The 63,462-nt window shown below is 45.3% G+C and overlaps 6 protein-coding genes across 8 annotated transcripts; 2 read left to right on the forward strand and 4 right to left on the reverse strand.

Annotated features, from left to right (window-relative positions):
• Positions 1-616: 616 nt before the first annotated feature.
• Positions 617-10,859, reverse strand: arhgap31 (Rho GTPase activating protein 31). Of its 2 annotated transcripts, none has more exons than XM_052046693.1 (12): positions 10,380-10,859; positions 7,359-7,461; positions 7,010-7,154; positions 6,140-6,222; positions 5,941-6,048; positions 5,723-5,865; positions 5,448-5,652; positions 5,178-5,296; positions 4,326-4,382; positions 3,610-4,248; positions 3,095-3,231; positions 617-2,971 (listed from the first exon to the last, which is right to left on the reverse strand). In XM_052046693.1, exons 1-12 carry the CDS (start codon positions 10,477-10,479, stop codon positions 1,004-1,006), a joined length of 3,807 nt encoding a protein of 1,268 aa, XP_051902653.1. In that variant the 5' UTR covers positions 10,480-10,859; the 3' UTR covers positions 617-1,003. The 2 variants fall into 2 exon arrangements, with proteins under 2 accessions (XP_051902653.1, XP_051902652.1); XM_052046692.1 differs by having other exon boundaries at positions 5,178-5,299.
• On the forward strand, positions 9,999-33,088 carry zgc:175280 (cationic amino acid transporter 2 family protein). Its single transcript, XM_052046710.1, has 14 exons — positions 9,999-10,037; positions 13,125-13,148; positions 27,861-27,998; positions 29,109-29,479; positions 30,122-30,277; positions 30,362-30,518; positions 30,677-30,810; positions 31,060-31,282; positions 31,546-31,682; positions 31,777-31,879; positions 32,049-32,170; positions 32,301-32,467; positions 32,579-32,687; positions 32,764-33,088. The coding sequence occupies exons 4-14, from the start codon at positions 29,110-29,112 to the stop codon at positions 32,901-32,903; spliced, it is 1,818 nt and encodes a 605-aa protein (XP_051902670.1). The 5' UTR covers positions 9,999-10,037; positions 13,125-13,148; positions 27,861-27,998; position 29,109; the 3' UTR covers positions 32,904-33,088.
• Positions 13,709-20,094, reverse strand: b4galt4 (UDP-Gal:betaGlcNAc beta 1,4- galactosyltransferase, polypeptide 4). 2 transcript variants are annotated; one of them, XM_052046731.1, is made up of 7 exons: positions 19,589-20,094; positions 18,280-18,719; positions 17,019-17,251; positions 16,736-16,923; positions 16,492-16,614; positions 15,401-15,505; positions 13,709-15,320 (listed from the first exon to the last, which is right to left on the reverse strand). In XM_052046731.1, exons 2-7 carry the CDS (start codon positions 18,539-18,541, stop codon positions 15,191-15,193), a joined length of 1,041 nt encoding a protein of 346 aa, XP_051902691.1. In that variant the 5' UTR covers positions 18,542-18,719; positions 19,589-20,094; the 3' UTR covers positions 13,709-15,190. The 2 variants fall into 2 exon arrangements, with proteins under 2 accessions (XP_051902691.1, XP_051902690.1); XM_052046730.1 differs by having other exon boundaries at positions 19,579-20,094.
• casr (calcium-sensing receptor) lies at positions 22,178-26,499 on the reverse strand. The gene is made up of 5 exons (XM_052046737.1): positions 25,718-26,499; positions 25,025-25,331; positions 24,079-24,918; positions 23,771-24,001; positions 22,178-23,582 (listed from the first exon to the last, which is right to left on the reverse strand). Exons 1-5 carry the CDS (start codon positions 25,900-25,902, stop codon positions 22,191-22,193), a joined length of 2,955 nt encoding a protein of 984 aa, XP_051902697.1. The 5' UTR covers positions 25,903-26,499; the 3' UTR covers positions 22,178-22,190.
• A 524-nt stretch (positions 33,089-33,612) lies between the features above and the next one.
• On the forward strand, positions 33,613-39,983 carry kif20a (kinesin family member 20A). Its single transcript, XM_052046695.1, has 19 exons — positions 33,613-33,773; positions 34,309-34,480; positions 34,682-34,807; positions 34,878-34,997; positions 35,281-35,419; positions 35,574-35,749; positions 35,845-35,944; positions 36,088-36,294; positions 36,501-36,612; positions 36,722-36,796; positions 36,889-37,032; positions 37,224-37,392; positions 37,478-37,627; positions 37,837-37,976; positions 38,060-38,162; positions 38,247-38,436; positions 38,526-38,611; positions 38,693-38,830; positions 39,203-39,983. Exons 2-19 carry the CDS (start codon positions 34,313-34,315, stop codon positions 39,572-39,574), a joined length of 2,715 nt encoding a protein of 904 aa, XP_051902655.1. The 5' UTR covers positions 33,613-33,773; positions 34,309-34,312; the 3' UTR covers positions 39,575-39,983.
• Positions 39,984-40,010: 27 nt separating this feature from the next.
• cdc23 (CDC23 (cell division cycle 23, yeast, homolog)) lies at positions 40,011-43,884 on the reverse strand. The gene is made up of 16 exons (XM_052046720.1): positions 43,733-43,884; positions 43,269-43,341; positions 42,950-43,087; positions 42,823-42,865; positions 42,643-42,748; positions 42,323-42,455; positions 42,053-42,230; positions 41,838-41,935; positions 41,683-41,764; positions 41,434-41,587; positions 41,245-41,364; positions 41,097-41,172; positions 40,952-41,013; positions 40,709-40,787; positions 40,371-40,490; positions 40,011-40,285 (listed from the first exon to the last, which is right to left on the reverse strand). Exons 1-16 carry the CDS (start codon positions 43,843-43,845, stop codon positions 40,121-40,123), a joined length of 1,740 nt encoding a protein of 579 aa, XP_051902680.1. The 5' UTR covers positions 43,846-43,884; the 3' UTR covers positions 40,011-40,120.
• Positions 43,885-63,462: the final 19,578 nt, after the last annotated feature.

The raw sequence follows: 63,462 nt of genomic DNA on the forward strand, positions 1-63,462 counted from the left end.
ACCCAACACGTTGTCATTTGGGAAAACAATATCAAACATATAAAATTGTTTCTAGATGCTTTCGGTGGACATTGATACAGCAGCATGCACAAGGGGAACAACTCCCGGATTTTACATGTCGGCTGTATCAATCGCCTTTGCTCCTCCTCTAAAAAGCATCTTTGTCAGATAAAAAATAAAATGTAAACATATAAAGAAAATAAAGTTACACCCCCCCAAAAAAAAGGTTCTTCCGCAGGTTAAGATAATGGTCGTATTTACTGTCTGTATACCAGAAAGTGTTTTTCCTTTTAAATATCATGATCACAGTCAAAATCTTGGTACTGTTTCCTTTATTTCCTTCTGTTTAAAGTTGACTTCATCTCACCGATAGACGCATCTTCACAGGATAGTTCCTGCAAGGGATATGATCAGAGCCGTTATAGCTAGCGCAGGTAATCGTTATCAGTTTTGCTTGGTGGAAACTGGATCCATGACCTACAGAGAATGTTAGCTAGTCTTTGGAATTGTTGCGTTTATGCTGATCATGCAAAAAAAAACAAACAAAAACTTTTTTTTTTCCCAGTAAGTAACAGACACTCAACAGGTAAGAGCCTGAGCCAAAAAGAAAACTATCTCCAGTCAAACTAACCTTCATTGGTTTTCAAGTATCATATAACAGAGTCAATACTGCGGGTAATTGATCGCTCATCCAAAGCTGATTGGCAGTCTCAAAAAACATTGGTTTGTACTAAAGTGACTCAAGCACCACACATGGGGTCAAAAGCACTTTTGCGTGTCTGAATCGCGGATGTTGTCGCCGCTAAAACGCCTCAGTGACTAAAAGATCTCCGAAATGTACACTCTCTTAAATACTCCGTGAATGTAGTGAGAAATCTTAATTTAATAAAACATTCAAACCCCCCTCACCCCAGAACAGCTTTCTATAAAATACTATCACTGTGATTTACAACATTCTCAAATTCGTCTCAGTAAGTTATTTACATTCAGCCAGTCTTCCCGATTACTCGATCTGTCTGTGGTTCCTGTTATCGAATATCATCGATCTCCTCTGTGGCTGGTAGAAGCAGCTGGTTGACGTTTCGAGTCTCTGACCACTTTTGGGAATGGTCATTTTACTTTGAAGAGCAATCCCCTCTCCCGACGTCTCTTTCGCTGCTGACTCCTCATCCAGGCTCTTGATGGAGGACAGAAGTTTGCCGTCGTCACCCGATGGAGGGTAATCCATTATGGGAAAAGGGGGACTGAACAGGATCAGACTCTGGGGTCTCTGCCGGTTCCTAAAAGAGGGCCTTTGCAAAAGGTTTGCTCTGTTGGGTCTGGGACAGTCAACAAATACTTCAAGACTCGGGGCGTGTCGCCTGGTGATGGCCGGTAGCTCGGTTGTGCTCGTTCTGGCGTTCTCCGCTTGTTTCTCAACCTTTGGGTGCGACTGGTGTTCGGGCACAGGCTCTTTATTCTCGAGTTCCTCCTTCAGATAGGACATAACCGGCAGAGGTGCAGCGTGGCTTTTCTCGGTACTCGTTTGAGGATATTCCTTGTCCTGTTCCGTCCCTGTCTCAATGTCATCGTCTCTCCTCGAGTGAGGTATCTGACTGTACTGCACCTTTGGTGGTACAACAGGCACGGCTTTGGCCTGGCATGTCTTTATCATGAAGGCAGTCCGCACTGATGACACGCTGACGGGGGCGGAGTTTCGCCGCAATGGTGCCTGTCGATCATTCAGGAATAAGTCCAACTCAGATAGGAGCCCATTGTTCACAGTCCCAGACGAACACCTCGTACAGGAGGAGAACTCGTATGAAGGTCGGCTTTGCTGATTAGAAATGTCCCGAATGTATCGAGGCCCCAAGTCCAGATTCAGGGAGTATGGTCTGTGTTTAGCAAGGTTGTGTTCTTCTCTTTTCTCCGGCCCTGCTGAATCATAAGACATCTGTCTGTAAAAGTGCTGCGATGATTTCAGTTTTTTCGGTCCGCATTTCCCAGTTGGAGCGTGCAACCCGTTGCTGGTGCTGATGCTAGCCTGCATCGAAGGCAAACTGTTCAATTTAGTCGGACATTTGCCGCTGGATGTTGGCGGAATGTTTCCTGACGAGGTCTTAGCCACGGATGTTCTTTTTGATTGTTTGCCACCGGATGAAGGAAACGGTGTCCGGTCATCGCCCGAGGTCAAAGTTACCTCTTGGGAGCTGACGTAGGGTTGCTGTTGAAACAATTCCTCCACATCAGGTGAGTGCAGTGGACTGGTGACCCACTGCTTGTTGGAGCTGAGGTCCTCCCATGATTCCACCAGGTCCAGCTCCTCAGAATTTCCTGCGCATCCTTCATCATCGTCTTGGATTGGCAGCTCCAGAGATTTAGGTCTCTCCTCCAAACATGCGGAAAACCTTGAAATAACTTCAGGAATTTTCTCTCTGTCACACGAGGCGTTTTGGTCTTCTTTGGGACTTTCGTGTTCCCCAAATCGCCTTTGGTCATCGTCCGCTGCTGAGGAGCCGCCGACTATTGGAGAGTCACCGGGAACTTCATTTACGCATGTTTCTTTCAAAGTGAGTCGGCACTGTTCTGCACTGGTTGCGTCTTTGTTCAAAGGCAGAATTTTTGGAGACATCTGCTGACTTTTGTCGTTTGTTTCTTCAGGAGCATGGCTGCCCTGTTTTTGACTTTGGTTCACCCAAGCATCATATTTATAGAGAGAAAATAAGATGTCAGACTCTGAAGGCTGCTTCTTTGTCGACTGAGCCCCGCAGGGGTTATGATGATGGTTGAGAGAGGTCTTTGAAGTCTGGTCTTTACAGAACATGGACAGCGATGGAGAGCTGCGACTTCTGTTTGATTTAACATCCATAGTTAGCCTCTTGTTCTCGCTAGGTAAAATGGAATCGCAGCTGAGGTCACTTTCAGCTTCCGTTATCTTCAGCTCTTGGCGGACATCATACCACAGCTCCTCTGCGTTTCGTAAGCCCTCGTCCTAGATTAAAAAGAAACCAAACATTTTGTATAACAAATACTGTCGGCACATTTGTCACATAATAAAGTTTCGAGATACTTGTTCATAAGACTCTTGTAGCAATACTAAGAACCGATTATTTACCCGTTGAGCCGTGTTTTGGTTGTCCAGTTGTTCCTCAGCCAAGTGTACTGGAGCCGTGCCCTCATTCAGAACTGAAACATCTTCCACTGCAGCATTCGCCTCTTCCCCAGCTCCCTGTCGTACTCCTTTGCTTGAATCTGAGAGCAAAGCACATTATTAATTGCCGGATGGGTAGCCTGCGATTCCTGACCTATGCTACCAAAGGTGACAGTAGCATTCAAACTGTTCCAGAATGGTTCTAGGACTGGTGTCACAAAATAAATGTTTTTTGACATCATGATTCCCTTGAGCTTGGGTTGATCGTCCGGCCCGCATTGAAGAGCAAAACTCGCATTTTGTCATTTGGATTTGAAAGACATACAGTATTTGCCACACCCGTCTGACACATCTGGTAAAGAGTCGTGATGAAGGGAGGAAGAAAAGGAATGCCTTTGGATACGGTTGGATTTGTAACAGACTGTCGTTGTTAAGCAACCTGCATTCTAAAAGGGGTTGAAAGACGCAGCAGCTCTTACCCTCCGGCGGTCCGTTCGAGGTCGGCTCCGATGATTTTTTCTTCTCTGTTCCATCTCTCTTGTCGGGCTCCGCTTCGGGACCCATGCCGCCTTTTCCACCATTGCTCTGCTCTGAAGTCTCTCGACAGGCTTTCAGGGTTGCTGCAGCCATTCGGTCTTTGGCAAGGCCTCTGCATGGCGTGCTGTTGGAGCTGATCACGGCCGACACGCGCAGGGGCACCGAGACAGCGAAAGGCTCCGAGATGTTGACGGCTCTACGCTGGTGTCTCGGCGATGACTCCAGTGGAAAAAAGCTTCCCGGAAAGGAAGGTCGAGAGGTGCTGTTATAGGAGGAACCCGAGTAGAGCATTCTCCTGCTTTTAGGCGATGTGGGTTTGTAGCCACTCAGCTCATCTCCTTTGAACACCTTGAGCTGCTCTGGCAGTGTTCTTTGAGAAGTTGCCGAAGCACCCGATGAGCCGCTCAAGCCGGCGTTCCATCCACCTGTTGCGCCGGCAGATTTTTTCCCTTTCAACTCCCAGTTGTGCTCGTGTTCGCTCAAGTCATAAAGTGAATCCGATCCCAGTGTTCTTGATTTGACATCTGGTACAAAAATGCCGCCTTGTCCATCGGATTGACTGTTTCCAGTTCTGTCATCATCTGGAAACAAGAGAAGTTGGATCAATGAAAGGATTGCCATATTTCAGTTTCATTTTCTTTGGCATAGACCCTCTTACCTGTTGGCAAGGAACACAGCGACTCCATGCTTCTGGATGGTCGAAGAGATGCCTTTTCTGAGGAAAAAAAATGCACAGGATTATCACACAGTTCCTGAGCATTATATGAATCTGTAAAGACGTTTCGACCACAAATTTACTGAGCTCTTGAGAAACCAGGAATGAGCTCGGTCGGGATGGATACCGTGATGAATTGGATGACCACTTATGACCGTTCAGAAATGGGTCTGTCATGTGGAATTTGATCAAATTCATGTTTGTGTCAACGGGATAATGCTGTGTTGATGTCTCCAAAAAATGGAGGTACAGTGGATGACACCAGTTGGAAGGATCCACCAGATGGCGCAATACATTCAGGCCCCCTCAAGTGTGCTGCTGTAAAACCAACTGTAGCTGTGGAACTATTGTGTCATAAAATCTTCTGTAATTTCATCAGGGTGAGGGGTTGTCATAAGACTGCTTTCGCAGAGTAACACGCTCATTTCTCAACAAGAATTCATTCATTTGTCTTAAGCATTTGAGTTTAACTGTTGACCTGAAGTTTCTGTGACCCTTCTGACATTCATCAAGGCATTTTTGATTTATTTTGAAGATAATTTATGCCAACGGGAACAAAGATTTCATTTTTGTGCCATCTAAAAATTATTTTCCTGATTGTTGGTTAGGAAGATTTCTTGGAATGCCATTCACAGTATGTGCATTGTTTTGGACTAAGCCGCTGGCTCGTAAAGCGTAGCTTTGAATGACAGGCTTGGGTGATGATATTGTACTTTGCGCCGTACCCTGCGGCACTGGACACTTTTGTCACTGGCGAGCTGTCCGCGTTACTGTTACAGTCACAAGATAACTCGCCTGTTAAGCCTGGAGCTCGAATGAACACGCTTCCATTTCGGCTCAGTTTTCCCTTGGAGTCCACGGAGCGTCCCAAGTTGAAGATGGATTTCCATTTCTTGGATTTCCCAGAAAGCTTTCTCCTGAAAGATAAATAGTTGTTTTCCTTGCTGGTAATTTCTTTGAGTATGGCACACATGCTGACATTTCTTGTTGGTTTTTTTCCCCCCTAAGTTGCAAGCTTTGGCCACAATTGATTGTACGCTGTACGCTCAGTGAAGTGTGACTTACTTGCTGTCCAAATCTATGACGGTGTGGTAGAGCGTGGCCGTGCTGGTGTTGGGCAGACTGTTCTCTCGTTGGCGTTCTTTATGCACGGGATGGTTTGGACCTAAGGAACGAGCTTGGGCTTCTTCCAGACTCATCAGTTTCATCGGCCCGCACTGCCCGCTAATCGGGAGCGTGGCGTATTTCTCCCCGCACATCAAACTCGGCCCTGTTGAAGTATTCCAAGTCATGTTTCACAAATCTTTTCCGGGTCGGTTTGCCTGAGGTGAATTTCATACCGTCTTTTGCTTTGATTTGCGCCGAGTCACTGTTGAAGATCTGCTCCGTGTGGTTTAGGATGAACTCCACCACCGACTGTTGTATTTGCACCTCCTGGAAAGCCATGTCTCCATTACCAGATGTGGCCTCTATTGTTTTAGATCTGTGAAAACAAATAATACATTCGGACGTGTAAAGGGGAAAAAGTTCAGAATCTGATTGTTCTTTATAAACCCACCTCAGTAGATTAGGAGCCCAAACCAAGGCCAGATTGCGTGTGTGCATGTTTGTCTGGGCACTCAAAGTGGCGAGGCGGGCCAAATGCTTGGTGAGGTACTCCAGAGTCCTGAAAGCAGTTGAGAAACACTCCGTCTCTCATTTATCACAATACTAAGGCTTAAATGAAGTATGAGATGGCATTCCGTGCCGCAGTTCACCTGAAGTGAGGGGTCGGCAGTTGCTGTACAATCTTTTGGATGTGTAGAAGTCTTTCCTGATCACCGCACACTGAAGCCACTTCCTAGCATGCCAAATAAACATCATGTTTTTAATTCCACTCGCTGCTTTATTTGGAATATGAACCGAATTCCAAAGTCAACTCCCTCCGAGCGGGACCCGGACACTTGCGTGAATGTCAACAAGCCTTTTGCCGGAGTGTGTGGCGCCTCAAAATGATGCGCCCTAGGCCTCAACACATTTTCTGGATTTGTCGGGCATTTGTGGCCAACGTAAATTGTTTTTATGCGATCTCCTATGTGTCTGGCGGCAAGTCTGGTGGCACGGTTCCAAGGGGAGTGGGGGGGAGGTAATACTAAAGCACAGGATGACAGATATATACTCGAAAAAGCTTCCAGGAAGGTTATTGGGAATGGAAGGGATGTTGAAAATCACCTTCAGATGACGAGTCGCACTCATGGTGCCAAATCAAACACAAGACACAGCTCTGGAAACCTGAGATAGGCTCAAAAGTATTGGCGCACTTGAAAATTTGGAGTTGGGGGGGGTGGGGCCCCATTTTGGGAAGACTTTCTTCAGAGGCCACAATACATGGACATGAAGAACACGTGGCCCACAGGCGCGCTTGCTGTTTATCCCGGGTTCGATGGGGTTCAGGTCAGGGCTCGGAAGTTCAAATTTATGTCTACAAACCTTACTTTGTGGACAGAAGCTGAAACAGAAAAGGGCCTTTCCCAGTCGTTGCCACAAAGATTTCAGGTTTTACAAGAACTAAACATCGATTTATCAGTCATAGATAGCGAAGCAGAAAAGAAAAGAGGCAAAATTCCCGTCACGGCACTGTAACTTACGGTGAACTTGCTATATAGCTCATATGTGAGGAGAGGATTTGGTAGCTCCCTGAAGTACAGCTTGCATAAGGAACCCACACAGTGGATGTCCTGGAGGTACACTTCCTTTGTAAGGTCAGGGCACGCCTCGGCGCTGAATTCCTGTCTGCGCACACACACGCACACACACACACACACACAGCAGATAATTGCCGGTGAACGCTTGACATGATCCAGTCAACTATATTTTTGTTGCAGTGATGTGAGGAAAGTAAGCAAAGCCCCGCCCCTCCCCGCACTAGTCGTATGACTTTTGACCTGTCGTGTGACCCAATCTAAAAGTGGGGGGGCTGCGCAAGAAGCAACATACCTGAGTCGCTGGATGTTTGAGGTGACCCCTGACAACCTGTAGATCCCATGCACAATCCCGTGCTTCTCGATGAACTCTGCGCATTTCCGTAGCACCTGAGGGACTGAAGCGTAAGAAAGTGTTTGTCTTATTTGACGGGACACCTTTTCAAAATGTGCTCGGTGAATACCAGTGGCATTTTCGGTCATGAAATGTATCGGCAAAGTCATGCCTTGAACGTTACGGGCTTGTTTTTTCTCTCTCTCCCTTTGGGCTACTGATTGTAGGTGGCCTTTGACAGGAAGTTAAAAATGGTTTGTTTGTTTCAGAGGAAGGTTGACACACCCAGGCCTTGTAGCGGGTATTACTTACGACATTTCCTCTAATAGAAAACGGCTACCCAGTGGCCGACGCGACTTTCCTCACTTACAGCGCGCGCACTTTCAGCTCGAGCCATTTGAGTTGGGACTTTTAAGTCAAACCCCCGAAAACGGTGATCCCTCGCTTTTCTGAATAGAAACGTCGTTGGAGTCCACATCCATGTAATTTGTGTTCTGTCTGACCGGCAGACTGTTCCAACTCTGAACTACGCCCTCACTTGCATGCATCTCACCGTGAAGATAGTCTACGAGCTATTTTGGGATGCGCTTTGTCTTCCCTCATCTCCGTCTCAAAGAGTCTTCCAGCATGTGTTTGACGTGATTCTAGGTTGCATGCCTGCGGCGAAAAGCTGGACAATGACCAGTGTCGCGGCCTTGATTTATGTTCTCTGTCTCTATACTCGGACGGCAACACAGGGGACACTCTTGACTTCTGCTTTGGCGTCCATCTATATTTGCTTTAAATATGCACATTTAGTTGTCTTTACTCCATAGGCCCAAACAGACTCGTGCAACTTTTTTTGTCTTTAACATCTTAAAAATAAGTCACTGTTTGTGCCTGCAACAGGTGTTAGCTTGACGCCCGAACGCCGGCACACTTGGATTCATGAAATTTTACATTCAGGATATTGTTGGCCATACAGTGCATTCTTGGGGCTTTTATTATTATTTTTTGCACCACTGCATAATTTGGGGGGGATGATTATATTAGGGGGGCGGCCCGGTAGTCCAGTGGTTAGCACGTCGGCTTCACAGTGCAGAGGTACCGGGTTCGATTCCAGCTCCGGCCTCCCTGTGTGGAGTTTGCATGTTCTCCCCGGGCCTGCGTGGGTTTTCTCCGGGTGCTCCGGTTTCCTCCCACATTCCAAAAACATGCAAGGCAGGCTAATGGAACACTCGAAATTTGAGCACTAATTGTTGTTCGTCTCTGTGTGCCCTGTGATTGGCTGGCAACCGATTCAGGGTGTCCCCCGCCTACTGCCCGGAGACGGTTGGGATAGGCTCCAGCACCCCCGCGACCCTAGTGAGGATCAAGCGGTTAGGAAGATGAATGAATGAATGATGAACTTCCTAGTTCATGGAGGATGATGTGCGGTGCAGTTGTAATCCTGGTTCCTGTACAATTTCATTGATGTCAATGACTTCATGTTTTGAAGGATATTTTTTTTTTTCATTAAATCTTGCACCACGTCTCAAGAAGGTTTTCGGCATGGACTTGCTCATTATGCGTTTGTTGACTATTTTAATATCAAAATGACTGTTGGAGACCAAAGGTCATTGAAACGGCAAATCTAGTGGTGACGATTTTGCACAGTATTGTATGTGATGCAGCCGGTCGCTTTTATATACTCCAGATCACTGGTTCGATCAAACCCCGGGGGTTTGGTTAATCGGCCTCAGGCTAAGATTCTCTTCAGAGAAGATAATAAAGCTGAAGATGCACTCAAAAGAGCCCATTTTGAGCTTGGTTGTGGGTGCACACTACCGGTATATTGTCTGCAGAATGACGTGGTCTCATCATTTCGTCATGTATCTAGAGCGGGATTACGCAACAACGAAATAGCTGCTTCTCATGAAACCCCGAAGAAAAGTGCAATGAGGAAATACAGATAAAAACGATGATCAAGCAATTTAGGACTTTTTTCCCTTGTCCCTTATTCATCTACATTATTGCGAATATGACTCCCGTTTTTCTCCATCAATGAGATACGGGCTTAGAGGCACTTCACAATCTTTTGATTTGGATAGAACAAATCAGCCCCCCTAGACCAGCAAGCAGCCTACTAACATTTCAGCTGTCAGACACCATGCGGTGATCTACAACTACAGTATTTGTTTAGATTTTTTTTCCAAGAGGACTCATCCTTGAAGGTCTGCCGTTCTACTTATTAGATGGATTCTTTAAGATCTAAATCAACGATTAAACCCCCCCCCAAAAAAAGTATCAATGACAGAGGTGGACGGTGGTGTCACCGTACCTCTCACCCAAAAACCGCCCCCCCCCCCCGCCTCCACTTCCTGGACTGAATGCTCCGCCTCTCACACGCACCCCCCCTCAAGTCCTGCTCATTAAAGTTACATTCAAAGTTTGCTTTGGTGCTCGTTTCCTTTCCCTCTCTTTGTACATAACTTGTTAATCCCCAAACGTTCATTAAAAAAAAAAAAAGAAAAACAACACAAATTTTCATGGAAATATTGCATCAACAACAAAGGTGTCCCATCTATGAATAGTTGACCATCCTGTTCTTTGTGCCTCTCTCCGTTTCCTGTAGGCAAGCAGCGAGGCCCCGTCACAGGGACTCTCCGTCACTGGAAGCAAGTGAGTCCACCAAAAAAAAAAAAAAAAAAACGAGACACAGCCACACCCAAACTTCACCAATGACCCAGCGGCTCCAGGCCAAATAGTCGGATGTATGGCAAGTCCGTTTTTAAACGCTTGAATATACACGCGTCTCCACACGTATGGAGCCGTTGAACAAAGCCCATTTTGTCACTTGTAAGTTCTTTACTTCTTGTCTTTCGTGTCATTTGGTTTACGTGCCCATAGAGTCTTACACGTGTTGTCCAATAGCATCCTGAATCTTCTTGTTCCGACGCAATTTAAAAACAAAACAAAAAAACAAAGTTCTCGTGGTTGAATGAGAAGAAAAGAGAATCTTACCATCCTGTCCTGAGTTCTGGAGATGTTCGCTCAGGTCACAGCCGAACGCATTTTCACTTCCTTTCGTCTTGGACTTCTGCTTGGTCCCTTTTTTCTTCATGTGGTTCCAGTTAACGCTCCAGATGATTAGCAGCTCCTTGTAATGGTCGCGATGAATCCATATGACCCCCCCCACCCCCGAGCAAGGGCGAGCTTGCGGATCAAAAAGCAACCGCGTAGAAGTCCCCGGCACTCTTCTGCCAAATGCGCTGCATCCGCTCACATTTTGACCGAGCGCACGACTGGAGGCTGAGGGCTGAAGTGACGTGACGTCACTCGTTTAAATGCTCAAACGTTAAGGGTGGCATATCGCCTCGCAGGAATGACACAGTTGACACTTTTGCTTTGCTGAGACGTGGCAAGCGGCCGCTTTATCTGTGAAGGACTTGCAGAAAACAGCATTAGAATCGCTCCGTTTCCTGTTGTTGGGATTCCCCCCACCCCTCCGCCCCCTCCCACTGGCCAGTCCTCTCTACTCCTTTCTATCTCCTCCTCTTTTCCTTCATTCCACAGCCTCCTCGTTCACTGGCTCCTCTGTAGCAAGCAGCGACCAATACAAGGGAGGCCAATCATCTCCAGAACGTTCTATTTATAATCCGATTTCCCCTTCGACGTGTTGGGAGTCGTGCGCGTGAACTCGTGGCCCGAGGTGCGGCACGGTTTGGAAGAACTGTTGAGGTTGACCGAAGGGAGACGGATGTCAAAAGCACAAGTACATTTTCTTCACGTTGGCCAAAGTTATACGGGGGGGGGGGCTGCCCTGCGCCTTCCTGAATGCCCTCAGTGTATACAATTTCCTGTGCAAAGCGCCCAGGCTGGAAAACAAAAACAGAGGGGTTCTGAAGGAAGGAGGGAAGTGTGGGAGGTGACTGAAGTGAGGGCTTGAAGGGCACAGATGGGAAATGGGTGGTGGGCCGCGAGGGGTGTTAGGGTTAGGAGATGGACACATGGTTCTTGTTACATGCATTTTTATTTATTTTTTTAAAAAGTCTTGGACCAAGGTGGACTCCAACAAAATGCAGACCACTTTCTTCCAGGCATCCCAAGGTTTGAAATCTCTCAACCGTATGGCAAAAAGTCACATCTTAAGACCCGCCTTGAAATTGCAGTGCGTCGGGGCAGACAGGACCCACCTACTTTAATGGTTTACTCAATTGGATTACAAAGTGCAGTATGACGAGATGTGAAGCAGAAAATCTATGTTAGTATCGTCGGACCGTTATGGATCCTTTGCTCATCTACTGCTTTGTGTGGCCACTTGAGCCTGGCAAACAGTATTTCAGTTTGTCTCGATCAATCAGAGCTCTACATGGACAGGCTATTATCAGTCAGTTAATCAATCAATCAGGGTTGGAGCCGTATGCTCTTTTTTGGTCGTACTTGAGACGCTTTGCATAATTCTGTGTTTCCAGACAGTTTGGGGAGATTAAATGCGATGCTCTTCACACGTTTATTTATCAGGAGAAGCATAAACATTCCATCAACCAATTATGTTAAACATCACAAGTAAACAAACCGGATGCCAGCTATCGCCAGTCGGCTAACTTGCAACTAGCATGACAAGCTAACCACGTCAGTTGAATTTTCACTCAGTGCGCCTTCTCGTCAGACACCGAGAACAAAATCAACAGCAGTCAGAATCAAAGTCCCTTTTTCACAAAAAGATGCTCCCGCGAATCAAGTGAAGGACAATGGCACAAACACAAAAAGTAGAAATCTGGTAGCAGCGCTAAACATGAGTTAACAAAAGCAAAATTTCCGCCATGGCTATGTTGTCGACTGACACAACCGAATGATTGCCGATAATAATTGTGAAAAATCATGAAAATATATTCGAAAAATATCCGAGGATGAATAACTGCGGTTCCACACCATTCCGAACACATGCAACCGTTGTTGAGTTTACTCAACAACGATTTTTAAGCTTTCTACGCTTAGCACACATTGGGCGACATGGAGTCAACACTGCCCATTTTATAAAATGCGCTCTCGTGTGTGTCACATGTGAGCTTGATAACGAGGCCGGGCCTCTGCGAGACAAAGCTTCTTTCTGCACCATAGGAAGAGGACATGACATCATTCTGTCCATACAAAGCCTCAGACATCCTCGTTCGCTCTCTGCCCCGTTAAAAAAAAAAATAGCAGAGAGGTCAATGGAAGCAAATAACAAGCAGCCTTCATTATAGAGGTCACTTCACATTTTATTTCTGTAATATTTAGCATATGAGACATATGAGGGAGTGGAAACTATGTGTAAGTATTCTTGTGTTGATGTGAGGAGAAAGACATCTACACACGGGTAACGTCACAGCAGCAGGATTGTGAAAGCGCAAGGAGCATTTCACGCGCATTCTAAATCCAGTCGGGATAGGAATGCATGCAGTTGTCTGTCTCTGTGTGTCAGCGATTGCTTGCTTATCTCCACTAAACTGCTTTGAGGGGCTCCAAGTGCCAATCATTATACTCTGGATAAGACAGAAAGATGATCCTCCAGGAAAGAGTTGATGAACTTCTCGGTTTCTCTTACTCTGCAACATGTCTCATTTGCAAACACAAGAAATTCTACCGTGGACACTCATTAGGCACATTATTATTCTTTCTTATTCTTTTGTAATAGATTAAAAACTTAAATCTGCCTTTGCAATGACGTTTGTTTCTGTCAGAGTGCCCATTTCTAATATTTGTTTCCCTCTCGCTCTGCTACAGAAAAGAAATTCACCAGCACATTCGGTAAGTGAACCTAATGTCGTGTCTGGCGGTGTGTACTAACTTTAGTGGTGGATATCTGCAAATTTGCAATCGTTTTTTTTTTTTAACCTTCACTTCCTGTATCGTAGACAAAATGCAACGCAGTTTTGTGATCATGTCGGGAAAGTTTTACATTTAGAGGGATGGATGTGTTTGAAAAAAAAAAAAACAAACAAAAAAACTTTTGTGTATCATAAATAGATAACGTGATTTATTTATTTTTTTGAACAAGCACAATTTGAGCCTCGAGCGGCCCTCCTCAACAACCACGTGTGACTGTACTCATTCATATGAACTTATTGTTTGTAAAACTCTGAATCGAGTATATCACGAAGGATTTGGGCCAAGTTTGTGACTTTAGTACGCTAAATGCTGCCGAAATGTACAGGACAGGCATCCGAGTTACTTCTGCCACCCAGTGGCACGATCCATACACTGCACCCAACCGAACCATTTCAAGCTAAAAAAAATCATTTTTTTTATGATTTCAAGATGTTACTTGTGGCTGACTTCACCCCCAGAAAATAAGACCAGAGATCATCTGACAATATGAAAATATCAGTTTATTCGACATTTTCTTCACCACGAAATGTGTCAGGATGAATCTTTTATCAAACTCTGCGCCACTTGAAAAAAAAAATCGACCAATGACACTCTCAAATTATGAATTGTTTCGTTATGACTCTAGAAAGCGTAATTTCAGGAGAAAACATTTGTAGCAAGATTGTTCTTTCACGGTTGGCAATGTGTCTGAAATCGTCAGAAGGTGCCATTCAAGTACTTTGCAACCAACCTATGAATGGAAGAAAGTTTTGATGGTCACAAAATATGCATGTTGTAAACACACAAGTAGCCGCGCATCCCTTCGAAGATGTGATATAATATCATGCGAGTCCCATGACTAACCATCATGCAGTTAGTTATAACGAGAAGCTATTTTCATTGGTCACATTGATCCACCACCATTCATTCCATTTTCTTGCAAAGCAAGAACAAGAAGGCCCTTTTTTAAAAAAAATAAAATGTAATACTCACACACAAAATTCCATCTTTTCTGTCCGTTGAACATGGCAGGACAAAATTAACTTTGAAGAAAAGGCAGTCGAGGAATAATAATTGACTATTTTAACAATAAAACAGAAATTACTATCTCTATCTGAGGACAGCCAAAGATTCGCAGCGTCACACAAACCCTACAGAGACACGTCACACGTTTTTTTTTTAATGACCGCATTTTGGAAATTGTTGCGCATAACTAGTGTTCAACATGATCAGTCGTGTGTGTAAATAAATACATTCAAATATTTCAGCTGAACGGCCCCTTTTATTGCTTACCTCGAGGGCATTTTTGTACTGCAAAACAAACGCTCCTTGAATATCAACAAGTCAAGAATAATGTTGTATTTAGTCGTGCAATAATATCGAGATGTCTTTTGAATTCAAAATATGGCTCGGCCCCAGTGTTCACTGAACCTTTTGAGTCCGAACAATTTACATTTGGCCAAAGATATGTTGAGCAATGTGGACTTTGAAAGAATATGCCAATGAAATGTCAAAAAGTGCAATCTAGCCCCCCCCCCCCCCCCCAAAAAAAAAGGAACTGACTCGAATCACATTCAGTACATTCAACCTCACGCAGTCCCGAGTCCTGCATGGACACACCGTGAAAGAAACGTCAAAAGATAAAGGGAACGCATCAATGTTTGGACACTCCTCAGCGGCACACGGAAGGGCCCTTTCGCAATATGTTGTTTGACAAATGCGGAGCCCAACAATAAAGCTCAAGTGTCGCATTCGATTCGAGAAGATTTGCTGAACTGTTTCGTTGCCGCAGAGAGGTCAGCTTGAAATCCCAAAGTGGGATATTGCAGTGGCGATCACTTTTGCTCTTTCACTTCCGCTTCTTTAAACGCACTTGCCTGCTTGATATATCATGTGCAAGTCACAATGGCACATGGTCGTCTTTTCACTCCACACTTTCAAACGGCATCGCGATGAGCTGAGCTCGTTTGAAACAGTCGGTCCTACGGCTTCCCGATGTCCACGGTCACGTTGATATAGAGCGGCAGCCTCTCCACTGATAAGGTCCGATATTTGCAGCTATTCAGTCCGTCTCTTTTCCAAACCCGTGACGTTTGTCTCAACAGCTTTTTCCTGAATCAGGGGAAGGAGACGAGTCAATTAGGTGAAAAAAAGAAATTGTTGTCCAAAGATAATAATGACAAACGGCCGACCTGTCCTTGTTGATTTCGTTCCCGCTGTCCCGTTTGTGAAACACCATTGTGTAGCGTGCAATGTCAGCAGGTGGCCGCACAATCTGCATTTTCTGCAGCTCCACCCTATGAGTACACATGCAAGGCATTAAGACCCTTTTCTATTGAGCAGTGTAATATTACACTCCATCCATCCAACCATTTTCCGAACAGCTTAAATCAGGCATGCCCAAAGTCCGGCCCGCGGGCCAAATCCGGCCCGCGGTCGAATTTCATCCGGCCCTCGGCCCCCGTCATAAAATCAGTGCCGTCTGGCCCGCAGGTTGGGCGCAATGGAACACGTGTTGCATTGACTGAGGTCTCGTAGACTGGTGAGTGATGTTTCATAGAGTACTGCTTCCCCCTTGTGGCTAAATGAGTAATAGCATTCACTAAATGAGTAATAGCATTTAGACACTAGAGGGCATCACTCACGAGTTAACAAGACATCACTCCGTGTTTATATTGACTGATATGTCATATTTCAAATGATCCTTGCAGTTGTGGATATGTGTATTGCTTGTTCATTTCCCTGTTGTTCGAGTCAAAGGTTTTGTGACTATTGAAAAGTCACGGTGATACATTTTACGTTTCAAATCAATCAATTTGCACTCAGGAGACTTCTGTTTAAGAAAAAGTCAAGTGAATAAGCAGTTGCATGTGATATACCTGTTTGAAATGAACCAAAAAAAATTCTTAAGATTGTTGAAATTAAAATAAAAATGGAAATGTGAAACAGACTGGCTTACTAAAATTTGTTGAACAATATTGTTGTTCAATGTAAAGAATGTCAGCCAAGGTCGGCCCCCCGACATTTTACCACATAAAATCTGGCCCCCTTGGCAAAAAGTTTGGACACCCCTGGCTTAAATATTACACTTTTTTTTTTTTTTTTTTGGTGGGTGATGACACGACTAAAAAAAAATCATCATCGCTGGTATCAAATCAATCTGTACTACACGTCCAAATGAAATTTGCCAGACCACACTGAACAGTACTGCTTGAGGGAAACAAAAATCCAAATGCGAACCGGTTGATATCTTCAAAATTGATTTTTTTTTTTTCCGCCTCACCTGCTTCGTAGGTCGTCATCTTCTCCGCCCCAACCCCAGTAGGTGTTTGCAAATCCATTCACTTTACCAAACTGCTCCCTGCTCATGGCCGTGACTCCTCCAAAGTAGCCTTTGTAATGCAACCTGTTGGGAGGGAACACATTCATCTTCATACGAATCGGGTGATGTCAGAACAGTTCCAATAATTTACTAATACCAAACCAGAGTGAGTATATAGGAAATGAGTCTTTTTCCAGGAACTCACTTGTATCCGGTGGAATTGCGGCCAACTACCAGATGTTTGGGTTGCGAGTCACAGACGTAGAGATTGTGATCATTTTCGGGAACCAGGTCCACATCGTGGAAAATGAAACACTCCCAACTGTAGTCTTTCAGCGCCTCCAAGTAGCCCACGTTCAGTAATTTGGCACGGTTAAAAGTGCCATCGCCGGCCTTTTGAAAAACACGCGCGAGACGGCGAAATCAGGATAGGCACGAGCTACACACAAATGAAAGATGTTTAATTTCAAAAAAACGTCAGCGTCGACCTGCTGGATGACGTAAACAGCATAGTGGAGTTGCTGCCTCTGCAGGAAGGGGTGCAGGTGGTGGAGCAGATAGAGGAGGTGCCGCTCTCGGTTGCGATGGGGAATGAGGATGGCCACGCTCTGTCTGGCAGCGCAGTCCCAAGGTCGGTAGCGGCCTTCGGCGACTCGCTTGTTCTCGCCCTCCACCTCCTCCAATCGCAGAGAGGGCTCAAAGTTCAGCTTCACCGCTCCTTCTGCGGAATCGCAATTTGCATCTTCGTTGCTAAATCATTCAGCATTTTGGCGTAGAGCCTCACGATACCTTCACGGGTTATAAATATTACTGTAAGTATAATGACGAATTTGTGATTGATGGTGTTGGGGGGTGGGGCTGAATCGATGAATATTATTACAGATGGGAAAATGTTTTCCCAGAGAGAGAGAGAGAGGAGCCAGATGAGGTGGCTTGGGCATCTGATTCGGATGCCTCCTGAGCGCCTCCCCGGTGAGGTGTTCCGGTCATGTCCCACCGGGAGGAGACCCAGAGGAAGACCCAGGACACGCTGGAGAGACTATGTCACCCAGCTTGCCTGGGAACGACTCGGGATCCCCCGGGGAGAGCTGGAAGAAGTAGCTAGGGAGAGGGAAGTCTGGGCTTCCCTGCTAAAGCTGTTGCCCCCGCGACCCGGCCCCGAATAAGCGGTAGATGATGGATGGATGGATGGATGGATGGATGGATGGATGGATGGATGGATGGAAAATGTTTCTATTGCGTTTGAATTGAAGTATGCCCGGCAGCGTTCCATCTTTTCATTCTTTTACTCTATTTTGTCACTTGTAAGCAACAGCTGACATATAGCAGCGCTACCGTTTACAAATTTATTGGCTCACCGATGAGCGTTTATAATATTTGGATAAGTCATCCAGCCCGGGACAACGCCTGAGATTTTGGGCGCTGTAAATTAAACAGGAAAGTAAATAAATTAAAATCACCTCTAATCATTGTTTAAATCGACACAATAAAATGCGATCCAATACTGTAAGACTCTTACAAAAAATTGTACCTTTCAAATGACAATAAATCTCAGTTTTGATTGACACTCGCAGAGAGGTGTTCACTTCACGGAAAGACTACTATCGTTGCAGGAAAGGCAACCAAAGCATCTCATCGGATGAGTCGAGGTGTCTGGCAGTTGAAGGAGTTTCAACCAATGTTGGTTTTAGACAAAACAAACAGCCATTAGTTCTCCGCCTGTCGAATCAAACATGGGCGTTCACTCACGTAGCAGCGGCGACTCCTTGGGACACTCTGCTCTCGGCGTCGGTGTCATTAAGCGAACCGCTGTCGATGGCCCCGAGTTTGCCACATCCTGGGTGTCCTCTTCTTTAACGAGACGTAGCATCGCCGCCGAGGGGGCCAGGGCAGATTTAATGCTGTCGCCCGAGAGCATGGAAATCCATGCCAGCACAGACAGGCAGAGAAGCAGCAGGAAAATGTACTTGACTCTGCACAACATCTTGAACCCAGGCGAACAAAAGCCCATGGCTGCGTGATGATGTTCTGGTTCTTCTGGTTTAAAATGTGTCTTTCATGGCTGGGGCGATCAGTTCATGACAATGAAGCGTGCCGCTGTTTTACAGTTTCCGCCTTGTGGTTCCGTATTGGGGTGGACATCCAAGGTGTAATTTGGGGGAGGTGAGGGAGAGGTAAGTCAATACAAGCTATGAAAGAGAGAAAGATCAGATGTCAGTGCACAGAAAAAGAAAAAAAACTACCGGTGCTTGTGGGACCTGGTGTGCAAACATCGCAATGCTGATATTATTCGTTGGGCCATCGAAACAGATTTAGCAGATTTGATGATAAATGTCAACTGCGCTGGTATTCAACAGCACGAATGCCCTTTTTTTGTTCGAAGAACTAACTGCCTAGCTGTTACTAGTTGTGAATTGATTGAGTTGTAAAAACCTGTAAATCGAGTCACTCGTACCGGACGCCAATACAGTCCTAGAGTATAGCAAGTTGAAAATACAGTGACCTACAGACCTACTTTGCGGTTCGTTTATCGCGGATTTTTTCTAACATATTTTTTTTCAATATACATGGAGTACAGTACTGTATATGTTGCTCTATGTGATTCGCTGTTGTTTTGCAGCTTCTCGCGGACAGTAAAAGAAGCCTGAATACTGTGCCCGCAGAAATGTGGAGAATAAACTCCACAAAGGCCATGCAGGTTCTCCTTGTTGCCTCAATAATGAATTTTGCATTAAAAACATGAGATGGAATTTTCTAGTAATAATAATATTGAGAAAAAAAACCTTAGTCTCATCACATAGAAAAAAAAATCTATTTCGTTATGCTGTTTTCTATTACCTTGACCAGTCATCTAATTGCGTAACTTACCGGTACTCTAATTTATGACATTATAATATTAAATGGAGTAGACGTCAATATACGCGTCATTCTGTTCCGAGTTAATTGAACCGGTAAATACATTGATCACATGAAGCTCCACATTAACAATCCCAACAATCTGGATAACGTGCACAGTCAAACATAATGTCAACAATTTGGATTTCTTACCTTTACTTACTTAAAGCGAGCTAACGATGCGTGTTTTTCCTCGAAGTCACCTTCTTTTCGGGACAGGTCGAGCTAATAATGGCTCACTCCAAGAGCATCGCTGCATAGCACACTGGTCGCTACTCTACGTTGATTGCGTTTGTAATAACCCAAAATAGCGAAGGGACAAAGTGCAAACGGACACCTCCTGAAGGCGACATGTCTTTCTTTCTCCAGCCGGATGCTCTCCATGTTTGCACACCACTACCCCCACCCCGTAAGGGCAGGCGCATTCTGCAGTAGGGGCAGGGTCGCGACAGCTACTATGTCGCGAATCAAATGCAACTTTATTGTGAAATGCGCTGTATGTGCAACATACAGCACGGCAAGAAAACCAGAGGAGCCGCCGTTGTCTTGTTGCCTCGATTGAAGCATCGACGAGTGACGTCGACGCTGCCGCGACCCCTGCCTCAAAATGAACTCGTCCATTCTCCAAACCCCAAGTCGTTATCTCCCTTACTGGTTGTTAACTCCGCAGTAGCGTCACCCACGGGAATGTCAGCTAAGAATGTGCAATTGTTTCATTGAAAGTCAGTGCTCTGCTTGGGGTTTTAACTGCTTTGTTGCCACTTTCCGCGGTTCCCCAGTTTGACGTGTGTAAAGTTAACCAAAATACCTGCACTTCCGGTTTAGGGCTTTCATAACGAAAGTCTTCCTGATTTTACTGTGAAATGTCAGGATGGATTTAAAATGCACTGTCACCTCCGCAAGTGAATTGAATTTGACCACTAAACGTCTGAATGCACATCCAACTGGTTCCAGTGCGTGGCATATTCACAGCAGTGTTTTAATCGCTGAATTGACCAATACTTTCTAGTTGTGTTCGTATTTGCTCAGTCCTCTTTGTCGTGATGTTCACATTTTGATGAGATGAAGACGAGCGAGGCTTGAAACAGGCTATCAAGTTAGAGAATCATCCAGTGTCATTTTTTTTTCGAGGCCGATTTTTGGCAGAAAAAAAATAATTGGAAATGTTTTGGATTAAACACTTGCTATACATTTTTCTTTACATTACATTACATTTCTAGCCAAGTAATGGTCAACGTGTCACAAAAAGTTTTTTTTATATATATATATGTAATTACACTGGTACCCTGTGAGGCCTGAGACAAGTGGGAATGCCTTCCAGTCTCAGATGTGAACACCATGCTGATCTCGGCTGGACATTGATTTGTTATTTGGTGGGTCTTTAGTTGTCCAGCTGCTCTCAGCCTGTTTTAGGTCAACCCTGATCTTGAAAATCTCAGCATGTCTTCCTTCTTCAAGAGCCCTTTGCCCTCCTTTAAAAAAAAAAACCCTAAGAAGTTTAATTTTCATTACAAGTGGTTTTAGCGGTTATTTCCCCAGCTTTGGTTAAATTCCGTTAATACAGACGAATAAATAAGGTAGGGGGGATTCGAGCGTTCTCTCTGGTTCAGTGGGTAATTTTACTGTCATTAAAAAAAGAGACAATAAAGCTTCACAGGTCCTTCACAGTCGCTTGGGTGGTTTTAAACAAATAGTGCCATCCCCAAAAGTATTCTTCCCTGATGCCTGGATGTGCCACGGGTCAAGGCTGCCTATGGTGTCGGCCTGTTGTCTGCATCGCATTCACGCGTGAGACACACATCGGCACTGTTTGCCCTTGACGCAAGCGTGTGAATAAGCAAGCACAGAAAGTGCTCTCAAATTCGTCCAGCAAATTCTCTCTTGAGTTTTCCCTGCATCCTTACCATTCTTGTCAAAACAATGTTCAGATTTTGATTGCGTCGTTGGACTCTTTCGTGACTTGGTAATCGAAACGTTATTTAAATCGAAACCAGTGAGGGTCATGATACAGTGAAAGAAAAAGAGCTTTGTAAGAGACAAACCAAAGTATTACTGGTCGTCTGAGTGGGATGTACTCGCAACATTTTTTTTATTATAAAAACTTTATAGCCTTATGGGCTTTGACTAATTGATAAGATTAGTTTTTGTGTCTATTGAACGACAAATGTAGGAGACACCATCGGTCTTCATTGAGAATTATTTTGAATAATTTTGAGCATGAAAACAGTTTTGTCAGACTGTAAAGATTTAAAAATCTCTTTTTGGGTGGGCCGGTTTCTGTCAGTAATATACTCTTTCCATACTGTATCGCTGAGTTATTCTCAACCACTGCGCTGAAGCGCGTTAGTCTGCCGTGAGAGATCGTCAGGAAATTCGCCAGGCTTACTTATTGGTCCGACAATTATTTACTGCAACTAATGTATTTTTGGTAATCTGCCAATGCCAGCGATGTCAATAATAAATGTTGGGAAAACTGGATTATGTTCTTAACGTGACGGGTTGTTCCATGGGAGACATAATCCAACAGACCACGCCATCAAATAAAAATTGTAATCTTGCTAACACATGAACAAACACACGAACGATCATCGCGGGCCTGTTTTTAGAATCATGTTTTAATACAAACACACATTGTATTCAGCGCGCATTGGTTAGTCAAATTAATGACTGAAAGTCAAAAGAACGTTCTGGAAATTACGTACAATTAATTAGGCAGGCTGACATTTAAAATACCCCCCAAAAAGGTGTCACTAAAAGGCGGGCGATCACATTAAAGAACCTCTTCTCGCCTCCTCAAAGCTTAAAGACAACATGACTGTCCCGCTGCCAAAGCTCACTCTCGGCTTGTGCCTTCCGGAGGGTGTTTCGCCACCGTCCCCGTTGGTCTTTAGGCTGATGGAGGACGACGGAGAGGAGGCGGAGGATCCCCCGATACTGCCGGACTTTTTTCTGGACACCGTGCCCTGTTTGAGCGTGGCTTTGGCGGCCACTTTGAAGGCATGCGCCGCCGTGCTGCATCTGACTTCCTCGATGGTGTTCCTGGAAGATTTGAATAGGATGATGTAGACCTTGTTGAAGAAGATACAGGCCAACATCCCAAAGCTGGACGCCAGTATTGCAATGACTTCCACCGCTGACACAAACTTGCCGTAAGTGCTGAAGTAGGCGGGGATGAAGGAGATCCAGACAATGAAGAATATGAGCATGCTAAAAGTAATGAACTTGGCTTCGGTGAAGTTTTCCGGAAGTTTGCGGGATTTGAACGCAAAGAAGAAACAGATGGCCGCCAGGAGGCACGTGTAGCCAATGAGAAACGCAAGAGCCATCTCGGAGCCCTCGTTGCAGGTGACGAAAATAATCTCGTCGATGTCGTGGTTCATATAGCTGGACGGGGGAGCGTTGTAAAGCCACACCACGCATATCATAACTTGGACAAACGTGAAGAGGAACACCAAGAGAAACTGCAGGTTCAATCCCCACCATTTGCGATGGAAAGTGGTCGGGATCTTGGCCTCGAAGACCAGAAGCACTCGGTTGGTTTTGACGAGGATGCAGGAGATGCAAAGGACAAAACTGACACCGAAAGCCGGTTGCCGCAGACGGCACATCCAATCGCGCGGCTGCCCGATGAAGATCAGCGAGCTTGAGAAACAGCAAATGAGCGAGAAGAGCAGCAAGTAGGACAATTCTCGGTTTGTGGCCTTCACTACGGGCGTGTTGCGGAACTTGATAAACACGCCCATGACGAAAGCTGTCAAGACGACGCCCGATACTGCGCATATGGTCAAAGCGATCCCAAATGGTTCAGTCCAAGACAGGAACTCGATTTCCTTTAAAAAACAGGAGGTGTGGTTCCCACTGGACCAGGAGTTATTGGGACATTTGGTGCAAATGCTGGCATCTGCGTGGGAAATAAAATCAGACTTAGAATTTCCACCTTTCAGGAAAACAACATTAGCGTCTGCTTCTGGCGTACCTCTGTGGTTGCTGTACTCTCCGTCGGAGCACTCGGTGCATTCAAAGCAACAAGTTGGCATACTGTCTATGATGCCCTTTCTAGTGCCGGGCTCGCAGTCCTCGCTGCAGTTGGAGAACGGCACCTGACAGGTTGGAAGCAGACAAAAGTCGGATACGAGAGTGAGCGGAACTGGTTCCGCCTCTACAAATTCAGCCGGTGCCACTTTGTCACATCCGTTTTCTATCACGGTGAGTAAAAGTGGCCATGGCGTGCCTCATCCGGTGTAGAAACACAAACCAGATCTGGAACGTCCGTTCCAGACTGAACGGAACCGTGGTGACTTGATTTTACACTACCGGCAGACAAAAGATTGCGATTGGTATGTACCTCAAGACTGTATCCATTCCAGAGAATCTTTGTCTTGTCAATGACCAGCTTGCCTCCTCTCTTTGAGTGAATATCGTAGTATCCGACCTCCTCAAACACCACAGAACCATCTTCGGCAGACCTGTGCCAGTTGATTATCGTGTAGTTTGCCGCCACGTCAAAGTTCTCATCAAAGTGCACCTTTCCTCCCACACTGTTGGTATATTTCAAATGTCGGAGCTGCTTTAGTACCTGCGGAAGCACAAATTTGTTCTTATGGTCCAACGGGCTTTGCATCTTTAGTTTGTTGAAAAAATGCAACGTTTTACCTGCCACGCTTCCATTTTCTTGATGTCGGCGCAGGAGTTGTTTGCAAAAAGTCCATGTCCGGGTTGACAGGTTAGGATGTTCTGCAGGGCCTGCGCAATGGAGTAAACTGCTACGTACACGTTGTATGAGATACGGAGGTGGGTGTAGTCCAGGTATGGTGTCTCCACACTGGTGATGTCTTCCTCACCTGTACACCAAGGCCGAGAACTTGTGCTGCCGTTGTCGCTTTGGTGGCGCCGCCGACTGTCTTTCAGATAACAGTTGAAAGTTTCCTCCCAAAACTCCCGGACAAATTCATTGTGAGCATTTTTCTTTGGTTGCACTTGTTGCAGGAAGTCTTTAAACTCGGGTATCTGTCCCCCCTTCAAGGCGAAGCCAACGGTGCCTGCCACCACATCCAGATATTCAGGCTTGGCAATGAGAGAGGAGCTTGCCCAAGCTTCACTGGCGATCCAAATGCGGTCCGTGATGTTTCTTCGGACCATCTCTTTGATGAGCGGCTCCATATCGGGCCCGCTGGCAAACACCACGATGACTTTGGCGCTGGAGTTTTCGATCCTGTCGGCCAGCGCTTGGACTTCGTGGTCTTCCATGTACTGAGAGATGAGTTCGTTGAGATGAATGCAGATGTCCCTCTCCTCCATCTCCTTCTCAAACTTTTCGATACCGGGCCGCCCGTAGTCGTCATCCGAGGCCACGGCAATCACCCAGTTCCATTGGAAATAGTCGATCACATCCGCCATCGCCGTAGCCTGGTACTCATCCGAAGGGATGGTTCTCATGAAGGACTTGTATTGGTTCTTGTTGCTTAGGAGGCGACTGGACGAGGCGTAGCTGATCTGAAACACAATCGTTTACGCCGCCCGCGGACGATTCAATTGATCGATAGATAATTTTGTGATTCTTTTCTCGATTTTTTTTTGCGGGACGCCAACACAGACTTACCTGTGGAATATAAAACAGTCCCAATAGGTTCGCCACCGCTGTGGAGACAGCAGATCCCGCCGCTCCCACGACTGCGATAGTCGACGGGATGTGGTCGGTGCAGTTGCAGAACTCATCCAAATTCAATGAGTCGATCTTATTCTGGGCCACGAAACTGAGAGTGGCTTCCAGTGCCTTTGACACCGTGTTGCACGTGTCAAAGATCCTGTAGCCCAATGTGATGTTGGGCAAGAGACTGCTGCTGTTGTTGATCTCCTCGATTGCAAAAATCATGGCCTGCAGCCAACGGAAACCACGGAAATTAAACCTGTAGGACACCACATAACATGTAGTTAAAAACGGGTTTTCGCGTGTGAAACTGTACACGAAATGGAATGAGAATCCCAGCACGGAATGTCTGTGCTTGTGTGAATGTATTTTTGTTGTGGGTGTGTATGTCGCTATCTTGTTTTTCTCTGCGTTGAGGTGGATTGCTGACCGTTCTAGGGTGTAACTCGCCTCTCGCCAGATGTCAGCCGAGCTGTAGGTACTATAGTGCTGTAGCACTATTTGAAATAATGCTGGTCTACATCGCTTTGAACCTCAACCACAGAAATGAGCAGATTGACACATTTTACCGGCCACCTTTTCTCACGCTCTAAGCTAGTTCGAGTGTATTCAATGTTGTGGCTTGTTTTGCGTCGGGTGGGTCACCTGACACATTGTGTGGACTCCGGCCGCGCCGCCAGGTCTTGGTCTTTGGATGCAACGCCAAAGTGAATGGGAAAGAGTCCTCCGAGCAAAATGTCACCAGTCATCTGTGCTCGTTGATGAGGCCCATAGGTGGACATGACACAAGTGCATCCGAGAAGCAGCAGGGAACACAGAACAAATGGCATTTTTTCTGCCGGGATGGTTTTTTTGTTTTTTTGTTTTTTTCCTTTTTCGCTGAAGATACTGCTTTATCTCTGCTCGTCAATCTGCTTGCTGCGGGGCCGTGTGATGTTCATGTTCACGCTGTGGAGATTGTCCTAGAAAGAAAGAAAGTATTGACCTGAGAAGAGGAGTCACGCTTGAAAAGAGCCTCCTTCCTCCAGCCTCACGTTGTGACCAGTCAAGCCAGTCATCATGGAGAACAGCCAAAAGCGGGCCGCCTCGCATCTCGCTAATACTGCTGGAAAAATGCTGGGGCAGAGATGTGATAATGAAGTAACGGCCGCCGCACTCTCCGCTCACTGAGAATGTTTTGGGTTGTTTTTTTTTTAACCTCAAAGGCCACTTTTCAAACAACAGCCGGATTTGAAACCAATTTGTGACCAGCGGTTGGTGTGACTTTAGTTCAAAAAGTGATATATGTTATCCAAGGTTTCCCCTTTTTTTTCCAGCTCAAATTTGCTTGATCACAAAAATAACAAAATACAACATGATTAGACATAACTTTAAAATGTGTGTAACTAATGAGCTTGCAGTGTTTCACTTTGACAAGCAAGCCCAAAAAAAACCTGACCTGGGTCCCGAGAACGTCAGATTAGGAAAGGCTGCACGATTCATAAACAAAAAATATATACAGAAAGGATAATGCAGACACGATGAGTGCACAAATATCCCATTTAAATTATTTTAATACATCACATGTACGTTGGGGGAAAAAAAAAACGTTTTGTGTGTCAAATGACCAGCATCGTTCATGGAATGAGACCACGAACACTAAATTTGAAATAAATAAATGGCCAAACATGGACAAATATGCCAAAGTCCAACTTACCTGTAAAGCTCTTTGTAATCGCCGCAATAAAATTCACTCAAAGAAGTGCAGCAAGTCATTTAAAGGTGTTTAAGCAAAAACATCCTGAGTGCGGAATGAATTCCGTGGACAATTACTTTGTGAGCCCACTTTGTGGTCGGGATGAATGATTAACAAGGAGAAGGTTTGTCCATTTCCTCCCGCTAATAAAGCCCACTCGGCCTCCACCCCTCCTCACCTCATATGGTCCCCGTCCATGACAACGTTTCAATAATACGGATGTGTAAATAAGACATCAAAATTATGTCAAATATACAAACATCTCTTTCAAACATTCTCTTTTTTTTGGGGGGGGGGGGGGGGGGGTCCGATTCTAATCTTCATGACTGCATGGCGCTGAGAATCCCTGGAAGCTGTGCAATTGCCCCATTAGTTTCCTCAAACAGTGTCCCCCTTTCTGCTCTGATGAACCACTCGTCAATTTGTTGCTGAGCAGATGTCTCCGCTCAAAACAATTTCACTTGACAGCTCGCTCGCCCTTTTGCGTAGCGCACTGACGTCGCATTCGCCACTGGACAGTGTGGGATCTTGATTGTGTTCCTCATGTTCGGGGGGAAGGGGGGGGGGGGTGTCCTCCAGCTCTAGTAGCAGGGGAGGCAATTGTACTCCCAAAAGGTTTCAATGCAACTCATCTCGAGGGGAAAATAAATGTGTGAAATATGTCACAATTAGTCTAGCAATTTTACTGACTATGTCTTATTTTAAACCCTGACCTCACCCTCGCCTTTTCCATAAGATTGAAAAACAAATGTAGTCAAATATCATCAGCTGAGGATATTCCCCACAGTTGGCAGCTTCCTAATCATCTGAATTCCCCCACTGGGGTTCATTAAAATATTCTATCCACCAGGAATAATTTGCCAACACCTGCACACGAATATCCTTCTATTTATCAATTTGTATTCGTAATCGTCGGTACACATGTACAAGACAACTCATCCCCAATGATTGGACGCAATGACAATAGATTTTTATGAAAGGGTTGAATGTTTGACATGCCAGTATTTAGTAATTCTGATCCTCTCCCTCTCCCCCCCCCCCCGCCCCCTCCAGAAATGGCACATACATCTGAAATGTAACAGAATGCATCAAAAAATGCCGCGCTATGAAGACTTTACAGTGAGGGGATTGACATATCCACATAGGTGGTGTGGTCTGAAACGTGTTGAAAGCCACTCGCAGCTTGCAAAGGTAAGGGAATATTTATTTTTTTTGGGAGGGGGGGGAGAGTAATCAGAGGAAATTATTGTGTTAATTGAATTGTCATTTGAATGTTCATAGCCCAGCACTACCATAATTAACCCTAAATAAACAAAAACTTTTACTTTTAACCGAGTGTACACATACCCAGCAGGATTTTTTAATAATATATCCCGTTCTTGAGTGAAAACCAGAGTGGTTTGGCAAAACAACTTTTTTTTAAAACTTTGCATCCAGAACAATCTTCCTGGCAGTTGTAACGGAGAACTTTGTCGGTCTACCTCACTGTCATCTCTTTCTTTCTTTTTTTTAGGGGTCAGAGGGGGGTCAAAGAGTTTGAACCCCTGCCGATTGTCATTTTCAAATCGTTAGATATCTGTTGACTATTTAGACACAGCCACAAATTACACTCAGAATATCCGCCCTTCATATCCAGTTCAAGTAGCGTGTGTCAAACCATGTGTGCTTTGTGCTGTATGTTATCAGGCAAAGTATTCAAGGGTATGTAAACTTTTCATTAGGGCCATTTGATTGATTGCAGTCAACTTTATGGTTTTAAAAAGTCTTGTGCAGTTATGTGGTTACAAATTGCGTCACTTGACCACCATCCCTAAAATCAAAGAAATGTTGTTTTGTCTTATCAGTCATATTTTCCAATATATTTATTGCCAGTAATCCTGTAATTCAGACAATTCACGAGGGTTGTGGGGCGTGCTGGAGCCTATCCCAGCCGTCTTCGGGCAGTAGGCGGGGGGGACACCTTGACCTGGTTTTCCAGCCAATCGGAGGGAACACATAAACGAACAACAATTAGTGCTCAAAATGACACCTCGCTACAATTTCGAGTGTTCCATTAGCCTGCCTTGCATGTTTTTGGAATGTGGGAGGAAACCGGAGTACCCGGAGAAAACCCACACAGGCACGGCGAGAACATGCAACCTCCACACGGGGGAGGCCGGAGTTGAACCCCTGCACCTCCGCACTGTGAGGCGGACGTGCTCCCCTCGGCGACCACCGCACCACCTTTTCTTTTGTATTTGAAACCTCTACATACCCGTTTGTCAAAACCTGATCTACCCGCGTATCCTCGTGTCTCCCTAGGATGTCCGGTGCAAAGATCCTCCTGTTCCTTCAGAGCTTATCACGCAGGAAACCTCTGGAGCCCGAAGGAGAGGTGTCCAACTTCCGCCGCTGCCTGACCACCCTTGACCTTGTGGCTTTGGGGGTGGGCAGCACATTAGGGGCCGGCGTGTACGTGCTATCCGGAGAGGTGGCCCGAACCGTGGCCGGGCCCAGTATCATCCTCTCCTTCTTGATAGCGGCCATCGCTTCGGTCTTTGCGGGATTGTGCTATGCTGAATTTGGAGCTCGGGTCCCCAAGACGGGTTCTGCCTACCTCTACAGCTATGTGACAGTGGGCGAGATATGGGCCTTTATCACCGGGTGGAACCTTCTCCTGTCTTATGTCATTGGTAAATACAGTCGTAGTCCATTTTCCATCCATGTGTCCGTTTTTCAGTGGGGTGGCGGGGGGTGGGTGGGTAGAACTGAGCCAAGATGACTTCACAAGTCATTTGTATCTATAGCACTGTGACCGGTATTAGCAACAGAGCCTGAGCTCTCCCTTTATTTTTCATTCATTCATCTTCCGAGCCGCTTGATCCTCATTAGGGGTCGCGGGGGGTGCTGGAGCCTATCCCAGCTGTCTTCGGGCAGTAGGCAGGGGACACCCTGAATCGGTTGCCAGCCTATCGCAGGGCACACAGAAACGAACAACCATTCGCACTCACACCTAGGGACACTTTAGAGTGTTCAACCAGCCTGCCACGCATGTTTTTGGAATGTGGGAGGAAACCGGAGCACCCGGAGAAAACCCACGCAGGCCCGGGGAGAACATGCAAACTCCACACAGGGAGGCCGGAGCTGGAATCGAACCCGGTACCTCTGCACTGTGAAGCCGACGTGCTAACCACTGGACTACCGGGCCACCCCTCCCTTTATTTTATTTGATTTAAAAAAAAAATTTGGTCAATGTTAAAGTCTATGCTAGGAGACCTAAACTAATGATTTTACAAATAAGTGGCTGGATGAATGTCCCCCTTTGTTGTGTTTAGGGACGTCTAGTGTGGCCAGAGCGTGGAGTGGAACCTTTGATGACCTCATCGGAAATGTCATTGCCAATTCCTTGGGGAAACACGCCGCCATGGAACTGCCAGGATTAGCTCCTTACCCGGACTTTTTTGCAGCTGGCCTTATTCTGCTCTTGGCAGGCATGTTTTAACCGTTCACACGCTCCTTAGCCTATTTCATGACAACTTTTTTTTTTTTTTTTGACTGTGTGACTTTTTATCCAGGGATTCTTGCATTCGGCGTGAAAGAGTCTGCCATTGTGAACAAAGTGTTTACGGCGGTTAACATCGTAGTGTTGCTGTTTGTTATTCTCACCGGCTTCATAAAGGGAGATCTCGACAACTGGTACATTGATGAAGCAAGTCTGCAAAATTCACATGAGTACGCATCTTTCGTTTCTCGCTCTCTTAATACACTACATGGACAAAAAAAAAAGACTTCTCGTATCTTCTCGTTTCCCTTCGGAAGAACAGACAAAAAGATTTGTTTGATTCCTTTTTGTTTAATGACATGAATGCCTTCCATTCTGTTTGCTCTAGAAACGCATCATCGGCGAATGAAACCGTCACTTTTGGAACTGGCGGATTTTTCCCTTTTGGCTTTGACGGAACGTTAGCGGGAGCGGCAACTTGCTTTTACGCGTTTGTCGGCTTTGATTGCATTGCAACGACAGGTAAACTGATTTAAGTACACTGCAAGGAAAAAAAAATCAATATTTTGAATTGAAATGAAAAATCTGCCTCGAGACATTTTTTTGTGTGGCTAAATAAGGTATCGGTAACCAAAATATGGGCTTATTATGAACTATTTCTCATAATTCACTTATATGCATATGAGCACCAAGCATATGATGTTTTGCCCACTGGGCCTTATGCTGCAGGTATGAGATTTAGTGTGTTTTCATTTTTTTTTCCTTCCTTAGGTGAGGAGGTCCAGAATCCCCAGAAATCAATCCCCCTCGGAATTGTGGCGTCCCTTCTGGTTTGCTTCTTGGCTTACTTTGGCGTGTCCGCTGCCCTCACTCTCATGATGCCATACTATTTGCTCAGTGTTCACAGCCCACTGCCTGTGGCTTTTACATACGTGGGCTGGGGCCCTGCAAAGTACGCCGTGGCAGTGGGATCCCTCTGTGCACTGTCCACAAGGTAGAGACACAACCTTCTCCATATTTTCACTTCCGTTGGTTTGTTGTTCATATACCAGTTACAGTTTTTTTAACAGAATAAGTTTTCCACACCAACGCAAGCTGGTCCAGTATCGAGCCTTGTTGCATGAACTGAATGGCGTGCGGGCAAACGTCTTCTAAGACTGTCAGAGCAGTCCGGGCGGGATCAATTCAATAGCCTGGTTATGAGGAGGTCATGTTTGATTTATAATTTCACCAAATCCGTTTTAATTTGCACCCCAGCCTCTTGGGATCAATGTTCCCTATGCCCCGAGTGCTTTTTGCAATGGCGAGGGACGGCCTTCTCTTCAGCCTTCTCAGCAAAATGAGTGAGAGACAAAGTCCTGTCATTGCTACGCTGGCGTCCGGTGTTATCGCGGGTAATAATAATAACAACAACCGACAACAACAACGACTAAAATCACAAATGTGACTACACTTTGTCAATGTCGTCTTTTGCTCGTGACTTTGCAGCCATCATGGCATTATTGTTTGACCTGAAGGCTCTGGTTGACATGATGTCCATTGGAACCCTGTTTGCCTACACCCTTGTTGCCATATGCATTCTCATATTAAGGTAATTGTCGTGTTTTCAGATTTCTTTCCTTTGCGTAATGTGTGATTCCATGCTGTGAAATACTTTTGTATCAGTGGAATGAGAAGCGTTCTAATCGCATGCATGCATGAGTTCCAGTGGATCCCACTGGACAGATTTAGTGCATCACGTATGCCCTCCTCCTGTACAGATACCAAGTGGACGTCAATGCCGACAACGAAGAACCATTTTCTGTCAGTGGGCTCTTCTTTCCTGGTTCACAATGCACAGCACGGACATCAAAAAGTGTGTCCGTGTTGACAGTTTGTATAAGTAAGTGCTCATTTTATTCTGTTCTTTTATTTCCACTTATATTCTGTTTGCTCCTAAGTATGACATGTCTCACTGTTTTCTATTATTGCTCATGATTCAAGCTTGCTTTTTTTTTTTTTTTTGATCGCAGTATTTTTAGCAACCATCCTGAGTCTCTTCATATCCCAAGCCATGACCGCGCTGCAGTCTTCGGAGTGGTGGAGTGTTCTCTGTGTCGTTGTAGTGATGGCGATTCTGAGCCTCACTATCCTCATTATCTGGAGACAACCGCAGAGCGCGACGAGAGCTGCTTTCATGGCACGTTACCTTTGTTAATTAAAATACTTATACGATATAAGTAAAGTTTTCCCGTGCTACTTTTGTTGACTCTTTTTTTAAAACCATGTTTCTGTTCTTTTGCACTCACAGGTTCCTTTTGTGCCACTGCTTCCTATCTTGAGCATCTTGATCAACATTTACCTCATGGTTCAACTGGGATCGGACACATGGATACGCTATGTTGTGTGGATGGCGATAGGTATGTGACGAGATGTCGACATAAGTCTTTGTCAAAATGGATGGATATAAAGCAACAAATATTTTCCTTTAAACAGGTTTAATCATCTACTTTGCTTATGGGGTTCGGCACAGTGTACAGAAGCAAAGGCTCCAAAATTCACGCAACCAAGGCACCATCAACAGAATCACTTCCAATGTGGATGACAACTTAGGTCCTGAACCAATTTTCAGCTAGATTTTGTTGGTTTGTTGATAACAAACATGGGATTAGCTATCGGTCATGGCCAGTATGATTAAACATATCAAATAAGTGTTAGTCAAACTGACTGTTGTTTTTATAAATCTGTACTAACGTTCATACCGTTGAATGTTTTATGAAACATATCGACCGTATTGTAAAAATAAATTGACTTGGTGTGAGCGTGCTTCCATATTCTATTCCATATTAACTTTGTGCCAGGATGAGTTGTGTCCGGGAGTGAGATGCTTACAAAGAACAAATCATTAAAATATATTGTTAGGGTTAAATAGCTAAAAGGCGTTTTAGTGTAATGAACATTCCATCAAGGGTTAAGGTTCTGCCATTTCTCAAACTAAATACAATAACGTGTAGTATGGTTATGGTATTCAATTGTGGGTGGATTCATTTGTCACAATCGACGACAACTGTCGCCTCTCTCGTCCACATTTGGGCGTCTTGTATGATCAACTAAAACTCAATTCAAGCGAAGTGAATTTGAATGCGCCATCAAAATTCGAGGACGTTATGAACATGTGACCGGAACTACTGTAAAGCCTGACTTGTTTAGGAAGAAATGCTTGAAAGGAGCACCTTTCACTATTCGTAATAGCCAATCAAAGCAGACTTCCATGACCAGCAGCCAATCAGCGAATGGCTTCACTGTCGGAGTCTCATTCAAACTCGAAATTGCTTTCATAGCCCCTTCCGTCTATCTGGTGCATAGTTTGAACGACGATACTGTGCAAACAGTGTTTAGACGGGCCAAAAGTCTCCGGTTACTTTGAAGTGGTTTTATATACGATTTGAGAGACTGGTTACAGTCTTTTGAGAACAAGCGTCCTTTGAACCTTTTCTCCAAACGAGGTAAGTTCAAAACAACCGAAATTTCGTGCCTATATATGCTCTTTAAATCGTACCTAAGTGTTACGTAGCATTAATTGTATGTCAAATCATAACGTTTTCTCCACCTGCATCGAATTTTATTTTATCATACATATTGGTGATTTATAGTCATGTTTATACTCGAAGGAATTTTGCAAACACGACTAGTCTTCACTGTAGCAACAAACAAATGGTAATTTCAATCATTAATCGTAATTTGGGAAAGTGAGATTAAGTTTTTACTTTTTTCCACGCGTTATATGGGAGCGGTTGGAGAAATCCTTCCTGTTTGGCAGCTGTGTAGAAGTTACGTTTTGACACTCCCTCACGTGCACGGATTAGCAGTAAGCTGCGGACTGTACAAATACTCGGCGAATAAATGTCAACTGCAATGTGTATACTATAGTTGAGATATGTGCTATGCAAGAGGTGTTTCAGTAGGTAAGACGGACCTTTAATTATACAGACGCTATTTTGCACCCATCGAACCTGACATACATTGTCCTCTTGGCAACAGGTCAATGGCGTTTTCTTTGTCCTCGACGTGTGCGTCCCCTTTCGACGAAGGGGAAGATATGGCTGTGTTTGAGTCCACTGCAGCAGACTATGGAGGCTTGGGCATGCCGCGTCTTCCTGAGCTCTCAGTCATATCACCGGGTTTGGACACCCGGCCTTGCACCATGGGGCCGGTAAGTATTACTGGATTAGGTCTTTTATGATCTCTGCTTTTAGTGTTTTCATTGTATGGTTTGATTTAAAAACTAAATGTCTAATGCAGAGTTTACCCTTCTCCAGTTTACTCACTTGTTCAATAAGTCACTTGTCAAACTATTTTGGCTGTCATGAATTCACAAATCACGATTCAAGTCCTGATCGCATTCTTATTTTAGGAATTGGCTTCCAAACCTGCTGTGACGAGGCAAGGAAGTGGAGGCAAAGGCGACACGGATAGGGTGAAAGTCTTCCTGCGTATAAGGCCTCTCACAGTGTTGGAGAGAGAGAGGGGTGAAGAACAGGTCCGAATTTTCATCTATGCTGCACCTCGGTTATGGTTGTCGTGCCTCTCTAAATGTGCTCCTCCTCCAGGAATGTGTGGACGTACAAGATGAAGAGACCTTGTTGCTCAAAGCTCCCAAGTGCTCACAAAACATGAAGATGGCAGAGAGGGGCATCTCTCAGAGCATTCACAAGTTCACTTTTTCCAAGGTGGGTTACTCTTATAAGCACATTAGACACAATGAAGGGCCTGTGATGATGGCCTTAAAAAAATCAATTCATAATTCCACAAAAATTGTCGTTTGCCGAACATAAACACAACCCGGTAGAAAAAGTCACATCATAATTTGGCCTAGTTTCCAAGCTAGAAACTGTTTTTTGCCATTGATGAAGAACTGAATTGATTAAGAAACCCTTTATTAGCCTTGCAATGGAGAAATGGCAAGAACTGTAACAACATATGCTTTGTCTCGTTGATCTCTGCTTGTATAAGATTTGTGGACCGGAGACGACACAGCAAGATTTTTACGAGAGCACCATGAAGGAGATGGTCAAAAATGTTCTTCGGGGAGAAAATAGACTCCTGTACACTTACGGCGTCACCAATTCCGGAAAGACTTACACCATTCAAGGTGAAATTATGTTTTGCTATGAGCTAGACGAAACACAAAATTCCCAGTGCTCATCATTGATTGAAGTGACAGCGTTGAAGCCTTCCTAAACATTGAAACCGTTTCCTGAATATCCCAAATATATTTGTTTTTTTTTTTTTTTTTTTTTTTGCAGGCACCGGTCGCGACGCAGGCCTCCTTCCCAGAGCTTTAGTGTCTCTGTTCCGAAAACTGCAGGGCCGTCTGTATGGCGCCATGGACCTGAAGCCTGTCTTGTACCAGGACGTGAGACATCTGGAGCCCTCTGAGGTCAGGGTGGAGGAAATGCGCAGAAACTCTCTACTCAAAGAGGTATCCCCCCCGCCCCCCCCAAAAAAAACAACCCAGAGCACGAAGTAGTGTCTGCCGCTGATTAGTTGCACATTAGAATTATGAATGCGTTACAGGATGAGAACCCGAGTTCTTGTCGAGGTGGCAACACGACAACGTGGGACAGCGGCATCGGGGGTCTTTCGGTTACAAGCCACATTGCTACCCAACTGGAAGGTAAGGAACATATATATATATATATATTTTTTGCTTTATGTTGGACTTCCTGAACCCCCCCCCCCCAAAAAAAAACGGGAACGGCGTATAGTTTCAGCTAAATGCTTCAGTCGTCCTGAAATGCACACATCCTTACCCTGCAGACAGCGTGTGTCTGGAGCCCGACGGCCTCTCCCACAGCGGCGGAGACGACCTTGAGGAAGGGCTGCAGTTCTCCATCTGGGTGTCCTTTTACGAGATCTACAACGAGTTCCTGTACGACTTACTGGATGCCGCGTCCTCTCTGCAGCCGAGAAAGAGGATCACGCTGCGACTTAGCGACGACAAGCACGGCAATCCCTATGTGAAGGGTAATAAATTGACAGCAATGCAAATGTGACGTTGCCATTTTTGAAATGACCAAAACGATGCGTACACGGGGGTGGGGGGTGTATGTGCCGTACTGTATGAATGGATGCTGTCATTGGACGCTGATGTTCTGTGTATGTCATCTTTAGCTGTGTTTTGCCGACGTTGTGCGTTTGTAAATTTTTGCTGTGTCCGCTGGTTGCGTCAGACCTCACATGGGTTCAGGTCCGGAGTGCAGAGGAAGCTTGGAAGATTCTGAGAACCGGACATCGGAACCAAAGTTTTGCCAGCACACATCTCAACCAAAACTCGAGTCGTAGGTAGGAGTCTTTCAAGTTATTTTCATTTCTTTGTGTATTGGTGTGACGTGATAATGTTCCTGATTTTCTTCTCCGAGCTTACCCTTCCTCCCTCCCCCCATCTTTTCAGCCATAGCATTTTCTCCATTCGTGTCCTGCACATCCGCCCGAATGCAGAATCTGGTCAGAACATGCACCTCAGCGAGTAAGTCGACTCTTTTTGGGTGTCGTCAAATATCCCACTTCCTTTTTCTGTCGTCTACTTTACTCATCTGCTCTCACGCGGACTCTCGACAGACTGACCGTGTGTGATCTAGCTGGCTCGGAACGCTGCAAAGAGCAGCGCAACGGTGAACGGATGAAGGAGGCAAACAACATCAACACCTCCCTCCTGACACTGGGCCGCTGTATCGCTGCTCTGAGACACAACCAGAGCAATAAGTACGCGCTCGACTACAACTTGCGGTGCTCGGTTTGCAAAATAAACTTCACCGTATACAAGAATTTATGAAACCGTTTTTATTTTTTTTTACGAAATGCACTAAAGGGGTAGCACCCAAATTTCGTTGTGTTCTAGACAATGACAATGAAGGCGATTCTGATTCTGAATGTCGCAAATTTGGGGTTCACAGGTCACGGCCACCTCAAGTGGTGCCCTTCAGGGACAGCAAGCTGACGCGGGTGCTTCAGGGTTTCTTTTGTGGCCGAGGAACATCCAGCATGGTGGTCAATATCAACACGTGCGCCTCCATCTATGACGAGACTCTCCAAGCCCTCAAGTTCTCGGCTATCGCTTCCCAAGTAAGCATCTACATTTGGACTGACTTTTTAGTTTTTGCTTATTAGACCAAAGCAAGGTGATGAGTTTCTCCTCCCCCCTTTCTAGCTGGTCCATGGACCCTCCACAAAAACCAGAGTGGCGTACATACTGTCCCTGTTGCGTGAGCCAGCGAATAGGAATGACAGCACGGTGTCGGAAGGGGATGCAGACGAGAGCGATGTGGAGGATGGCGATATCACCATGTTGAATACCGAGGTAAGTCGTTGCATGAGGCGAAGGGACGTTTTCGCTCCATATAACTTCGCCCTCATGTCGGTGTTGAAAATGTTTGTGTGGAAGTTGTCCCGTGGGCAGCAAATGTTAACGCTAACTGTCGCTTCTTCGATATAAAGTCATTTGGCGTAGAACTTGGGCAAATGTGAATAGTCATGTCTGCTTTATTAATTTTATGTATTTTTTAAAAGTCTTTGCTGCAGGCCATTGACGTCCTGAAGCGAGAGGTGCAGCGCCAGCGGCAAGAAAAAGAACTTCTCGAGGCTAACGTGAGGGAGCAGGTTGTCGCAGAGATGATGGAAGTCATTTCCAGAATGCAAGATGATTTCAGGTGTGCTGAGCACGTACCATGTAGCCTTTTTTTGGGGGGGGGGTTCCAAAGAATAAAAAAATTGATCTGCTCCTGTCCCACAGTGAGACCTTGGAAGCAGAGCGAGCTCTGATCGAAGAGCGCTGCGAGGACAAAATAACAAACCTACAGAAACATTTGAAGAAATTCTATAGCCAAGAGTTAAAGGTGACTTTTGCACTCTTGACGTAAAGAATGTCGGGGGTGGGGGGTGGGGGTGGAAGTCGATGTCAACCGTCTACTCTGATGTAGGAGCGTGATCAGGAGATTGAAGAACTGGCCGTTGCCCTGGAGCGAAAGATGACGAGTGAGGCGGGCCCTCCGCCCAAGCAAGAACTTGAGGGCCCCCGGCGGTCTCAGCGCCTCAGCACCCAGAGAGAAGACGCGCGACTGCGGGAAGAGCTCGAACTGTGTCGTGCTGAGCTGCGAAGCAAGACGCAGGGTATGTTCCGATGTTGTTGTGTAAACAAATGATAAGGCGGCCACCCGCCACACCCCCCTTTCATTGTTTCCCCCTGGTTGCTATTGCAGAGTTGTCGCAGTTAAAAATCCAGCTGGAAGCACCAGAAACTGCGGGCGCCAACGCTGCCGTCCGCAAGCTGGTCGAGGGACAAAGGGTTAGGAGCCCCCCCCCCCCTCGACTAAATCCACTGGCGCTCATGGCCTCCGCTAATTTTTTGCTTCCGCCCCCCCGACAGAACCTGCGTCAGCTGCGCTCGGATTTGCAGAAGCTCGGCTCCGACTTGCAGTCTGGCGAACGGGCCTGCTGCCGCAACACGGGCGGCGAGAGGCTGCGGCACGCGTTGGCTGCGGCGGATGAAACGCTACTCAAGCAGGTACGTTTTTTTTTTTCCCTTCGCCATCGCGACTTATGACCCTTCAAGACAATCTGAACAGTATTCACAGTCGTCTTGTATTCTAGATCTGTGAATGCCTCGTATTAAAGACGTACTGATTAGCTGAGAATACGCTGTTGTTTATTTCAACAATTCTCAAAGTAATTTTCCTTCTCCCCCCCCCCCTCCCTCTCCCTTTCATTTTCACTCACCTCTAACCCTGCACAAGCAGCTTTAATAAATACTAATCGATTGAAACCAATGGGGTGACTTTTGCGTGCTCGAGCATGTGGAGGGTTTGCTGTCCTAACTCCTTCGGGTGACCACGCCTTCACCGCGCCCGTTTAACCCCGTTGACCCACTTCCTCTTAGGACCAGATCCTGGTGGAGCTGCAGAACGGCCTGACGCTGGTCAAAGCCGACCTGAGGCGCAAGGTCGAGATCCCCGTTCAGGCGCAGGCCGTCCAGTCTCTCCCGGTGCCCCGCCTGGGCTTTGCCACGCCCACTTCCTGCAAGAAGCGGGGATGCGCCGCCGTGGTGGCCAGTAACTCTGAGAACAAGCCTCCTCAGAAGAGGCCCTTTTACCACTCTTTGTTCCCCGCTTGCACGCCAACGCGCAAATACAACACGCGCAACGCCGCGGACAGCGCCCAAACCCCGTACTCGCGGATCCTGAGGTCACGCCAGCAGTCTCCGCCGGCGACTCCTATCGCCACCCCTCGCAGCCTACGAGGCAAGTATTGAGCTTGTTCACGCTTCGTCGGCTGCGTGCGTGCATATTGGCGCTTTTGGTTTTGTGACCTTCGTACAGTTCTGATGTTCAACTAAGGAGGAAAAACTTTGAAAGGGGTTGTGTATTTTCACAGATGTGGTGCTTCTTATTCTTCTTGGGGATTTCAAGTATGTTCTTCATATTATATATAACGGCAAATATTCTTTGTAACAACTGTGCTCTCAACAAAGCTCATAGTGTCTTAGTATACTATTTAAAGGTTCTTTGTATGCAACAGAAGAGGTTTTGTTCGATTGGAAAACCTTGGCTATTGTATGCAAACAACCTTGTCATTATTTAAAGATATAAGGGAAGTGTTTAAACAATTTTGGCATGTGTTCACTGTGCTTGATCGCAGGCGTTTTGTTGCCCAAAGGGTGGTGGGTGGGGAAAAAAAAGACCGCGCAGCTAAACAAGTTTTATTATCAAACTGCATGCAACATCCAGTAAATGTTTTGAACACGATCTGCTCGGTTTGCCATCATTTTCATGGAGATAGTCCAAAGCAAGCGGGCGCATCAGGGTGTGAAGGAGATGACATTGAGTGGCGACACCCTCCGAACGGGTGTTGCTGCGTTGTTATTGTTGTTGGAGAGCGGGGCAAACACATCGCATGACGGTGTCTCCGCCTGATCTCTCACCTGAGAGATTTGCCTCAACAGAGCTTTCCCCTCTTCTCGTGCCTGTAAAAGTATTCGGGGGGGGGGGGGGGGGGGGTAGTGTGATGCTGAATCCGGTAACATTTCTGGACTGCACACGAACGCTCACATCGTTGTAGTCACAGCAGCGCTGGGCGCAGAGAGACGCTTCGTCGTAGAGTTTGTTCTTGAAATAGTGCTGACCGAGGTATTTGAGGGCCGTGCTGACTTCAGTGTGTTCCAACTGTTCCTGTGTGAACGACAGTATTTGGAAGGAAATCGTTTGGAGCTCCAGCTACTTCAAACTGTACGAAAGAGGAAATCGGAACCGGCGGGTTGGTGTCCAGGCCCTCCAGAGCCCAAATAGTTGCGCCCCCCCCCCAAAAAAAAGCTACTAACGTGTCTATTTTCTTGCCCTTTGAGAGGCTTTACCTCGAACAGAGCCACAAGTTTATATCAAGTGCTTACCCTACAGGAGAAGACGTCTTGGGTGTAAAGCATGTAACTCTGGGCGGCTTCATCGTTTTCATTCAGCTGTTCATGGAGCCTGAATGAGACAAATATTCACATTTAGCATTGTTGGGATGACAAGGAAAATACACCCAACACTTCAGTAGGTATACCCCAACAATGCCATGGAATGGCATTCAAGACGGGAGCTGGATTATATCTGCCTGTACCAAGATGAAAATGTGAAATATGCCACCTTACTTTGCCAATTTGAGTAACGCCATCTTCTCTACGTCTCCAACAGAATACGCCCTCCAGTAACACTGAAACAAAAAAAAAAACGTGCGTGTCTCCAAACATGCGCATGGGCAAAGGAAAGAATACCGTCTTAGTTTGGGTAAGCTACCTTCTTGGCTTCAACGGTCTGGGACAGTTTTTCATAGCTTTCGCCCAGCGCAATCAACATGCGTGAATCATTAGGCCTGCGACCGCAATAAATCGTGAACATCGCTATTGGCTTCCATGTCGACGATAGACGAGAGTCGGATACAAACCTGAGCTGGTGAGCCTTTCGATAATAGTAGAGGCAGTAGAAGGGCATCTTGAGAATCTCATAAGTTTGGCCTAAGCCGTACCAGGCTCGATAGTCCCGTTTGTTGACTTCAATGGCGTGTCTGACGTAGGCAAAAACATACTCGTGACGCTCACCTTAATGTGATCGGCGAAAAGAAGCGGTCGCTAACCTGTAAGCTTGTATGGCGGCCGACGTGTTCTTCATCTCCATGTACTCGTGGCCCATGAGCGTCCAGGCACTCAGGCAGCGAGGATTTAGTTTGAGGGCCCGCTGAAAATACAGCGCCGCCTTTTCGTGCTGCGAGCGCAAGCTGTAGTAGTTGCCTGACACAATAATCCAGTTTAGTTCGCCGACAATACCGCCGCTTAGTAGAAATACGCATTGCCAAATAGTGGGCCACGGTGTGATCAATGCGTACCGATGACGCAGCACGTCTCCACTCGGTACTTGTCGATCTCCACCAACGTGTGGGCCAAGTAACTCAATTCGGGCTTCATGATCTGTGGAAGCACACCAAAGAAAATGTTCCGTCATTTTTGTTTCTCTTCCACGTCCGTCTTAAAAAGGCCTCACCTTGACGTAGAGCAGGTTGGAGAAAGTATCCATGTTGTCGATGCGATAGGGGTCGTGTTCTCTGAGCTTGTTGAACAGAGCCACCGCCTGGTCAATATCTGCAAGGATAGCGCTCAAATGATTTCTCCAAAATGGTTGCAAAATCTGTGATTGTTGCAGTGTGACTCGGATGAGATGGTGGGAATTTTTTACGGTTTGGGGGAGAAAAAAAAAACCTCGAATGTTGTGGTAGGCGACGGCCATCTGCGAAATGATGTAAGTGCTTTTGGTGAAGCCGGCGTCCATGAGGTTCTGGTACTTCTGCAACGCCTCTTTGATCATCTGCAGTTCGGTGTACATGTGGGCCAAAAAGAAGTCCTTCATCCAGCAGTCAGCCAACGACAGAGACTTGAGCTACAAGAGGACCAGAGGATGGATTTTTAGTCGCTCCGCCCTTTGCCCCCGCCGCAAGCTAACGCCCGTGCTTTTAAACGTCGGCTTTGAACCATTTCAATGTTGGTGACAAGGTTGCTGAGCTCCTGCCACGCCCCCCAGTGAAGAGGAAGGGCGTGAATGGCCTCCACGAAAACTTCCACCGCCTCCTTTAGCAGATCCAGTTTTCGAAGCACCACTCCGTACCTGCCATTTTACACACATACAAACCGCTCGCATCAATCTAGCGCAGTTTCTTTTCTAGATTTTGCCGCCTCGTTTTATATCCTGTAAATTAAGTGCAATTTGGATAATTGATGTCTGTGCGATACACTGGTTGAGAATTACTGCATTGATCAATGTCTGACTGAAAAAGTCAAAGAATATTTCTTACAGGTATAAGGCAAAACCATCCAGCTCTCCTGCGCTGTGCTTCTTACTCAGCTCCACCCGCAGTTCTCGCAAAGCTTCGTTGCGCACCTGACCCTTCTCCAGAGGACCTACAAACAGTTATGCTCACGTTGATAGTCCGAAAACCTCAAACACTTTGGGCTCTCTATTACTTTGTCCTCACCCAGGCTGTCGACAGTCTCATCATCCTTCTTTTTCTCACCAGACTGCAAACAAACAAAAAAAGCTTTCAGCTCAGCAGTGTGAAAATGTTATCCAAGTGGGTTGGTGGGTTGATGCCTGACGGTTACCAGGTAACGTGAATACATGTAGAGGAAGTAAGCTTTCTGACTGGTGCACCCCTTCAAAAAGTAGGCAGCGCGGTCGTACTCTTTCAAGTCAAAGTAGGATTTGGCCAGCGTGAGTGCATCGAGGTCTTGTATGTCTTCCTGTAGGTGCAAAGCCGGTTGGGGAGAAAAACTTTAGTAAAACTAAGCAGAATCATCACATGCACCCCATGTGTACATTGCCCCGAGACAACTTTTGCGGTGATTTTTACTTGCACCGTTTATTATTCAGTTGTTTGCATTAAAGCTGTGCCAGTATTGAAAAAGAATACGAGGTACAAACCTCTGAAAAGGGATTTGGTAGTGGTAACGCATGCTTGGGAAGAGGATCCAAAGCAAAGGCCAACTCAGAAGCCCTAAATCACGGAAGACGGAAAACAGCAGTTATGTGTGATGAGATCATACAGCAAGCCACGGGAAAGTTCCGTTTTCACGCCATTGATCTGAAAATGACTTATTGCAGACAAACAATTTCTCTTTGCTCACCTCTCTGCCAGTGTATGTACTGTATATACAACACGAACAGCTTTTGTTGACATGTGTGCACTTTAGTTGGATACATTTCTCCACCTAGCGAGCAAGCTATTCAGTCAGCAACCCGTGTAGTACGATTTTATTACGTTTTTTTGTTTTATTTGGTTTAAAAAAATGCAAAAGAAGCAAACGGTGAGGTAAACAACACAAAAGGGTCACTTCGGCGGGTGACAAATTGTCAGTGCCTCGACAGTTACTGAGTCTCAGTCTTACCATTTGGCGCTCTGTAAAAGTCCTCTTTCTTTACAAAGCCATGTTGCAGACAGGAGCTGCTTTTTAATTTGCACCAGGTCCCCAAACTCACTGTGGAGCGCCGCCATGTTCATACTCGACAAAGAAAGCTCGCTATTGGTTGACGTTCCTCGTCTTTGTGACGTCACTTCCTGCTTCTCAAAACCGTTCTTGTCGGAACGTCGAAAGGCCACTCGTTTTATTTTATTTTTAATATGCGATTAATTTTTCATTTGCTGTTATTAACTATACAATCATGAGTTATTATTCATTTATCATGATTTATTTCATCAACTTTGTTCACATGCATAATAGGCAACCTTCACTTTCAGATGTAGGAAGAGTTGTTATATATTTTTTACAATCCTCTTTATTTTGTTGTCTACACACCCAGGAAATTTGACCTCTGCATTTGACCAACTACATTGAAATACCAGCGTTTTTTTTTTGTTTTTTACACAACCAGGCGCTGAATTCCTTTCAAATGGCTGAGGAATATTTTTACTGCATTACAACTAATTACTATTATGAATTGTACTTGTACCATTGTGTTCAACACAAACAAATGTGTAGCATAGCATCTAGTTCCGAAAAGAAAAAAAAAAGACACTGCTTTGTTTTAGTCCCCACATGCCACCACACCATTTGGGCTTTTCCTTTCTCCTGAATGTCAGGCTTTCAGGAATAAATTGCAAAACATAATTTAGCAGTAGTGATGTCAAACCCCCATTTGTACTTGCATTATTATGTACATTCACTTACAGTGACTTGAGATCAATAACTCGGGGCTAAGTTTTAAAGGAACAGGCACAATGTGACTTTTGCTTGTACCAAGAGTGTGTATTTTTTAATGACCTATCCAGATGCTGTCATTGGCCTCTACATAGCCTCAATTCTTCGGAGCACCGCTCATCATGTTTCTGTCTGTCAAAATCAGTAGCGTTACGGCCTTTTTTTTTTTTTTACATTTCCTACTTTGCCTCGATTCTTTTGCGTTATGCACAATATTGAAAATAAATGGCTTTAAATCGCACAGGTGCACATCGCCAGCAAACCCCCCTTGTGACAGCTGCGCAAAGCACTTAAGTGGGAGTAAAAGACCACTCCTGAAATAGCTTGGAGTCGAAGATGTTTATAGTGAAAATCTCAGAGCAGGAAACATTCACAGCATGGCAAATTAGTGAACATCTTTTGGTAGTGCAAGGCCTGAATTTTGCTGAATAAAAAGAAGACATGTTTTTGTGAGCTTAGGGATGAAATCCAACGCAAAATAAGCCTCAGAACTTAACCTCAGCCTCAACCTCAGAACTATGAAGCAGAATTGTGAACCACTCCCCACCGTGCTGCCTATCCGGCAGTCCACAATGACCGGTACACATACGGTACATATTTGCAGCACTGTCACTGGATATATCAAAATTTAACTTTACACATTTGCAGTATGTACTAACATACTCAAACAAACTGCTGTGCTGCTACCAATATTGCATAAGTAACGTGAATTATGTCGTACCTAATTTGGCCTTAGGGTGGCAGTGTTGCGCTGCCTTCCCCTTGAGTGCAAGCGACACAATTGAACCCCCACTTCAGAGCAGATCGCTTCAGGTTTGCGTCGTGTTCATTTCATTGTGTTTGATGCTTGAAAGGTGTCGGGAAAAGGGCACACATCTGCTGTCAGGTGACCAATGCCGTTTGCCATTTCCACATTTGGTTACGGAACTTTCAAATCTGCATGTTTCAAGAAACTGTCCCATTGTCCAGCGCTATTGATACCATGAGATCGCATAGCCTAGCGATTGCTACAAATATTTTCCAAAGTGGTTCATATCCTTGCTAATTTAGAAAAGGAGTAAGGCACAGTCTCTGAACTACAATATAGCTCCCTCTATAGCCAAGAGAGGGAGAATACACCAACACTGTGTTGTGATGGATAGTGATGCTCCACTCTTCGCACGCTTTGAAGAAATACCATTTCCTCTCGTTTAGTTTGAGCTTCTCCCCTCGGCTCACCTCACATCTTATTCTCTGTCGGGCATGTTTGCCCATTTCGCGCGGCAAGCAAAAGCCACTTACATAGAAGACCGACAAAGTAATCAAGTCAGACTGCAGTTTACAAGGCCGAGCGCACGGCTGACTGAGCAGGTTGAAAGAGGTGCAGAGACAGGCCAGAGAGACCATCCCTTTCTCTCAGCCCTTCCTCACTTTCTTGTTCTCATCTTGTTCCCATTTCTTGCTCTCATTCTCGTACACAGCCACACTTTTGGTGTTCTCTTTACCTCCCTAATACTGCACTTAAACAACCCCCGCATATGCGTGTATCCCGCAGGTATATGAGGAGCAGCGGAAAGGAAAATTCAAGAAGACGCTGAGACTGAATTTTAAGACAGCTATGTAATTGAATGGGGAACACGCTGACAACCGTATTGTTGTGTTACGTGTGTGTGTATGTGTGTGCGCGTGTGCGTAGTTTGTGTGCCATCCATATCATGAATATCATGTATGGTGGACCAGATGGGGGGGTGGCATGATCTCTAAGTGTGTAATGATGTTGAATAGACGACTGCTGAATTGATCTGTCAGAAATCTGACGTTGAGGCAAACATATTTGCATGAAGAAAAACAACTCAGATGCTCGGCAGCTGTTTGGCAATATGTTGAGATTTTAACTTTGAAAATATCAGCGGGAATGTCTGAGGCCATAAAAATAAACACATTTGTGAGCAAAAAAAAAAAAAAACACTTATGTACATCTGTTGCGTTTGTGTAAGTAAGCATGAAAAAGCCGCTTCACAGACATGCTCATCCCCGGGGTTTCAATCTTTAGGGCCCGGCTCGGAGTTGTGCGATTGGCCGCTGATGTTGTTTAGCCGAACTGGAGAGGAGCCAATGGCTGCGACTCATCAGGGCCAGCCACCACCTGAGCACTGGCCTCACTCATGCTCATGCTTTTAATGCATTATTTGGACGCCACAATCCACCGCATGGCTCTAAGAGCTGTTTAATGCCCGATATATTCCTGGGAGTTACTTAGCAACAAAATTGTAAAGTGCCGAAGAGCGTATAGCAAGACATGATGTTTCGTGACTGTGAATTCCGCCTGAGCGATGACAATGAGCAGATTGAGTAGCAACGGTGGCTGTTACCTGAGCCCTGAGCAACCTTGAGGTCATTTCCAGTCAACAGCAAGTGGCAAAATGGCCACCCTTCTAATTCATATTCCCAAAGTGCAATGTTAAGCGTAATGCAAGTTTCCGACTGCATAGACCATTTTGTTGAAATCATCATTTCTGACTTGACTTTCCTTTTAAGTAAGGTAGAAAAGAAAGTTGTAAAGTGAAATTAAAAAGAAAGATAAACAAATATTGCGTTGCAGAGTCATCAATCAAGAGCACCGTTACAAGTGAAAGTAAAATACCATTTGATGTTCCATTTAAACTCTTCTGACGAGTACCCACAAAGTTATTGAAAAAAAAAAGTAACAAATAATAACATCAATGTAGCTTCTTACTGCTCAATCTCTGGTTGATATTAATTTCAACTAAACGGCTACTTAAAAAGTTGTATGCCATAATAAAAGCACTCATCAAGCTTTTATTATGGCATGAGATATTTTTTAAAATTCTGAATTCAATCAGATGGCAGGTTGACCAGAATGGTGCTCAACCTGTGCTCTTCTGTTGGCCTACTTACAGAAAGAAAAATAAAATAAAATACAAGTTGTCTCCTGCGGGTTAGTGTGACATTTCTTTGCTCGCCTGTTTTGTCAGCAAAGATAATATTTGATTGTGGTTAAATGGGGAGAAAAGGGCACAACAAACAGCAACGGACTGCTGCAATTCGCATCCACAGTGTCAAGGTGGCGTGTGATGTGTACCAGAAAAGACGGCAGGCCGCGGGTGAGTGCTCGGACAGATGTGTCTCGTCTGTACACACTGCAGGGGGGGTGTGAGGGGGGTGTCGAGTGGGATGGTTTGGCTACAGGATTAATTTGCCCTTTGAGACAGGTGCTGAGAGGAGCGGGAGTAGACACAATGAATCTAATGTTACGTGACCCCACCCGCGGCTCCACTTTTACGTCCATGGGACACTGGGAGCATAAAGCCAACTAATTCATATGGAAAATCTCTGTCAACGATATGCTTTTACACCAGCACGGTTATCTCCAGTAATGTGAGAGCCCTCTCCTTTGAGTAATTTAGGATTTTCTCTGCAGTACAATAAGCTGCTGTAGCATTTGCGGCAACAGCTTGAAAACATCATCGTCCGATGTTAAAATACCGATTCAATTAAAACGGGCGTCTCTGAAGAGTGCAGACTACGAGTACCGTTACTATCCGGACTACTCGCTGCTTTGAGTGTTAGAAAAAGTAAGCGTAATAATACTAGTTGGAGGTATTCTAGATCGTCGATCGCAATTGACAGGTAGCTCGCAGACTGGTCCAAAGTCGATCGCGAGGGGTGTAGAGGTTTGGTTTGGTTATTGAACATATAACATACAGTAATAATTTGACAGAAAAGAAAGTAAATAAAATAGTAAAAAGGACAGAGAAATCAGTCATCATTCAACACAGTTATTATGTTCAAGGGAGTAGGAAGAAGTTAAAAAAACGTATCTAGTCCTACCCCGTGTTATGTGTTTATATCTAAGAAATCATTTTTATATCAATGAGAAAAGATAAAGTAAAAAAACAAACATTTATGTATCTCTGTGCATGAGTAATATACCCCAATCATCATATCAGTCTCACTTTCAAAAAAAGTATTTAAAAAAATAAAATACCTTTAACCTGCGGTGGCATGTGACCACCGTCGACCGGAAGTTGTTAGCCGTCTGCAATTGCAGCTTGCGATCAGAGCTGTCGCGATATAGCTGTTGTTGTTATTATTATTAGTATTATTATTATTATCAGTCAAAGTTCGTTTCGTGTACAATTGACCGATGGCACTCGCACAGAATGGCGTTTTGGAGGAAGCTGCAAAAGTGCGTCGCACGCATCCGCGTCAAGTCTCCCATTCAGGTAGGCAGGAAATCCTTTTCACAAACTCATCAACTATTGTGTCTTACTTTATTTTTCTTTGACATCACCAGCGAAAGAGTGAAAATAATTCTACTCCACCCTTCAGTTTCATGAAAATGTGTTGATTCGATCTTGTGATGCGTCATGTTTGCAAAATATAACAATAACCAATACGAATACCCCAGACCAAAAAAAGAAAAATGTTTTGAATCGAGTTTTAGATAACAGAAGGTGACCGACTACACGTAGCTCTTCTTGCCTCGGAAGCTCTAAAAATATATCGTCCAGTGTTTTAAATGACATAAATGGCTTCCTTCTTTTTCTCCCTGTAGCTAGTTTCTACCTTCCCTTCACACGTTAATGAATAGAAGCTACTGGCTCCTTTTCCATGTGGTGTTTTAATTAGAGGTTGGCTTTTAATATGACGACAGCTCCCAAAAAAGAAGAAGAAAAAAAAATGCTAAAAAGCTGTTCGAACATGCGGAAAAATAAATATAATGCATCTACTGAAGACTAAAACTCAGCAGTGGTTGAAGTAGTTGACCTTTGAAAAGTCATTTTAACATCGTGCATATATTGCAAAGTCACCGCACTAATCATTTGGCTGTCTAAAAGTCACATTATGTGAGCAAATTGGTGTAGGCGCGGTGCACTTTTCATTTATTTGGGACTTTTTTTTTTTAATGATGTGCAAAATAGCTGCGATGCAGCCAGGGATTGGGGGCACCCTAAAAAAAATTGGGCTCTGATCTAGAAACAATTATGAGTGCAACTTCCTTTCGGACACCGGAAGTAGCAGTGAGCCAAATACGTTTTTTTTGTTCCCTTTGCTAAATGTTCACCAGCCCCCATTAAAAAAAAAAAAAACTTGCATAGCTTGGGAATTTTTATGCGGGTGTGCTAACAACAAACAAGTTGAACATAGGCCAGTTAAAGATTGAGAACAGCATCACAAGAATGTCAGGTCAAATAATTTCCCACGTATGTCTGTCTACGAAACTAATTGTGGGGATGAGGACATTTCTATTCTGAATCACAAAAATAAAAACATTGCATAATATATACTGAGCTTTAGTTATCTTTTCGACACTTATATTGTTGGTGTACCCCAAAGAAGTATACTGTACTGTGTATTGTCATTATTAGATACATAGAGTCCATGAAGTTGCTTTGCAATTAACCCCCTCCCTCTAAAAAAAAAAAAAACAACAACAACAAAAAAGTAGTTAAGGAGGTTAATCAGATTTGTTCCACATACTGTAGGTGGTGAACATAAAAATTTGAAATCACATTGCATTTGTGGATTGCAAGTTTGCTGTTGACGAAATTGGTTCTGTGAAAATCACCCCGGCAAAAATGGCGCTCCTCAAGAAAAGGCAGCGCGTGTATCACGGTTTATTGAAACTAAATTGGATACGCATTCTCAGCCAAACTGCAGGATTAAGTATGGAAGACATCCACTGACGCGTCTGTCAATTTGCGCGTGGCACAAGGAATTTATGAAGGGAGCAAAAAGGGGATGAGCATTTGATTTCATTTTGTTCAATTTCCATCAATTCAACATGCTACCTGGAATACACAAATGCAATGTGATCGAAAACATTGATAACCACTCAGTGTACAAAGCCGATTTGATGAACATATCGCATCAATTCCCCCCCGTATTAAATTGAAAGATAGCGCGGTTGGCCGGCATATAACCAATTTGATGGCACGGCACGAGTCTGTTTTAAGCAGAAACAACCGATGGATACTTGAACAAGTTTTGCGTTTCCCACGTGCGGCGCTGTTGTTTGCTAACATGTAGCACGCACACAAATTGACCCCTCCATCCCCCCGTCCCGAGCGGCCCGTTGACAGGCAACAGTTGACCCGACTTAGCGGAAGTAACACGACACTCACGTCTCACGACAAGCGTCGGCGCTCGCCGCCTGTTCCCGCCGGCCTCTACGGGGGACGGTTCGAGCCCGTCCGTCATCATGGCCGCCATACAAACTGTTCCCTCCCGCTCGAGACACTTTTGATGAACTTGCTGACACCGAGATGACACGCAACTGGACGCTTGAGTGTTGCGAGGATATAACGTGGGACCGCTCTGTTTTGAGATCAAGGCCAGAAAGAAGCAACACGCTGGAAATCACATAAGGCTTGAAGAAAAGCGAAACATCAGCGAGTCCCCATTGTGCCACGTTTTATCCCTTCCATTCAGACTGCTTCACACATTATTCATGCTTGTACATGCCAAACACAAAGCTTCCAAAGAGAAAGAAGCTATATTCGTTTTTAGGGGGGAAAAAAACCCAAAACAAACCCCCACTTCTCGCTCGGTGTCTGTGATTTACTTTTAAACACAGTTGCCTTTTAAACACAGTTAATTAAAAAAAGAAGAGCAAGAGTAATCAAGTGGACGACAAAGGAAGCCGTCAGGAGCTGATCTCAAAACAGACTCCTCGACGCCGGCTGACTTTTATCTCCATTAGCAAGTTCCAAAGAGGGATTTGAGTGACGTTCTAAAACACACGAGGTAAATTCTAAGTATAGCCACGAAGGTATACTTCGCTATCAGGGAGGCGAGACGTTCATTTCTTCCCGTCAGGATCTATTGTGGTTAACCAAGCTCAAACAACAGCACGTGACTCAGCCCGTGCAGCCTTTGTTTTAATTCGAGATTTAATTATTGTACATTAGACATTTGCCGGCTCTGGATATTGGATGTAGCGGGTAGACGGCGATTGAATTAAAGAGTTGAAGGGACCCCTGCCTGTCAATCAAAGAGGACGACGCGACAAAGGGAAAAAAACCCAGCTCGCTACGTTTATTCCAGGCATGTCCAAAGTCCGGCCCGCGGGCCAAATCCGGCCCGCGGTCGAATTTCATCCGGCCCTCGGCCCCTGTCATAAAGTCAGTGCCGTCTGGCCCGCAGGTTGGGCGCAATGGAACACGCGTTGCATTGACTGAGGTCTCGTCGACTGGTGAGTGATGCTTCATAGAGTACTGCTTCCCTCTAGTGGCTAAATGAGTAATAGCATTCACTAAATGAGTAACAGCATTTAGACACTAGAGGGCATCACTCACGAGTTAACAAGACATCACTCCGTGTTTATATTGACTGATATGTCATATTTCAAATTCCTGTTTCAAATGAACCAAAAGAAATTCTTAAGATTGTTGAAATTAAAATAAAAATGGAAATGTGAAACAGACTGGCTTACTAAAATTTGTTGAACAATATTGTTGTTCAATGTAAAGAATGTCAGCCAAGGTCGGCCCCCCGACATTTTACCACATAAAATCTGGCCCCCTTGGCAAAAAGTTTGGACACCCCTGGTTTATTCCGTACTGCATATTCAGGCTAGCATTTTTTTTTTGGACTCTGGCTTTTGCCTTTGTCTGATAGTAATAATAATGCCGACGCATTGACCACAAGAAGGTCATTTCATGTGCGGTGCGCGGCGAAGCCATATGATGTCATTTTACGAGACAACTGTGATATGATTACAATATCTTTCTAATGCGAGGCAAAAACACAAGACATAACCTCGAGCTCTAAATACATTACCGGAGCCAAACCGAGCCGCAGGCCCCCACCGAGCCCAATCTAATTATCATTCAATTATATTTTGCAAAGATTTAGAATAGCTTTGAGTGTGATGTTGCGAGTAAATCACAGCCAAACGTGTTAAAATGTAGACGATGTGAAAAGGTGAAAGGAAGGGGGAAAGTGACGACTGCGCCGCGCTGAATGCTAAGCGAGCTGCAACCGGGATGCCGAGCCCTACTTTAAATGGCAAAAATGTAAATTATGAAATGAAGCATCCTTTTTCTTAATATCCCCCTTGTCTCCAGGAAAAGGTTCCCCCCCAAAGGGCATTTCCTGTCATCTCCCGATGACGAAGTATACGGATCCATTTTGGACTTCAACCCCAAAGCTAGTTTCACTCACTCAAAGCAAATAGAGCCAACGTACTCCTCTGTCTTATTTCGAGCTTCCCGTCGACAAGATCTCGTCTGCCTTTTGTCGAACGAGTCACCGAAAGACCGCTGGAATAAAAGAGCAGGCAGCTGGAGTCGCCTAATTGAAAAAGCAAATGACATAATCATGGCTGATATGAAAAATTAAGCCCGAGCCAAGTCGGCGGAGTATCACAGTGGCTGCCTGTCAACATTCTCTAGCGTCAGAACCATCTTAATTGAAAAATTTAATTGGGCTCGAAACATAAGATGCTTGACTTCTCCTTGGCTGACTCTTTAAATGTTGACTACATGGTCATCAAATTTAACCGAGCCTTTGATTCACACAGCTAACGCCGCATACATTTGCATTTGGAATCGGGCAGCACCAAACTCGACTTTGACACCAAAACACGGCCGAATTGCACGAGATGTGAAAAGCCATTCGTAAATCTCCCAACCGTACAAGGACGCGCTTTGTTGGAAAGAATGCTTCATTTGAGCAGAACTCACAATTCTAATTTTTTTGCTTCAAGGACGACGTTCCAACTGGCTCATCTTCATCGTAATGTTGCCGGAATGCATCGCGCTAAATTGTCTTCGTGAGTTTGGGACTTGCCCAAACTAAATGTTATAGACATACAATGGCTTGAGTATACAGTATATATATATATATATATATATATATATATATATATATATATATATATATATATATATATATTGCGCGTCGTCCCGCACGCGGTCTGTCCTTCCGTCTGTCCCTTTTCAAAACGTACCTACTTCACCGCGCCGCTGCGGTCCGCCACTGCGCCGCTCAGGCAGTGGCTCACTACGATCGCGCGGGCATCTTAGCGAAAAAATGTTGTCTACCCACAAGCGTTGCAATGAAATTGTTAGTTATTTAGTAGAGCTAAACATCTCTTTATTTTCGCGATAAGCAATGAAGATGAACAAAAAGTTGAACCAGGCAACAACACTTTTGTGGGCCGAAGGCCCACCTTACAAGCCTTCCGCAGGAACTAGCTGATGAGCCGCCCGAGGGCGGCGAACCAGCTAGTACAGTATATGCCTTCCCCGTTTTCTGCGGCAATTAAAAAAAAAATTAATCTACTCTACATGTAGAGTTAATTTTTAGTTACTGGATCTATTTCTTTAACCCTTTCGTGTACCCTCCCTGTAACCTGATGACATGATAAGCTGTCGTCGAAAGGGTTCAATTTTATTATTTTTAAAAAATATTATGTTCTAGACGCCCAGACCAGTTTAAAACGATATTCTGATTAATCTCGCATGTCTGGAATTTTAATCTAAATCGGCAAGCGAGCAAGGCAGAGCCGAAGAGAGTTGAGAGTTTGCGGTTGGCAATTTGTCATCGTTTTTCCTGCTACGCAACCAACCAAAATGTTTCCCCGACTATTTTCCGTCATAAAAAACAACAACAACAACACTCAGTGACAGAAGTGACAACACGGCTCCTCAAAAAGCAGGCAACGTTAGCGCGACTCCGCTGGGATCCGGGCGCCATTATTTTCTCTTTTTAACGATCTACGCACCTCCGTGCTTTCGCGCTTGTTTTGATTTACGTGGGCGGGTAGAGTGGGATGACGAGTGTGTATGTCGTAGATAATGGAATTGTATTGACGACGTGCTATGTGCAACCTGTCTGCTTCCGCTGCCCTCACCTTGGAATGTAATCGATTTATATCCGCACACGTGGCCAAATCTTGATTATTGTTTTGATGCTGATTATGGGTTTTTGATTTTCTGCGTACGCCGCCGTCACGCATACCAGTGCTGGGAAATGAAGTCCGAATCACTAGTTGCTGCACATAAGTCAATTTTCTATTTATTTTTAGGTATTTGAGCTTGACTTTGGTATTTTTCTCACCGGCTATCATTAAGAGCGATTTACTGTTGCAGTGTTCTCAGTGTCGGCAGCCAATCTGTGAGTGGCTAGCTCTTGGACACATGTCAAAAATGTACATATGCCTTCCAGAAAAAAAAACACATTTCCAATGTACATGCATTGTTTTTATACTGACCTATAGTGATTATTTCAAACGCGCCTGTGGCTATAAAGCAAAGCGTGGAGAGTCTCTGTCGCCAAAACGCTCTGAAAATACAACTACTCTCTCCTTTAATCCAGCTAATTTCCTCTACTTGTGGCAAGATGGTTCTTCCTTGGGCAATTCTCTCATGTTTTTGGTGGTTCAATTAAAAAAAATTCTAATACTAATACAGGACAGTGTACTGTCCCTCAAAACCCAATACGGAGTCACAGTTTATCCACCGCAGTGTCGGTAGAATTCTTCCACGAGGGCCCACTTCATAAATCCAAAAGTGAAGAAAATGAGAGAGAAAATGAACAATTTGACCACCTGACCCCTGAAGAGTAAAGTCCTCAAAAAAAAAGAATCGGCTCAAGGTGAATAAGCTCAAACTCACCCACCTCAATCTTTTCCAACATTCCATTTCAATATTCATTCATTCATTCATCTTCCTAACCGCTTGATCCTCACTAGGGTCGAGGGGGGTGCTGCAGCCTATCCCAGCTGTCTCCGGGCAGTAGGTGGGGGACACCCTGAATCGGTCGCCAGCCAATCGCAGGGCACACAGAGACGAACAAGCATCCACGCTCACACTCACACCTCGGGACAATTTAGAGTGTTCAATCAGCCTGCCATGCATATTTTTGGAATGTGGGAGGAAACCGGAGCACCCGGAGAAAACCCACGCAGGCCCGGGGAGAACATGCAAACTCCACACAGGGAGGCCGGAGCTGGAGTCGAACCCGGTACCTGTGCACTGTGAAGCCGACGTGCTAACCACTGGACTACCGGGCCGCCCCATTTCAATATTTGTAGAAAAAAAAAAAGCCTTTCTAGTTCACAGTGTGCGCTTTTGTTGTTTGTCATCCACCCAAAAACTTGGAAACAACATCGCGTGTTGGTCATGCTAGCGGCCGCTCCCGCCACAACAATCAATTGGGCGCCCGCGTACCTTTTTAAACCGGCCGTCGAGAAACGTGTGTGTTTTTTTGTTTTTTTTGTTTACACACACATTTTGGACAAATAATTGCTGTTTTCAGAAGGGAGCAGCAGTGTGAAAGACTCACTGATGCCCAGTCTATTAACTTGTTGACATTTTGGGGTCGGCCTGACTCTGGGCTAATGCGGAGTGTGACCAAGCAGAACCATCTTCATTATCCCGGCGCAATGTTTCATTGCTCGGGGCTTGCGCGCTGATGGCCAGCCACCCACTTGGCTGTCTGCGCCTCTCATCTCCTATTGCGCTGTGTCTCTATCTCGATCTTGTGTGAATGCATGGTTGCCAAGCGTGCCATCAAGCATCCCCCCCCCCACCAGCCCCCCATCACTCCCTTCCCGTTCCATCCTTTTTTTCTGTTGTGTCAGTGCTTTATTGCATCATCTTTCTTTGCCGTGCCGCCGCTCATATTTCTTCTTCTCATTTTGGGCCGCCTTGAGATGTTTTGCCATCGGTCTGCGGCGCCTCCGCTGTTCTTGTTTTATTTTTAACATCACAAATCACGGCGGCCCTTTCTGTTGTGTGTCGGAAATTCCTTTTTCGCCCTCTCGCCGAAGGTGGCACATTGACGCTCGGAGGTTTTCCAGCTCCGAGTGGGATACCTCATTGTTGACGGGGCCGCCGCCCAGGGGGATTATCATCCGCGTCAAGAGAGTTGGTCGTACGGCATTGTTATGTCTCGATTCCAATTGTAAACCGCGGCACATCGACACCAGCTTTGGCAATTAAAGTTCAAGGAGTAAACAGCCTCGCAATCATTATGCATTAGAGGAGTCGCCAGCAATACGAAGCGGAGCTGTCGAGATTAATCTCCCACTGTCTGTGCGCTCCTTTTCCCCCCCGCACTGTCATCTTGTCACTCGCTCTGTCAGGAACCCTTAAATCACACACGCAAGGGAGCATGAAATAATAATAAAAAAAAACAAAAAACAAATTACCTTTTTCTTCACTAAGATTAATTGGCGCTGATGGGGGAAAAAGGAAGAATGTCGACCAAACAAAGCAGGTGCAAGTGATGTGGAAAAAGTGACCCCGGCGACCCTCCTCAACTTGCTCATCGCAGCTTTTGCGAACGCGGCGTAAAGAACTGCCCCCCCCCCCCTAATAGAAATATAAACCAGGCAACAAAGCAGCAGTCGTTCCATCTCAAGTTTTCTTTTAATGATATGGAGGCATATATTATAAATGTATTTTAGACATTTTTTACAAATGAGTCTTGGCAAAAGAATGCGTGACAACACATTTTTGAGGGGGTGCGGGGGGGGGGGGGGGGGCTAAAGGGTAAATATGGTCATTTTTAAGATTTAAAAAAAAATCAAAATACACTGTGAGGAGAAAAAAAACTGTTCCAGAACAAATTTTGAAAGTGATGATTGTGAGAGGTCAGAATATTACATGTACCTCAAGAGGAAGAGAAATATTATTTTCATAATGTTGTGAGCTCATGTTTGTAATTTTTCCCCCCTTCCTTCCTCCCCCCACTTGTAATTCTTTTATCAAGTATGATCAACATGATTACTTCTGTAACGATGTCCTGTTTGATAACACATCCTACTCATTTTGTATCAGCGAGATCGCAAACGTGAGTTCTGTTTGTTTCCGGGCGGGTCTGGCCTGGAAAAAAAAAAGAAAAAGAAAAAAAAAGGAGGCGGTTCAGGGCCCAGAGGCTGTGAAATAACCTACATCAGGGAATATGGCTTTCATCACTTCAGTTTTACGAAAACAAAGTCTTCAGATTTGACCTCATCTTTCCAGTTGGTGTATTTTTCAATTTTCTTTAGTGTTGGTTTCATTTTTATTATTTTTTTTTTCAAAATACATTTACCTTCCTTTTCTATTTCCTTTTATATGCTTTGGTTTACAGTCAATCCAACAAGTTTATTACCTCTTTCAAAAAAAAAAAATCATATCCTGGCAGCCATTTAAAAAATTTTTTTTTGGTTTCCATTTGTTTCCCAGAGAGCTTCCCCGGTTAGTTTTGTCTCCTCGAGTATAAAACAGCTGCATGGGTCTTGTCAAACAATCTTCAGGCCTTCTTGGTCCGCTGAGAGCAAATGCGAGACACGGTTCAGCTGGACATTAAAGGAGACAGGATCGTTTCTGACGCAATATTCCCAAAGTGTTACGTTACAATTTATGTTAAATCGTGAATTCTTAGCGTAACGATATCATTTTAAAAAGCGCCCCGGAAACTTTCTGTGCTTTGTTGACTCTTCCATATGAGTGAAATGCGCACCAAACTGGCTCTGTCTCCTCTCTTACACGCCGGCCTTCATAAATAATTCTGCAACTCCAGCAGTCTTAATGTCACCAAGCGAAAAGGTGAAATGTATGAAAGTCAATGAGGTGTGTGCTGCTTCGGAAGAAGGAAAAAAAAAAGGTAAATTATCCAGTAGTTAAACTTCTACAAAATAAAATAAAGCAAACAGCAAGTCCAAAAATAGATGATTAATGCCCCCCACCCCCCAAAAAAAGCTGAAGTGAAAACAATGTGGCGTGAGCAGCCATAATAAACAAACGAGCGAACACGACTCTGCAGCCATGACACCCAATGATTTAGAATACCGACACACAGACCTCGTTGTTTAGATAGCTAGCATGCAGCCGTCCCTCGCTAAGAATGTAAAACACTCCAGATCGCAAACAATGAATAAACTCTCTTGTTTGAACAGATTATTTTATTCGGCGGAGAGCTTCCACTGTCATTTTTTTTTTTTTTTTGCAATCTTAAATCAAAATGTTTCCGGCGTGTTAATGAGTTTTTCCTGGCATGAAATTGACTAAAAGCAACACAGTAATGGCTCGTCGTAGACATTCCAATGCGTTCTAAAATATTCCATGTCAAAGGTTGCTGCTGTTGCAACATGTCAGATGAAGGAAACAACACATAGCGGTTGAAGTAATCGGCGTGATTATTTGTCAAAGGCACACACAACTTGATCATTTTCTACAGAAGGCCAAACATGACATAGGAATGAAAATAAAAAAATGGAGCCACAAGATAGCAAAATAGATAAAAGATTTGGCTCTTACTATGGTATTTGTTGCGCTAATGTGAAACTGTAAATGCATTTTGGTGTAAAAAGGTGGGCTCAATTTGCTTATTTAAAAAAAAAACATCCATCCATCCATCATCTACCGCTTATCCGGGGCCGGGTCGCGGGGGCAACAGCTTTAGCAGGGAAGCCCAGACTTCCCTCTCCCTAGCTACTTCGTCCAGCTCTCCCGGGGGATCCCGAGTCCTTCCCAGGCAAGCTGGGTGACATAGTCTCTCCAGCGTGTCCTGGGTCTTCCTCGGGGTCTCCTCCCGGTTGGGCATGACCGGAACACCTCACCGGGGAGGCGCTCAGGAGGCATCCGAATCAGATGCCCAAGCCACCTCATCTGGCTCCTCTCGATGTGGAGGAGAAGCGGCTCGACTCGGAGCCCCTCCCGGATGACCGAGCTTCTCACCTTATCTCTAAGGGAGAGCCCGGACACCCTGCGGAGAAAACTCATTTCGGCCGCTTGTAACCGGGATCTCGTTATTTCGGTCAAAAAAAAAAAAAAGGGCTCAAATGAACAAATAAACACAAGAATTAAGTTCTGGACAAATGAGAATATAACCTTACTGGATTAAGGTGACACATAATCCTGAGACTCAAAAGAAACGAACAGAGGAGACACACTTGGGTAGAAGCAGTGGGAGGTGGAATCAAAAACGAGACGAGCTCGACAAGACCTGAAAAAGGGACGCTGGGGGGGAAAAAAAGACCAAACGTCAAGCGAAACACAATCTAAAAGTCAACAGCAACACAGATCACATATGTCGCGGCCACACTTTCTTTCTTTCCCGCGTTTCACGTCTGGCTCTCCATTCGTTTCCAAACCCGAAACACTTTGGCGGCAAAATGAAGTCTGACTTCATACGGAAACAAGTCTGTTGTTTCCTCTTACGATTGCTCGTGACCTGTAAATGCACCGAGTCTTGTCAGAGAGGACGGCGCATGTAAGCTTAAATCTTTTTAATCCACTTGGGGGGTGGGGGGGGGGGGTTCAGGTTTGCGCCCGGTCTCTCCGTGCTACGATTTCCGCCGCGCGGACCCGGCAGCTAATCAAAGCGTGCCTTTCGGCTTAGCATTCATGCGCACAAATTCCCTACAGCGCATCCTTATTAGCCTCCGGTTTCGACTCGACTGACGGCGACCTCCAGCCAAGACCTATTCTTAAACGTGTTTGCTCTTCTGAACATGTGAAGAGTCAACTCCTCCCACATCATCCTCACTTCACTTGCGGTGTAATGTTCGCGCTGCAGGCGCACTTGGCGGCAGGAGTAACGACCATCTCCCGAGGCCATATTTGATCTTATTTCGAGAGGTAGTTTTGGGGGGGGGGGAATTACCCTTACCGATGCGTCGCTGACATGAATTTGCACAATGACCTCAACCAACTTGGCAAATATCCTCACTTGCTCTTCATTGTACTTTCAAACGCTACGCCTTGGACCTTGGAATTAGCATTCCTTTGTTGCTGTCTCGTGTTGGTAATTGCGGAAGCAAAAAAATAAAAAAAAAAATACCGTATTTTCCACACTAAAAGGCACACTGGATTATGAGGGGCACCTTCGGTGAATAGCCTATATTGTCATTTTTTTTTTCATACATTGGGCGCAACGCATTATAAGACGCAATCTACAATGCATCCACTAGATGGAGCTACGCTCAAGGAAACAACGAACAGAACGATCAGATGTCAGTAAAACGTATTTAATAAAGCAGCGACGCAGTTCACTTAACCACCGGCGAGTGATAACATTGACTCGTTAACGTTGAACTCTCTTGCCGCTGCTTTATTTCCACGTTCAACTGCGTTCAACTGCGATCGGGCCTCAATTAAGGCCCGATCGCGTTAATTTTGAACTCTGCGTTGTCGGCACGTCTCGAGCAAGGAGCCCTTTCGGGGCTCGAAATATGACCGTCGTGACCATACGCAAGGCGCATCGGATTTTAAGGCGCGCTGTGAGCTTTTAACTCATTCACTCCCAAAGACGTTTTTAAACGTCTTTTCAGACTCGGTCCAGAATTGGCTGGTACTGAATGAGTTAAGGAAGGCTTTTAGGTGCGGCTTTTAGTGCGGACAATACGGCGCTAACTTTTTACAAGCATGCAGTAATACGATGATCAACTCTTTCGTGCATCCTGTGACCCGATCACATTCTGTCGGCTTTGGGCAGGAATTTGCCAGTGAAGAGGCGTCGCCAAGCGCCAATCAGCCACTCTGCCGGTTTCACCGCCTGCTGCAGCGCAGCTGCCGATCCAACTTGTTCCGCGGTAGGTCCGGAAGCTCTCCGCGGTGCTCCTTAAGAAGTTCAGCGGCAGGTGTTGGGGGTAGGTGGCTTTGGCGTGGTTTCCGACGTGTTTTCCTCCCTGACGAGAGTTGTTGGTGAAAAGTTTTCGGAGACGTAACGTTACAAGGACTTTATAGCTGACCAAGGTGGGCTGGGCCCGAATGGTTCGGCTCGTTGCGTTCGGCCACGGGGACAGGCAAACAGAAAGCGGGAATGGCCGAGGCAGAATTTGTAGTCGGGAACAGAAGCCCGAGTGACTTATGTGCCTGAAATAATGCACGGCGCCATTTGTAATTTTGGGCCATTTGTAATTTTAGCAACATATTGATTGTTGTGTGCAGAAATGAGAAGCTCCTCGAGCCACATGAATATCGCATCGTCGGTAAGTGCCGCGCACGTCCCCGGAATCTCAAACCACGTCGGAGTGTTTTTACCGCCACTAATGTTTATAGATTTCTCACCCCCCCCACACCCCCCCACTCTCACCTTGGGCTTCAGCGGACTGATGTTGCTGTCACAAGATCAACACCTTTTCTTCGATGCAAAACACTGGAAACTTTTAAACACGATTCGACTGCCGCGAGCACCGACGGATGACTCAAACGATGCTCGCGACTTTGAATATTTCGTTTTAAACTTCGAGCGCCAGAGGGAAAAAGCAACTTTGGTCCTTAACCGTATCACGCTGCTAAATACGAGAGGCGGCGCTCGACCTCGAAAGCAAATCCAAACACCAGAAACGGTTTGCGGCGTGAGATCGTTCCCACAAATCATCTCACGTGACGGCACGTGATGAATGAAAACGCTTTGCGGTTCCCCCCCGCCGGCGAAACAAATGGTGACGAAAACACGGTCCATGGCAACGGTAAACAACACGCCGCCTATGAATTGACCATCCTAAAATGAAAACGTGTGATGTGACAAGTGACTCTGACACCCCTGGAGAGCGTGTTTACTTTCAAGCCCTCCTGGCCCCCGCGCATTCCGTCACTACGGTCTTTGTTACCGTTTTGTTTACAGCCAGTAAATGTATAAAGCCCCCCCCCCCCCCCCCCCCCCCCCCGTGTGGCTCTTCCTGTAGCGCGCGGCCGCCTGCACACGTATTTTGCATCGCGGCTTACCGTGTCCCTCTGCTCTTGTGTGGCTGTGACAGATGGATTATCAATAGCGTAATGAACGGGATGCCAGAAAACATCCAGCTCGGCTTTTTGGGCTACGGTGATTTCTCTCCCGTCAATCTCTGCATGGTGCCATACGTTGCTCATATTGATTCTGATGAGTCGCTCTCCTCTCCAGTTATTACAATATTGATTTGACTGCGATAACAGATGACTTGAGAGTGTATAGAAGGGCTGAATGAATTTCGGATGAAGGGTAAACAAAAGGAGGCAGTCGTTGAATGCCAGGGGCCGGCTTGGCACGGCTGCGACACGCTTTTATCAATTGATGGCTTTGTTGTGTGCGTCGATTCTCGTCTCCACGTGGGAGGGACCGTTTGGTATGTTAGTCCATCCATCCATCCATTTTCCGAACGCGCTTGATCCTCACTAGGGTCGCGGGGGGATGCCGGAGCCTATCCCAGCCGTCTCCGGGCAGTAGGCGGGGGACACCCTGAATGGGTTGCCAGCCAATCACAGGGCACACAGAGACGAACAACCATCCACGCTCACACTCACACCTAGGGACAATTTAGAGCGTCCAATCAGCCTGCCATGCATGTTTTTTGGAATGTGCTAACCACTGGACTAACCGGGCCGCCCCTCCTTTATTTTATTTTTGTTTAGAATATTTGAAAATGAAACTGAGAATGCTCACGGTGCAGTGTAGACTAACACAAAAATTCTAACATTAATAACATGCAAACAGACAACTTTATTGATGACTAAACAGGTATTTTTTTAACAATTATTTTATTTCTCTTCATGTGGTATGGAAAAAGAATATCTGCTAGATATTCCAAAACATCAGCGAGACATGTGACAAAAATCATTTAGCATCCAGATATAATGACATTTTGTTGGGAGTGAAAATCCTCGGCGCCGAGGCGGAGTGAAGAGCTCGGAGGAGTGTGCCGGGATGATAGGACAGGCAAACAGAAAAGGAAGAATAAATAGCAGGGATATATCTTGCGTGCATGAAACCAAACAGGCAATGGATCTCGACAGGCAGGCAGGTGGGTGAGAGCAGATAGAGGGGGAGTTGGAACGGAGCGTATACAGATTAAGAGTAGTGTTAATGCTGACCCATAATCTCCGCCTCTGTAATTGAGGTCGTCTGCCGGGGGAGGCAGCGGGGAGTTTGGACCATCTTGCTGCTTTGCTCAGCTCAAGAATGAGCAAAGACACACACACACACAAACACACACGGAG

Source organism: Hippocampus zosterae, chromosome 16, assembly GCF_025434085.1.
Source record: "Hippocampus zosterae strain Florida chromosome 16, ASM2543408v3, whole genome shotgun sequence".
In the NCBI taxonomy this organism is placed as follows: Eukaryota; Metazoa; Chordata; class Actinopteri; order Syngnathiformes; family Syngnathidae; genus Hippocampus; species Hippocampus zosterae.

Excerpts from the sequence above, each read along its gene's own strand:
- arhgap31 (XM_052046692.1), bottom strand. The coding sequence starts at position 10,479 with ATGAAGAAAAAAGGGACCAAGCAGAAGTCCAAGACGAAAGGAAGTGAA. Across the intron at positions 4,249-4,325 it reads GCTGTGTTCCTTGCCAACAG|ATGATGACAGAACTGGAAAC; the intron begins GTAAGAGGGTCT and ends TCTTGTTTCCAG. Across the intron at positions 2,972-3,094 it reads ACCAAAACACGGCTCAACGG|GACGAGGGCTTACGAAACGC; the intron begins GTAAATAATCGG and ends TTTTTAATCTAG.
- b4galt4 (XM_052046731.1), bottom strand. The coding sequence starts at position 18,541 with ATGGGCTTTTGTTCGCCTGGGTTCAAGATGTTGTGCAGAGTCAAGTAC. Across the intron at positions 15,506-16,491 it reads GATGACGACCTACGAAGCAG|GGTGGAGCTGCAGAAAATGC; the intron begins GTGAGGCGGAAA and ends GTGTACTCATAG. Across the intron at positions 15,321-15,400 it reads AACGAAATCAACAAGGACAG|GAAAAAGCTGTTGAGACAAA; the intron begins GTCGGCCGTTTG and ends CCCCTGATTCAG.
- casr (XM_052046737.1), bottom strand. The coding sequence starts at position 25,902 with ATGCCATTTGTTCTGTGTTCCCTGCTGCTTCTCGGATGCACTTGTGTC. Across the intron at positions 24,919-25,024 it reads GACTGTTTTATATTCCACAG|ATCAGCTACGCCTCGTCCAG; the intron begins GTAAGTCTGTGT and ends ATTGTGTTTCAG. Across the intron at positions 23,583-23,770 it reads GGAATGGATACAGTCTTGAG|GCGGAACCAGTTCCGCTCAC; the intron begins GTACATACCAAT and ends GAATTTGTAGAG.
- zgc:175280 (XM_052046710.1), top strand. The coding sequence starts at position 29,110 with ATGTCCGGTGCAAAGATCCTCCTGTTCCTTCAGAGCTTATCACGCAGG. Across the intron at positions 31,683-31,776 it reads GGCGTCCGGTGTTATCGCGG|CCATCATGGCATTATTGTTT; the intron begins GTAATAATAATA and ends GTGACTTTGCAG. Across the intron at positions 32,688-32,763 it reads TGTTGTGTGGATGGCGATAG|GTTTAATCATCTACTTTGCT; the intron begins GTATGTGACGAG and ends TCCTTTAAACAG.
- kif20a (XM_052046695.1), top strand. The coding sequence starts at position 34,313 with ATGGCGTTTTCTTTGTCCTCGACGTGTGCGTCCCCTTTCGACGAAGGG. Across the intron at positions 36,295-36,500 it reads CGGCAATCCCTATGTGAAGG|ACCTCACATGGGTTCAGGTC; the intron begins GTAATAAATTGA and ends TGGTTGCGTCAG. Across the intron at positions 38,437-38,525 it reads GCTGCGAAGCAAGACGCAGG|AGTTGTCGCAGTTAAAAATC; the intron begins GTATGTTCCGAT and ends TTGCTATTGCAG.
- cdc23 (XM_052046720.1), bottom strand. The coding sequence starts at position 43,845 with ATGAACATGGCGGCGCTCCACAGTGAGTTTGGGGACCTGGTGCAAATT. Across the intron at positions 42,231-42,322 it reads TTGTCACCAACATTGAAATG|CTCAAGTCTCTGTCGTTGGC; the intron begins GTTCAAAGCCGA and ends GTCCTCTTGTAG. Across the intron at positions 41,936-42,052 it reads CGCCTACCACAACATTCGAG|ATATTGACCAGGCGGTGGCT; the intron begins GTTTTTTTTTTC and ends CTATCCTTGCAG.